This window comes from Cnephaeus nilssonii (assembly GCF_951640355.1).
Source record: "Cnephaeus nilssonii genome assembly, chromosome: 15".
In the NCBI taxonomy this organism is placed as follows: Eukaryota; Metazoa; Chordata; class Mammalia; order Chiroptera; family Vespertilionidae; genus Cnephaeus; species Cnephaeus nilssonii.
In genome coordinates, this window is record NC_137086.1 from 52,401,691 (window position 1) to 52,473,779 (window position 72,089).

Sequence of the window (72,089 nt, forward strand, 5' to 3'; positions counted from 1 at the left end):
GAGCCAGCTCCATGCGTAGGGCTCTTGGAAGGCCAGGGTGTTAAATCCTAACACCAGGAGCCGCTAGCTAGGAATCAAGCTCTCAGGTGATGGCAAAGATGTCTGACCTGAAAAAAAGGAGGCGGGAGGAGACGTGTATCTTGTCTAACGTGGCCTGGGAGTGGAACCCCAGAGCTGCCTAGGGGCTCCCACACGACACGTCTGAGATGCATGTCAGGCGGACAGCAGCTTGTCACTCAGACAGTGGCAGGAGACTTGCCAGGAAGACTCTGCCTTCCAGATGGCCTTACTAACCCCAGGTTTGTTTTTCTTAGTGCTAAAAATAAAAATAAAGTGAATAAATGAAAAGATGTTTCCTCCCTCAAAAAATAAATGAGTGGTTGGCTGAATCAAACTCCTGATTCATATGCACAGGCTTTGTTTGTCTGTTTCCGACAGTGTGAGGATGAAAGGGTCTGAAAGGAACCCCAGCTGTCTGTACTCGGTGGCCTCTGCTCCGATGCAGGAGACAGGGAGGTTGGCAGGCTCTTGATTTCCTGCCCAGCTCCCTGGGCCTGGTCTTCCTGGGTCTCCGGGAAAATCCCTGTACTGAGAACTTTGAGTCAAAACCCTGTCTTAGCCAAGCAGAACTCACCCCAGGGCCTCGAAATGTGTGTCTGAGGGGAGGGTTCAGGGGGAAGGATGTTTTAAAACAGCCAGACTTGGTGGACATTGGTCAGCAATATCCGCGGAAGGTGTTTGGAGTTGAGGTTTGGCTTTCATTCTTTTAAAATAAGCTTTCCCTGGACTCCTCCCAAACATTCCGACTCAGCATACCTAGGAGCGGGGTCCAGGAATCTGGCCCGATGAAAGCTCTCCATAGGATGCTGACTATAGCCAGGTAGGGGCATCGAATCTTAGAACATTCTTAGCCATTGACATTGAACAACAGTCTTATTAGGAAAGAGTCCCAGGAAATAACCTGAATCCCAAGGGTGATTTTGTAATTTGAAAGCTCATATAGAAAGAGTTGTCTCACCTCTGCCCGGATCCCATTGAACAGACATTTTCATAACAACCACAGGGTTTCCCAGTGTAATCAATAGGCGCCTTAACTGTTCAATAAATGCATAAAGTCTATTTCATGATGTGGGTGGAGTCCTTTTCAAATAACCTCCTTATCATCCTAATAAAATCTCCGAGCAAAGCCTGAGTGGCTCTTTCAGTCACGATGCCAGTGCTGAGGGAGAAGGATGAGAAAGAAGCACACATCTACTTGTCTGGAAGCGCAAGTCTGTGCTGGGCAGGATACGCCAATATATGCCGTGGCAACAACTCCTAAAATCCCAACGGATTAAAACGGAAAGTATTTGCTTTCTGTTTACCACCATCTCAAGTCAATGGGGACCTTGCTTTATCACAGTCACTCAGGGACCCAAGCTCAGTGAGTAGCCACCACCTTGAATATGGCCAACTTTTATCCGAGAGGGAGAAATTCGGAAAAATCAAATGCCAACTAATCCCTTGCACTCCCAGCTCATGGGCTAAACTAGCTGTGTGGCCCGACTGCACCACGAGGGACCCAGGAAACGCAATCCTAAAGTTTCTTGGAAGGAGAGAACCAGAAATATTTGGTGAATTCTACCAATGACAACCAGGGTTATCATTCACATCCTTAAACTAATCTGTGCTATAAATGAAAACTCCAGTCGGACTCACCCGCACCAAAGATGTCCCTTACTGCTTAGTGGTTTTTCACAAGTTCCTTAATTCTCTTGAGTCTGGATGGCCTCGTCTATTAAATGAGGATGATAAAACGCCAGCCTCCGAGGCTTGTTGTTAGAATTAAATAAGGTAAAAAATGCAAAGCACCTTTCACACAAAGCACGCTGAGTGTTTGCTGATATTGTTTGCAGATATTGTTCCTATCAAACAGGAGGAAACGGTCTTGCATCGCAGAAACCATCGTGGTCTTGCACAGCCGATATTGGGTTGGACTTGGAGAAGCATGTTTTGCCAGAGTGGGAGTGAGACACCTAAGTGGGCTTTATGAGAGTGTCCCCAGATAGCTTACCACGGGGACCTCCAGGAAGTGAAAAAAAAAACAACAACAACAAAGAACTATCTTTTGAGTAACCTAAAAGCAAGGGAATGGTAGTTGATTTCCCTTTCCGATGCTAAAACTCTCCTGACCCATGTAGTTTTCTGTTCTAGGATTCTAGGATTCTCTTCTAAGTTCCTCATCTTTCCCTTTTCATTTACTCTCCCTCCTTCTATAACAAATCTCTCAAGGCTTTCCTTCCACCGAATCCTCAAAATCATCACCTCAAGGAAGACAAGCTTCAGAACACCCTCAAGGTGTTTGGTGTCTGTTTAGCCTTGCAAAGAAAACAAATCTCATTTGTCGCTACCCACTCTTTCAAAGAAGGAATGCCCCTTACTCCTCGCTACACCTCCAACCCTATGGTGAGCCAGGCTCAAAGCATGCACCCAGGTGTTTGAACAAATGAATGAAGCAAGGTGATTGATTATAATATCTAAAACTTTTTTTGTTCTTTGAGGATCTAAAAAAGACAAAGGCCATCAATTAAATAAACCATTAGGTTAATAGAAATTAAGGCACAAAAAATATAGTTGACTGATTTGACAGACAATGCCACTTCTTAGCGGTTTAGCATCTAAACTCAGGGGTGGGAAGCATCTGGCCCAAGGGCCATCTAAGGCCTGAGAAATCATTTGGTCTGTCCTTCCAAGGCATTAGGGATGAGTTAATTAAATGTTTGACCAAATACAGCAGGCTAATTTTTAAGTTGATAATTTTGTGTGGCCTGTGAATGATGTTATAAATACCCAAATGGCCCTTGGCAGAAAAAAAAAAAAAAAAGATTCCCACCCCTGATCTAAACTATGTCTCTAGCCTTCAGGCTACATTCAGGTGAAATATATCCCCTCCAGCCTCTTAAAGTTACTTAACTAGGTCATCAGCGTGAAGGGATCACACAAACTTGATTAACTTCTTGAATTGAACCTAAAGTGTCCCACCTGGGCTGCTGATCTATTCCTTGGATTTCTTTTGCTGAAACCGAAGCTCTCCAGGTAAACGAGAATTGAAAGCGTGCTGTTATGACCATCCACCCTGCAGTCTCAGAGAAGTCACTTAAAAATGAGCACTGGACTGCCGCCTATAAAAAAGGCGCAAGGGAAATGACAAACAATCTGAGTCAAGGAAGAGCAGATGGCAGGAGCAGCTGTGCCGTGAAGGCCATACTCAGGATGCAGGGTCTCTCTTCCCCATGCGGGCCGCACCAGCTCCTGTGACTGGCAAAGGAGCGGATCAAAGGGCACTCCCTCCCATGGAAGGTGATGCACATTAGCTGCCCTGACAAAGCTGTCTCCTTGAAAAAGCTCAGTTCCCCCACTGCTGTGGCCTCACTGGGGGTTTGCGGATACAAACTCCATTGTCACCTTTCCTTCTCCAGTAAACTAGAGTTGAAGTTGGGTAAATCTAATCAGGTATTTGTAAACATCTGGGCACCTGGCTTTACATAGGACTCAGTAACTGGTTTTTCTGATGAGAATTTTTTAATTTACATGTGTTGTTGTTTTTCTCTTGTTATAAAGGTAACAGCCCACCACCCTATAAAAACTTAGAATGTTGCAATAAGTTTAAAATTTAAATTTAGTCCTTGTCACTTTGGCTTAGTGGATAGAGCTTTGGCCTGCGGACTGAAAAGGTCCCGGGTTCGATTCCAGTCAAGGGCACATGCCTGGGTTGCGAGCTTGATCCCCAGCAGGGGGCCTACAGGAGGCAGCCAATTAATGATTCTCTCTCATCATTGATGTTTCTATCTCTTTCGCCCTCTCCCTTCCTCTCTGAACTCAATAAAAATATATTTTAAAAAATCTAAATTCAAAAGTAAACACTGTGAATAATTTATATTTGTCTTTTCTATGATCTCCCATGTAAAATTATATAAATACTTCAGGTTTTAACAATACCATAAATATATCTTTGATTATCTCTTCACGTTAGAGTCTAAAAATATGAATATATTTGATACTTCTAATATGTATTATCTTCCAGAATATTTGTAAAACAAATTATCATCCAAAAGTATAAGATATATTCATACCATTGTCCATTAACAGCTTTAAATCTGAGGTGTATGTTACCTTTATCAATGTTATAGACAACTAATAAAACAATCTCACTTCAATTTCTCTATAATTGCTTTGTTTTTTCTATAATTGCTAGTTTTATCTTTCCTTAAAGTCACATCTTCATATGTCTTTCTTTTCTATTGAGTTATTAAAGTTTTGAAATCAGGGGCTACATTATTTTTTTCTATTTTTACCACAGTCTCTGGAACAATCCTAGTCCTACTGAATTCATTTATTAAATATTATTAAATGAATTTTATAGATATAGTCGATCTTAAGTGACCAACAGCATCAGAGCAGGAATTTCTGAGTGCGTCCAGTATATTGGAATGATCCTTTTGTGGACATTATAAAACCTTTTGACAAAGGCCCTTTGTTTTTTCAACTTTAAAATCAGCAAAATAATTATAATGCTAGTTATAATATAAAATAGTTGTGAGTGCAAACCAGATAATATGAGTGAAAATAATCAGGAAAAAAGTCACAATATCATGTAAATGGAATAATTATATTGAAAGGGTAATGTTACTAATTTATATACATTAATAGGTTATATGAAGATATTCCTAATTTCAAGTTTCTTCGTCTGCTGTTATACTTTTCCAAACCCTAGAGTCTATATTATTTGTTTCCAAGTCTAACAGTGAACTTTATAAAAAAAATAAATAAATGCAAATGCTGTTATGTGTATGCTTGTGTTTTGTTATTAATCACTCCATAAAAATGTGATGATATTGAAAAATAAATAAAAATTATGAAAGCAGAATAAGAAATGAAACTCAAAGGAAAATATAATTTGAAAACTAAAATGAAGCCAAGATTATACACAGGTATGTACACCAAAGAAATGTCCAGAATTGTTAAAACTGGACCACGCCTGCCAGGTGGAATGTGTTTTTAAAAGCTTTCCAGAGAAGCCTGGTGTACATCTCTGAGAGCCACAGCCTTACATAAATGAATGGATTGCCTCTCCTTAAGGAAATATTTTTCTTTTAACCCTCACCTGAGGATATGTTTTTATTGAGTTTAGAGGGAGGGAGAGGGAGAGAGAAAGAGAAAGAGAGAGAGACATCGATCGGTTGCCTCCCATACATGCCCTGACCAGGGATCAAACCTACAACCTAGGTATGTGCCCTGACCAAAATTGAACCCTCAACCTTTTGGATACATGATATAATGCTCCAACCAACTGAGCCCCCGGCTGGGGCAAGGAGTTTTTGATAAATATTTTCTTACAGAGTTATAATTCCTGCTTTCTGTATTAGCCCAAAAAGGTTACACAGTCAAAACAGAAAAGATCATAAATAGACCAAAAAAAAAATATATTGTGACAGAAGAAATTACCTGTTGGGGCTACTGTTAAGCTACCCAATGTTATGTGTGAGGAAAGGCTGTCAGGTGACCCAGGCACACAGATGAAGGTGGGGCTCATAAAAGATACCTTGAAGTCAGCCATAGGAGGTGGTGGAAACCGGGACACAATAGTATGACTCACGATGAGCAGAAGCTTCATCCTTGGAAAAGCAGGAGACTTATCCGAAAAAGTGGCTATCCAAAATGATGCAGATGGGGCAGGGACTTCAAACAACTCCCATGTCTAGCACTGCTTTTAATTCTCCCTTCTGGACTAACTGCACCTACCTCCACCCCCAAACTCTGCTCACAGGCACTGCTGAGCCTCATTCTGCCTTGGGGGTCATTTAATGGGACGTTCCCGGTGGAATGGACTTGGGGGTTGGCAGGGCTGGGGTTACCCCAGGACCTCTAAGGCTGCCTTTTCCCCTCTTTCCTTTACCGTCTTTCTTCAGTCATCACAAGTCTAAAGGGATGAACAGAACCCCAGTGGAAGAAGAGTGAAAAGATTAGGGGTCAGTGGAGATACTGTATGACCTTGGAAAAGTCATATTATTTCTCTGTATATCTGTTTTCAATTATCTATAAGTTCCTAATTCTGGTAGTCTGAGTGAGATATTTATTGAGTGTGTGTGTGTGTGTGTGTGTGTGTGTGTGTGTGTGTTTGTGCATGCATATATAATTAAAGTTTTTACTTGCTAATGGTTAACTTTTAAGTTCCTGTGAGTTCAGAAGGTTGTAAAATTCTTGTCTGGCATAAATTTCCTGAAACAGTTTAATAGGCTAAGATTGGAATAAAGTCTATAGCTATCTTCATTTCTAATCCTAATTTATTTTCCAAACTATTAACAAACATCATCTCATCAATTCCAAAAGTAATTCCTCTCATTTTATCTTTTCCATCTTTGAAAAACTACAACCTATTTTTTTTCATCTCCTTAATTACACATGCAGATGTTGAAAATAACAGTGGTGATAAATATATGGTTAATGCTATCCACTGGTAAGTAACGATATTTCTTCTCAGATTATGATAAAGAGGAAGCTAAATGTGTACAGCTAGTGTATCAAAATAATGGAGCACTTCCTAATACCCATTTCTTATTTGTGTGTGAGGATTTAACACATATAATATTCTGGCTTCAGACTTCAAGGTACTCATAAAAGATGCTAGTTTACAAATGCAACAGTAATAACTCACCGAGGGACTAGATTGGGTGTCTGGTTGAACTTTAATTTCCACATTTCATAGGATCTCATGTGTCTAGGTTCAAGCTGGAGCCACAATTATGAATGGTGGTTTCCTATTTCCTTGTTCATTTCCACCAGACCCCAGGGGAGACACAGTCCTCTCCAGGGTGTTGATGAGATAGATATGTCTTCACACTCTCCTCTCTTGCTGTTACCTTCTAACTTCTGGTTGGAAATATTCTCTTTCTATATTTAAACACCCTCCCAAAATTTGTTCTCAATAAGAAACAATGAACTTCACTTAAAAGGGGCTTCAAATATATTAATTAATTCATTTTATATCTATGCATACATGCAGCAAGGCCTCCTGCAGGGACTTTTTTTACATTAAATTGTGGCCCATGCCTCTGTGTGGCTACATATCACAGGAAAACACTCAAAACGAGGTCCATAGCATATCAGGAAGGAGAGGAATTTGGGGAAGCAAAGAGCTCCTCTCAACACCTCAGAAACAAAACCGTAGCAGCAGACATATGTCCCTGAAACAAAAGGAGAGACTTTGCCAGAAGGAACATTTTCTGTGCTGGACATTTAGATAAAATGTTTCCAAAAGTTTTACACAACTGCAAGTTACTGCTTTTATATTATTGTTGGATGTAGCAAAGTATGTTCTCTCTCCCACTAAATGCCTGTTACTAAGCCATTGCAGGTCTATTTCTGGTCTCAGTTGTCCTTGCCAATAGCCCATCTAGGAACAGTGCAGGAAAGGTGGATTTGCGGGCTGTATATGAGAGCTAACTTTGCCCCAGACAAGCCACGCGTGGATATGAGGATGCACGTCAAAGGAAGAAACACTGTAATGGGCACATCTTCAGGAGAGGCAGTAAATGAAGAGGATAGCAGAGAAAGGCCCGTCAGGAAAAGCGATGGCTCAAAGGGGAATATACATAAGTGCAGAGAGAACGGCGAGACTGGCAGGAGGGATGTGACTTTTGTATGTAGGAACACGGTTCAATGATTCAATTCATTAAAATGTACTGTGCTCCAAATGTTTCCGACATTATGCTGAGTATTTCATTCAAGGTAGGAAAGAATATACCAACCAATTACTTGTGATGAATGCAAAATGATACATGATATAGTTGAAGTATAAACAGAAATCTAGAGAAAAGCAGAGGAGGGAACAATTTATTTTGTTGGGAGACAGTTTGGGTGTTGGGGAGACGCAGAAAGGATCCATAAAGAAGATGACAGGTGATAGACCTGGAGCAGAGTTTTGATAGATATAAAAATATATGAAAGGCAATGTCAAGGCATTCCACAAAGAAAGAAATCAGAAGGTACAGAGGAGACAGGGCTACATTATTCAGTCTAAAAGTCTTAAAACGTGGTGTAGATTAGTGGTTCTCGGCCAGGAATGATTGCATGCCCCCCACCCCTAACCCTGGGAACATTGGGCAATGTCTAGAGATATTGTTGTTGTCACCATTGGATGGAGAGGAGGGAGACCGTGGACGATACTGCCATCTAGTGGATAGAGTCCAGGGATGCAGTTAAAGTTCCCGCAATACACAGGTCAGTCCCACACAACAAAGAATTATCCAGACCAAAGGTCAGCAGTGCAAGGCTGAAAAAACTCTGCTGTAGATTATGGCTTCTGGCCCAAGTGCAGGGGGCACAATGAATACGTTTTGAACAGAAGAATTTAAAAGATTATTTTGGCTATTGTGTGGGAAACTGACTGGGTGGGTGGCAAGACAAAATTAGGGAATTCAATTGGAGGCTACAGCAGTAGTTTCCATGATAGATAATGGTGGTGTCAGGGAGGGAGAGAAGCCCCCCGCCCCCTACCGCCCCGTGCACACCCTTCTTTCCTTCGTACAGCTGGACTAATAATAAAAAGATAAAATTGACACGATATTTCATCAACAAGAGAAAAGTGTAAGCATAGGAGAATCGTAATAGGATGCTCAGATCATGAAATGAGGCTCAGAGAAGTGATCAAGCCAGGTATCTTTTTATACTTTTTAGACAAAGAAATAATAAATTTGTAAGGAAATTGCCAGGACAAATGAAAAACATTAGTGCTCATCAGAAGGGAATGTAAGAAGGTTTTAGGTGTTTATTAGAAGAGAAATCTAAGCAAAGTTTGGGCTTGGGTGGTAAATTAGAAAAGAGGCGATAAGCCTTGCTTATATGGACTCCTCAGCTCTGAGGTGTTTAAGTCTCACCACGAAGGGTGACTTAGAGTGCGGGGAAGGCACCTTTCACATGGAGCATGGTAAATTATGGGGCACAGAGAGATCCGAGTATTCTTGCCCTGGCAGTATTTTTGTTTGCTTATTTGTTTGTTTTTATGTTAATCCTCCCCAAATGTTATTTTTTCCATTGATTTTTTTAGAAAGAATGGGAGGGAGGAAAGGAGGGGGAGAGAGAGAAAAACATCAATGGGAGAGAGACACATTAATTGGTTGCTGCCCACACGCACACCAACTGGGGCCTGGGAATGAACCTGCAACCCAGGTACATGACCTTGACCAGGAATCAAACCCGTGACTCTTTGGTGCCAACCACTGAGCAACACAGGCCAGGGTTGAACTTGCAGTTTTTAAAGTAACTTTAATTTTTCCGAAGCCAGTTTGGCTCAGTGGATAGAGCGTCGGCCTGTGGACTCAAGGGTCCCAGGTTCGATTCCGGTCAAGGGCATGCACCTTGGTTGCGGGCACATCCCCAGTGGGGGGTGTGCAGGAGGCAGCTGATCGATGTTTCTCTCTCATCGATGTTTCTGGCTCTCTATCCCTCTCTCTTCCTCTCTGTAAAAAATCAATAAAATATATTTAAAAAATAAATAAATAAAGTAACTTTAATTTTAAATAATCAATATGCCATTATGGAATGTCTTAGGGCAGCCTTCCTTGCTCCCCGGTGGAGAAACACCATGTACCATGAGTCTGAGACAGAAAAGAGCGTGCGTGTTGAAGGATCAAAAGAAGGCAGATGTGTTGCTCGGTAGTTAGAGCGTCAGCCCGCAGGTCAAAGGGCCATGGGTTCGATTTCAGGACAAGGACATGTACCTGCGTTGTAGGTTTGATCCCCCACCCAGTTGGGGTGTGTGCAGGAGGCAACCAATTGATGTGTCTCTCTCACATAGATCTCTCTCTCTCTCTCTCTCTCTCTCTCTCTCTCTCTCTCTCTCTTTCTCTCTCTTTCTCTGTTCCCTTCCCTCCCTTCCTCTCTCTCTTAAAAAAATCAATGGGAAAAATATCCTTGGATGAGGATTAACAAAAAAATAAAATGAATGTAAAAAAGAAGGCAGGTGCTTCTGTGGCTAGACCACAGTAAACAAGAGAAAAGGGAGCCAAGTTGGCTGTGTGTCCAGGTCTTGATTCTGTCCTGAGAGCAGAAGAGGCACACGAAGAGCATTCAGCATGTTAGGGGAGGGGTGCACAGTAATTTCCTTAACTCAATGGTTGATGGATGGAAAGTGGATTGAGAGAGAGCAAAAGAATCAAAGTAGGAGAGATAGGACGGTTCCGGTGCACAGAGAGAGATGGCAGCTGCTTGTGGGGAGGAGGAGACAGTGGAGTTGGAGACAGTGAGGTTGATGTAAAATAAATTTTTTGTAGATTTGACAGATTTTGATAATAAATTGGACTTGAGTCACATTGGGAAAGAAAATATTACAAATGCCTCCAGGAAGACTTTGTGGAACATTTACAGAAATATATATCCATTCACTAAGGAAATCTCAATAAATTCTCCTAAGCACACATGCACAAGACATTGTCTCCGACAATTTAATAAAAATAAAAACAATAGTATAAACAAAAATAAATGACCACGTGTGCATTAAAAGATAAAAACTAATAATAAAATGAATAAGAGCCTTTACCATTCTGAATAATAACTCTGGATTTAATGAAGAAATCACGTTGAAATGATAGATTATTAGACATGAAGAACTCTCTATATCAGTTCTAATGGGACAGGCAGTAAAAGCCATGTTCAGAGGCAATATCGTAAACTCAAATTGTTTTGTTCATAAATTTTAAAAAAGGAAAAGAAATTAAATTATGCCTTGAACTCAAATTAGAAAAAGGACAAGAACAAAATCCCAAAGAAAGCAAGAGAAAGAATTAAGAAGAATACAAGCAGAAATACAAATATAAAGCCCAAAAAGAATAGTAGAGTGGATTGACTGGTGTTCTGAAAACAAAGTACCCTCCCCCCAGAAATAGACAAAGATCTAGAATGTCAAATCAAATCAAATAAAGAGAAAAAACAAATGCTCAAAATTACTATAAGAAGGACTAGGACTTCCACTCTGGCAGGACCCATTCATCACCAAGGTCATAGAGAATGACCTTGAATCATACAGAAATCTCTTTTATTTCTGTCAGGTGTCCACAATAGGGATTCCAAGCATTAATATCAGGCAAGGGGGTCTCAGTTAGATTTTTCAGAGATAACCGATAGAGTAATTCTAGGCGTTGAAGAGGAATCTAGTATTTTATTCATTCCCCAACTCCTCTCCTGGGATGAAGATGGAGGTGGAAGAATGGGCCAAAACAGAGAATGTGGGAGTTCTGCATCATTCATCATTATGGGAAAATACCTAAGGACATTTTCCTATAGGGCTAGACACATTGTTTTATCTTAATTTAACATCCTCTATAATAAAAGGCTAATATGCAAATTGACCAAACAGCAGAATAACCGGTCACTATGAGGCGCACTGACCACCAGGGGGCAGACGCTCAATGCAGGAGCTGCCCCCTGGTGATCAATGTGCTCCCACAGGGGGAGCGCCACTCAGCCAGAAGCCAGGGAGTGGGCCTAAGTCATCAGTTGGACATTCTCCGAGGGCCCCTGGACTATGAGAGGGTGCAGGCCGGACTGAGGAACCTCCCTCCCCCAGTGCACGAATTTCATGCACTGGGCCTCTAGTTTAGTAATAATTTCTGGTTCTTACTATATTCAGGCCTTGCTCATTTACTCATTTTGTCCTCATTGCAAATCTATAAGGTAAGTGCATTTACAATCTCCATTCTACAGATGAGAAGCTAAGATAAGTAAAGTAAGTTGCTCAGGGTCATAGGACAAGAAAGAGAAAATCTGGGAGGCAAGTCCAGGTGGTGAGACTCCAGAATCCATGCTTTTACCCACACAAGCTTTCATTCGATCTCAGCCATTTATTAAAATGCCACATCCACTCCCTTTTTTATCATTAGGAATAAGGTACTTCATAATGAATATAAAGCTTATCTATCTCAATGTGACTCTCAACTTCATGTAAGTCAATTGTCAGAGCAATAAATTCCAAACTGCTATACAACTGGACACTGCTTCTGGAGAGGTGAATAGATGTGCACACACAAAAAAGAAAGAAAGAAAAGAAAGGTCAGATAAGTGTTAAATGCACTTAAGGAATTCTGCAGACTATACCCTATTCTTAAGTATATCATGCCTATTGCTTTCAAAAGTACTTAAATAAAATGGCTCAAATTTGATAAATTCTCCTAATTTATCTGAACGTGGGACACTCTCCCCTCCCCAAATCAAAGCTCATAAAATTCAACTACCCACACTGGACCATGTGCACTAGTTTGTGAAACAAACAGAACGTCTTGGCAGTGCAAAGTGAGACTCCCCCCCACATTACTACTGTCGTGTAACATTGATCTGTCAGGTCTAGTCAATGGAATAAAATGGGAAATATGGGTTATGAACTATAACTATTAAAAATATAAATTCCATTTTATTTGTGTTGCTATTCAAAGCAAGAGAGAGAGTTGCCTCCACTGAAAACTAATGGAACCAAGAAGAGGTTAATAAGTTGTCCAGTTAAAAATAAATTTATAAGAAAGTAAATTGTTACTTTATATGCTAGTAATTACCAGCTATAAATAATGAGGAAAAGAAAGATTCCACTCACAATAAAAGCACAAAACACTTGGGGTAAACAATAAATATGCAGGGACTGTAGAAGCAAATGACTTTCTTTACTAAGAGGCCATCCCCACTGCTGAGGTCATCGGCATGTTCACCCTTAACGGCATGTTCACTCTGTGTAGATCATGTTAGGGCTCTCCCTGTGTCCTCTCGATTTCTCTTCACCACAACCCTATGAGGTGGATCCTTTTGTCTCCATTTTACAAATGAGGAAACTAACATTTTACAAATGATGAAATCTCTTTTTTTAATAATTTACTGTTGAAAGTATTACATATGTTTCCTTACCCCCCCCCATTGACCTCTCCCAGCCTGCCCCCACCCCCCAGCACAGACATTAACCCCCCTACTGTCTGTGTCCATTGATTATGCATATATGCATGCATACAAGTCCTTTGTTTGATCTCTTACTCTCCCACACACCCTCTCCTGCTATCCACCTTGAATATATACTGCAGGATCAATTATAACAACTATGACCACCACACATCTGCAATTGGCTTCTGTTAACTGAATGTAGTAGAACTGAGATCACATCCTTTTATCAAGTGAACTTCTTCTCTCCAAGAGAAGTGTTCGTACCAAGTACAACCACTCTCCCAGATGGTGTGATAAAATCGTGTGCTGACGTTAGTTTTCCCGGGGAAAAGTGAATAAATGAAACTCCTCAGGTGTTAGGGCCCAGCAGCTTCTCCAGCTGATTCAAATCCCGTTATTTATTTTGCACATCTGGATGGTAAATGGAAGCATCTCCGGCATCATTTTCTCTAGGCTGCCTTCAAACAGGTTTAATAAGAGAATTGGGAGTTTAAATAGGTTTCCAACTGTTAAAAGTAGTTTTCTCATTTTTCATGTTGATATTCTCAGAACCAGTTTATCTTCTTGACCTTCTGGCTTGCAGCTGCTTCTGGAATGGGAGGTTGCTTGAGCCAGGAGGGAGAAGGGACTGTGATCTCGGCAACACTGACCTGCCAGCAACATTAAGAACCTTCTACATGCCCTAGCTGGTTTGGCTCAGTAGATAGAGCATCTGCCTGCAGACTGAAGGGTCCCAGGTTCGATTCTGGTCAAGGGAACATGCCCCGATTGCGGGCTCGAACCCCAGTAGGGGGCGTGCAGGAGGCAGCTGATCATGATTCTCTCTCATCATTGATGTTTCTATCTCTCCCTCTTTCCAACTCTCTGAAATCAACAAAAATATATTTTAAAAAAATATAAAAAAACCTTCTACATGCACAGACCTGGGAAAGAAACTAAAGAGAATTCAAGGATGTGTGTGTTTCTTTTTGTAGGAAAAAGTAGGGAATTCCATGTGAAATATTGAGCTTCATTATAAGAAACAAACTAAGAGAAATCAAAATGTTTTGTAAGATGTTGCGGGAGAAATAAGAATGTAGACGGAAATAGAATCAAAAAAACTTGAAGATCTAACAAAAGTGGTTCTCTACCCTGGCTTTTCATTTGAATCTCCCAATACCCGGGCCATACCACAAACCAATGAAATCAAAATCTCCAGGATCTCTGACAATTGGATTTGGCTTTAAATACTGGTGTATATATATTTAAATCTCCCAAGATGATTCCAGTGCCTGTGGTTCCCTACGGGTCTGGAACATGACCATTAAGTGGTGGTAGTGGTGGTTGAGAGGGGGAAACAGGAACAATTTTGATTCTTAATAGTAAATGCATTTGATTATTCTGACAGGGAAAAATTATTCCTTGTAAAGCAATAAGTACAGGTACCTTTTAGGTTAGAGCCTTGAGGAAAATACACAGACTCCCATGGCTATAAAGTAAGGTTGACAGAATGTTCACCAATAGGCTTCTAAGGCAGCATCCATGATTGGTTATAACAACTAAGGAATGTAGCCATTCCTATTATTCCAAAGTTGTCCTCAAAGTTGCTGGGTATCATGTGGTAAGATAATGATGAGCACACCACAGCCAATGAAAGAAGAGACCAAGGAGGATTAGAGGATGTCCATGTCATATGAGTTCATCTGCCCATCAATGACTTCCACCTTCACTTCCCTGCTACCTAAAACTGCACACCTAGAAATATCATTTTTATTGTATTACTAGAGGCCTGGTGCATGAAAATTCATGCATATGGTGGGGGGGGGGGGGAAGGTCCCTCAGCCCAGCCTGCATCCTCTCACAGTCTGGGACCCTTAGGGGATGCCCAACTGCTGGCTTAGGCCTGCTCCCAGAGAACAGATGATCTAAAAGAAATAATCATATCCTTGGGTAAGGATTTTTTTTTAAAGATAATGGTAGCATGAAAATTCAATGCCAGCAGGGCTGAGAGGACTGGGGGACTCCAGCAGGAGGCGTACAGTGTGGCTGGACCTGCCTGGGGGCGGGCCTGGCCACGCCACATGCCTGCCACCCCCCACACCTGTGGGGCTGAAGGGACTGGGGGACTCCGGCAGGGCTGAGAGGACTGGGCCCCCCCCCCCATCTTGTGGCTATGGGTGCCACCATCTTGTGAGGGTGTGATGGTCAATTAGCATATTGCCTCTTTATCATATAGGATACTCACAGAGAAAAATAGAGTGTTATAATTGGAAAGCAATTTGGCAATGTTTGATAAAGTTAATAGCACATATCCTGCGATTTAGCAATTCTACTTAGAAATAAATACAGTAGTGATATTCTGAATATAATAAATATTAAATATATACAGCTAAATACTCAATATTTCCTGTTAAGTGAAGAATGATGGAGGTGGATTTCACTATTTGAAAATAGATTAAATAATACAGTATACTTGCACATGAAGTAATATGCAGCACTTATAGTAAATGACAGATAGATAATTGATAAATAGATAAACAATGTGATAAATCCCAAAGCAAACTTTTAAATGGAAACGACAAGTAGCAAAATATTATATGCAATATATACAATTTATTTCAGTTTTAAAAATGCATAAAAACAACAAAATCTAAATTTGTATGACTGGATGTGTAAGTAGAAAATGCATAAAAATTTGGCAAAAAAAGAGAGAAAATGTGATTAGATTGAATACAAAGGGAGCTTTAACTAACTGCAAGTTCTTAAACCGATCTTAAACGGATTTGCAGCATCTGTAATACTAAAAGCATAATATGCTAATTAGACTGGATGTCCTTCCAGATGACCTTCTGGACGAAGCCGGGACTGTGAGGGAAGGCTGGGTCCAGGGTTCCTGCTGGCAGCTGGAGGGAAGCCCGGGTCCTGGGTGCCAGAGGGAAGCTGGTGCCAATAGCCGGGGGAAGGAAGGCCAATTCTTGCATGAATTTCGTGCATTGGGCCTCTAGAATATGATAAAATGTCAACTATCACATGTGAAAGATGGGTACTCTACTTAGCTGTATATATTTAATACTCAACAATAAATAAATAAATGATTAGGAAAAATCCTTATATAATTTCCAGGCATTCACCTTAACCAGCAACTCAAGACTAACAAGTAATGTTTCCTACAAAGCTGCCTGCTACCACATGCACACACAACACATTTCATACAGGTCCTAGATCCACTTGCTCACTTAGTATTGTGAATGCAATTGGGTAGGTCTTATTATGCACATTTCACAGTGAAGGAAAAGTGCATGGAAGGCACAGGACTTGCTCTAGATCGGGGAGGTAGAACCCAAAAAGTATCTTCTGCCTGTTCCTCTTCCCAGAAAGTTTCTTAGGAAACTGCTGTGGGGGCCCATGGAATGTATTTTTACAAAGAAACAGTGTCATCAGTGGAGATGAAGCTTCCAGGCCAGCTCATTAATTAACCTCTGGCTTAGAGAGCATGTTCTCCGAGCGTCCAGGGGTGCAGGTTGAGCTCCTTGCATATGGACAGGGAACTAGCTGCTTGGGCCTCCCATTCTGAGAATTATTTCCTTCTCAACTGGCATTCAATTCTTCTGATCATTTACAAGATGAAGTATTAGTTTAGTACATGTGTGTACTTAATACCTTCTAGGGCTTGCCAAATTATCTTTTCAACTAAGAGGGCTTAGGTCTCAGCTTGGAATTTCAGCAGGCAGCAGTGTCTAGATAGCAATTGACAATAAGAGTCTGTTTCTCTATATTTATTTTTTTATTAGTACTTTCTTTTTTGGGGAAAGACATACTTGTTTTCCATTATGGTAGCAATCAGTTTTTTTAATTAATATATTTTAGTTTTAAAAGTATGTTGATTTGAAGAAAAATATTAAGTAAAGACAATACAGTGGTACATTAATAGCAAAAATGTTTCAGTAGTTTAGAAGCTTGGATATCACTGCCTCAAAGAAACATGAATCCTGTTTCTTTGGCCTCTTCTCCATTTCCACTCTATTTCTCATCTCCATCCATTGACCACCTTCAATCTTTAGAACCTTCCAGCAGCCAACACTAACCTAAAAATATTCAAGGTTTAACAATCACTTGTCTCCTTTCCCTCCTTATTGTCTTCCAAATCCCCAATTAACTCTCTAATTTCTTCAGTGGAGCTGAGCTAATTCATACTTAAGTGTGAATTTAATCACTAGTTTATTAATTAACTTTATTTATTCAAATAAATCTTGAACCCCTGCAGCTCTGTCGGGTATAGTGACACATGCTTAACCTTCTGACAAATGGGGAACACTGAGTGCAAAACGAATTAATTAAATAGCACTAAGGTATATGTACTGTTAATAGATGTTTGAGCAAAGTTCTATAGAAGAAAGAGAAGAGAGGGCATAACTCCGTTATGGAGAGAGAATAGGGATGTTACGGGGAAGTGGTATTTGAGTGAGTCATGGAAGCAATTTGCCAGGCAAAGGTAAGCACAGTATATACATGTTATAGTAATAGTAGTAAGGATAATATAGAACAAGTATCAAAGTGTGGAATTACAGTGTGATATTAAAGTCTGATATTAAAAAGTATTGAATGTAATGTAAACAGGTTGATAAACACCCCTGAGTGGCATGTATGTAGCAAATAGATAAAGTGATCTGTTCCCCATATGTAAAACCAGATATGCAAGGTTCCTGGGGCCCACTGATAAGACACACTGAAGACGCCCATCTAGGCACATAAAAAGAGGAAGCACCAGAGGAAGATCAGAGAGGCCTGCTCTGCTCCTCCACAGACGGCCACTCTCCACTCCCCTTCTTGCAATCTGCCCAAGCTCTGCCGTGGACTGTGAGTCCAAACAGTGAGCCGGAAACTGAGGCCTCAAGCAAGACACCGAGCTGCAACTGCAACGTCCAACGTCCAGTGTGTGTATCTGTCGGTGCGGATCCCCGGGTGGCCTGCAGAGGTCTGGAAACCACTAGGACTCTGTAAATAAACCGTGAGTGATTCGTGCATTGCATGTCTGTCTCCTGTTAACTTACGCTCAGTCAATATTAAGTAAGTACCTTGGGTCGTACGTGTCAGTGTCTGTTTAGAGACTGGCTGAGGCACCCTTGGTCACCTGTGCTTACGTCCCTAAAGGAGAAATTGGAACAATACAAAGGTTCAGAATTCTGCAATTTGAAAAAAAATCTGCCTGAAGAATATACTTAAGGTATAAAGAGAAGGTTATATTCACAGATCCCTAGAAATAGGAGGCATTGCACACCCAATGGGCCTCATGGGGAATGACCAGGACCAATCAACAGGCGGAGGATGGGGGAGGGGACAGAGCATGAGACTTTATTGAGGTTTACACACAAAAGTATGGGTGAGGCAGGTTGAGATTAGGCCATTTAAATCATTTCCAGGAGCTCCGGGCTGTGGAGAGGGGGGTGGTGGGAGAGGTCCTGAATTGTCCTTACCTGACCTTGAGGTGATTTACAGTGAGGTCATATTGACATGTGTGAGAGTTTGATAAAGGAGGTGGCTGGATATGGGCTCTGGATTGGGTGGTTTGCGTAGCAAAGGTGTGCTCCCAGGATAGTCTCTTGCTATCTGTAGGAATTAGCTAGCCCTGGGAGGGTCAGTCTCTCCAGGATCAAGGTCCCAAATGCCAGAGCATCGAGAATACAAAAAAATAAGAAAATATAGCCAATACACTGGTGCCTCTTAAAGTCTATGGGCAGCACCAATTTCCTACCAGTCCTTAGGTGTGTCACCATCTCCCTCTCTCTTGTGACTTCCCTTAAGCCAGTGCATACCTCTATAAATAATTATTTTATTGAACTCTTCACTTAGCCTTTCAAGTGGGCCATCTGTTTCCTGCCAGGACCTTGACTACTTCAATTGCTAATCTCTTCACTTTGGGCCACATTAGATACTACTCTGTCACATATATTTCTCAGATCATAAAATTCTTCTTATTACAATACTGCTGATTTTTGACATGATACAGCAACCTTGTCGTTTAGGATGTTATTTCCACTCTGTTCGTTAAAATTAATTATGAAAAATGCAGTCAGCCAAAACTAATTTTCTAGTATTTTCACTGTAGCTCCTTGATCTTATTTCTAAATGCCCAAAGAGTCAACAACATATTAAAAACTAATGTTCTGTAATTGAGAGTTTGAAGCCTCTTCTCCCCTACGGGAAATTCTGTTAAATTTCTTATTGATAGTTCACGGCTTGGTCTCCAGGCAGAAAGGAGAGCAATCATGTCCATCCCCCTCTTCGGCAGGATGCTGCGAGCCTCCAGGGAGAATGGAGCCTCCGACCACCCCAAGGCCATGTCTTTCCCCCCCATCTTCACCAAACTTCAGCCTCACCAGGCGTATTTCAGTTCCTCAGATGGGCTCATTTCTATTTCAGTTTTGGAATGAGTTAGTGTCTCTGCCTGTTTGGAATGTTCTTCACCGCAGGTCTCAGTGCCATCACTCAGCAAGTCCTACTTATTCTTCAGGTCTCACCTTAAACATCATTTTCTCAGAGAGGCTTCCTGACTTAATCCAACTTGCTGTGTGTCTTGGAATGGCCTGTTCCTTTCCTTCCTCACACTGCTCCCAAGTTGTCACTGCAGTTCTACTTGTGTAGTATTTGAGTGACCACTATGTCCCCCGCAAGAGCATGAACTTCACAAGGGCAGAGACCATATCTATGTCCCTCCCTGCTTCCATGGACTCAGCACTGGGCAAAGGCTGAGTGCCAAAGACTAGAAGATGAGGGGATGATGGAGCATTAACAGTGCCCTTCAAAGATAGCTCTATTTTGGACAATTACACTGCTATATTTGTTTCCAGGTAAATATAAATCTAGAAAATAATTATTGCAGCCTATGACATGAGTATTTATGCATATATCATAATATTGGACCTTCACCACCACCTCATGAGAGATGAGAAAAAGCCAGATATTATCTCAGTCCCCAAAACAGGCCCAGAGAAATAGCTTACTCAAAGTCATGACCTATGACTACTTAATATACCTTATGCGTTTTCAGTAAATTCATAAAAATATAATTTTACATAACTTCTCTGGACTTGTTTTGGGAACTGAGATAATATCTGGTTTTTGCCTATCATAAGGTTGTGGTGATACTACTATATGCATAAGCACTCATGTATTAGCTGCAATAGTTATTTTTTATTATCTATCCAATGTACTCTACCATGTATTTCCAAAACCCAGCCTGCCATTCTTGGGAGCCCATAAAATGAATTTCTAAATCATACTTTCAGAATGTGAAAGGGCCACCATCCTCATCTATTCATTTATTGATTCATTTACTCAGCACCTACTATGGGACAGTCTCCAAGAGAAAGTCTGAGACTATTAAGTTAAAGGATGCCTGTGCTTGGAGTCCCACGGTCTACGATAGGAGACAGATAGATGCACGGGTAACTCCTTTAAAGTCCTTCAGGCACTAGACAGAGAGCAGAAGGGGGTCCTGTGCTTGCATATGCCTCTATGACATGTGTGAAGAGACTTTTTCCGTGACAGAACTGTTTGCAGAGCTATGGCCACGGTTATGAGAGATACTGAGGGACTTAAATTAGCAATGGTTGCCAAATTAGGTTTAAAGGTCAAAGGAAGGAAACAGTATTACTGGAGCCCAGTTGAGAGCTAGATCCTTGAAAAGAGGGCCAACTGACAAAAGCTGTAGCTACAGAGGAGAAATTACAGTCAAAATTCATGCAACAAAGAGGGAAATAAATGCCCAGAAACCTAGTCCCCACTATAAAGTCCACCTACACTGTGAGTTTTGCGCTTGTTCCAAAGATGCCATAAAAGATCTGTGGCTGTAAGGAGATAAGCGGATAGTAGCTAGTTTAGGAGATGCTGGCTGGTGGGAATTATCAATATAAAAATGTAGAAAAAGCTTTATATCTTTGGCAGAGTTTATCTAAAGTGGTCTGAGTGCTGAATTGGACCTAAGTGGAAATGATGTCATGAAATCACTTTTGCAAAAGACAGGAAGGGGCAATGCTCTTAGGGGTCAAACAAGGAGGGGGTCAGGAAGGGATTCCAGTCTGAAGAGGGCAAGAAAAGATTGACTTTCCCTTCTCAGGTTTAATCTAGCCAGGAATCAATGGAGACTAGGAAAGTGAGGAATACTCTGGGGGACCCTCTGCCAAGACTGCAGGTGAGGTTCAGTTCTCAGAGGAGCTACAGAGCATATGTTTTGTTGGGCTTAGGAAGACCTACTCTGACCTTAGCATGTTGAGCTATAAGCCAAGATGCAGCAACCTAAGAAAGAAAAAGTGAGCCCAGTGGGGAAGCTGGCGCATCCCAGGGCCTTGTCCAGGACAACATCACAGGGGCAGGGCGAGGACTGCTGACCGAGCTCCAAAAAAGAAATTGGTCTTCTCAGATTTCCTCTCCCTTGTGACCAACCTAACAGGCAATGCAGTAGGTCTCCATACTATTAAATGTATTCAATTACGTTTTTAGCCACGGTTAGATGCAAAATATGAGGTTGAATACCAGCCAAAGCATTGTGTATATTTGTTAGAATGATGTGACAAATCCATTTCCCAGCATTGAGTGAGGTGTGCCTCTACATAACAGAGCATGGCATTCAGCAAGAGTTTTCAAACTGTTCTTTGGAGATTCAGCACTGCTTGGGGGGTGTGGGGGAGCAGGGAGGAAAAGGAATAAGAAGTATGCATGGAAGGTCAAACTGAGGGGTGGGCTTCCATGTAAGATTTATGTTAATAAGTGATACCATAATGACACTTGATAGAGAATCACAAGAGATGATTCTAAAACACCACCTCTAGGACTAGAAATTCTGTCAACACAGATGACTCACTTTAATTTGTTGTGCTGCTCACATTTCATTTAGAAAAGAGCAAGAATTAAGCCATCATGAAAATACTTGGTAAAGGTAACAGCATTACCTGAGTACAAAGCATTGTTGTGAACCTTGGCCTCATCAACACCATCATCATCACTATTGGCTCAGTTTGGCCTTTGAGGTTTAACTTTTTTTGGCTGCCCTTCCTAAGCTCACTAATTTCATTTTTCCTTTTCTCCTTTTTCGAGACTATCAGTTCCAGTCCACATATGAATAGTTCATTCATGCATCCACTGTCACATTTATTTGCTAGTTTACCTGTTGTCTGTCACTAGGCCATAGTCTCCAGAACCATGACTGTTTTGTTCACTGCAGCATACCCAGTTCATAATGTCAAGAACAGAGCACATGCTAAGCAAGTATTTGCTGAATAAATGAATGAATCTAGTGTGGTCTGGAAGTGGGTGATTTATTGCCAACATCTACATTAGTCATCTTAGAAATGAAACCACAAGACACTTAATTGAATTTCTGATGCTTTGAATGGCACTTTGGTATAAAGGCCTTTGATTGCCAAACTAACAGCCACAACTGACTGGCAAAAATAGTAAGTGTGCAGTAACTAGTTTCTCTGTGGCCAATTTTGTCCCCACCCAGTAGATCTCCCTTTTGCAGGTCCCCTTCTTTTCCTGTGTGCCAAGGACTTGTTTGTTTATCTCTTCATGTCTCAAATATTTATTGGAAAAGTGAAAGAGAAATGCAGAAAGAAATAGGAAGAAAAAATATAGTTTTTGAGTGTTAGAGATAGGTGGATGACAGTCAGACTAACCAGCTTAGACAGTGTCATTGAGGTAAAACTTCAGAAAAGAAGCTGTGCAGTGAAATGAGTACATCAGACAAGGCCACACGAGGTGAAGTCTCCTGGCAGGTCCACCGGCTACAGAACCATAGCCTCACTCCACAATGAATAAGAGCCCAGAAGGTATTTTTCTTGAAGGATAAGCACTTTGGAATTTTCAAAACTCTTGAAGTAATTCAGATTTCTGGCAGTCAGCCTAGACAGCAGTCTCGTTTTCCAATGGGTGAACAAATGAATTAATGAATAAAATGCTGGTTCTGGTGAAGAAAATACAAAGAAAGAATAAAGGGCTCATCAAAAGTAGATCAGTGACCAAGTCTAAGCACAAATCAATAAAAATAGAGTGGGGAAGGGTTTAAAATAAAATGTGAAGCCAGAAATCCTCATTTTTAGATGATTCACTCACCACCGGAGTGATCTTGGAGATTTGGCTCAGCCTGAAATGCAGGCTCCTCCCCTGCACGATGGAGGTGCTCCCATGTCCCTAGCACACACTGTCGTGGGCATTTGAGGAGGGTGAGATAATGCATGGGAAAGCTCTTAACAAACACTTAATCTATTTACCTTTTTAAAATATGTTTTTATTGATTTCAGAGAGGAAGGGAGAGGGAGAGAGAGATAGAATCATCAATGATGAGAGAGAATCATTGATTGGCTGCCTCCTGAATGCCCCACACTGGGGATCAAGCACGTAACCCGGGTGTGTTCTGACCAGAAATCGAATTGTAAGCTCCTGGTTCATAGGCCATGCTCAACCACTGAGCAACACTGGCAGGGCAATCAACTTAACTTTTTTAACAACTTTATTAAAATATCATTTCCATACAATTTACACATTTAAAGTATACAGTTTAATCGTTTTTAGTATATTCACATTGTTGTACAATCATTACCATGCTCAACTTTAGATTTTCATCACCCAGAAAAGATACCCTATAATTATTAGCAGTCATTCTCCCATTCTTTCTACCCCCCTCACACACACACACATACACACACACACCACCCAGCCCTAGGTAACCACTCATCTGTCTCTAGAGATTTTCCAATTCTGAACATTTCATATAAATGGGTTCACACAATATGTGGCCTTTTATGGCTGGTTTCTTTCAGTTAGCATAGTTTTCAAGGTCCATCCATGTTTTGTCATGTACTTTATTCTCTTTTTTTAATCCTCACCCAACGATATGTTTATAGATTTTTATTTTATTTTATTTTTTGAGAGAGAGAGAGAGAGAAACATCAATCTTTTACCTCCCATAAGCACTCCAACTGGGGATCCAACCCACAACCTATGTATGTGTCCTGACTAGGAATTGAACCCACCACCTTTCAGAGTATGGGACGATGCTCCAACCAACTGAGCCACCCAGCCAGGGCAGTACTTTATTCTTAAACTAGTGGCCCGGTACACAAAATTCGTGCATGGGGGGTTGTTCCTCAGCCCGGCCTGCACCCTCTCCAATCTGGGACATCCCTCTTGCAATCCAGGACTGCTGGCTCCTCCTGCCTGATTGCCCCTAACCACTCTGCATGCATGCCAGCCTGCTTTCCCCCAACTCCCACCCCCGGCCAGACTGATCGCCCCCAACTGCCCTCCACTGCTGGCCTGCTTGCCCCCAACTGCCCCCTCCTGCCGGCCTGAGCACCCCCAACTGCCTTCCCCTCCTGGCCTGATCACCCCTAACCGCCTCTGCCTCAGCCCCGCCACCATGGCTTTGTCCGGAAGGTCTCCCAGAAGGTCTCCCTATCTAATTAGCATATTACCCTTTTATTAGTATAGATTTATTATCAAATCATATTCCTTCCATGTACACATCACATTTTCTTTAGCCACCAATGAGCTGATGGATATTTGGGTTGTATACCCTTTTTACTGCTATGAATATGTGTACACAAGTTTTTTGGTGGACTTGTTTTAATTTCTCTTGTGTATATGCCTAGGAGTGGAATTGCTGGGTTATATGCTAACTCTGTGGTTGACCTTTTGAAGAACTACCAGCTTTTTTTCCAAGAGGCTGCACCATTTTACCGTTTTACATTCAGGATGCCTTTGAGGCGCACCCAAGAGACCAATGTTCCTGGATGGAGTGCATAGTGTAAAGTCCCATAACAGGGGTCAGGTCATGTAGGCCACCGCAGAAACATTTTATTATTAGTCTCATGAAGGTGGGAAGCCCTCAGGAGATTTTTATCAGGAAGGTGACATGATCTAACTTACATTTTAAAAACATTTCACTGGAAGCTGTGTTGAGAACAGACTGAAGGGGAAAGGATTGAAGCACCAGGCTTATTACAGGTTACTGCAATGATCCACATGAGGAACGTTGGTGGCTTGGACCAAAGGTTGTGGAATATATTTGGAATATAGTACTTCATCCCTCCAATGAAACTGAGAGTCATTTGATAACTGCCTCTGCACCACATCCAAAATGTGACTGAGATTTTTATTGATATCCTATTAGTGTACTGAATGGGAAGGAATCCACTGAATTTATAGGTTAACTTTGGGGACATCTGCTACAATATGGGTTTTCTTGCATGAACATTTGTCCCCATACTTAATGCACCATGATAAAGGTTTGCAGTTTTTCTCATGTGGGTTCTGAAAATTTCATTTAAGATCCATTTTTCTTTTTTCTTTTTAAATTACAGATAACGTGTAATATCATATTCATTTCAGGTGTACAATTCCATGATTAGACATTGATATAACTTACGAAGTGATCACCTGATAAATTAATATCCATCTGACACCATATATAGGTATTAAAATATTATTGACTATATTCCCCATGCTGTACTTTGCATCCCCATTACTATTCCATAACTACCAATTTGTGCTTCTAAATCCCTGCACCTTTTCCACCCATCCCCCAACCACTCTCCCATCTGTCAATCGTGAAAATGTTCTCTGTATCTATGAGTCTGTTTCTGTTCTGTGTGTTTGTTTATTTTGTGTTTTAGATTCCACATCTAAGTGTAATCATCTGGCATTTGTCTTTCTCTGTCTGACTTATTTCACCCAGTAGGTCCATCCATGTTATTGCAGATGGCAAGATTTCATTCTTTTTTATGGCTGAGTCACATTCCATTGTATATATGCACCACTTCTTCTTTATTCATCTACTGATGGGCTCTTAGGTTGCTTCCATATCTTAGCTTTTGTAAATAATGCTGCAACAAACATATGGATGTATATGTCTTTTCAATTTTGTGTTTTGGGTTTCTTCAGATAAATACCCCGAAGTGGAGTTGTTGGGTCCTTATGTGTCTCTTGCTATAGCCTTTGTTTTAAAGTCTATTTTGTCCGGTATAAGCATTAATACCCCAGTGTTTTGCTTTGTTTTGTTTTTCCATTTTCATAAAGTAACTTTCCCATCCCTTTACTTTCAGTGCATGTGTGTCTTTTGATCTGAAGTGAGTCTTTTATGGACAGCATATGTAAGGTCTTGTTTTGTTATCCATTAACTGTGTCTTTTGATTGGAGGGTTTATTCCATTTGCATCTAAAGTAATTGTTGATAGATATGTATTTATTACCATTTTATTATTTATATTTTTCTCTTTTTTTCTTCTTATCTTTCTTAAAGAAGACACTTTCACATTTCTTGTAATATTATAATACTGGTTTGGTGGTGATGAACTCTTAGCTTTTTTCTTGTCTGGGAAGTATGAGTGTGTGTGTGTGTGTGTGTGTGTGCGTGTGTGTGTGTATGTGTGTGTGTGTGTGTGTGTGTGTTTAACTGGTTATGGCTGATCTAGAGGAAAAAATACAGTCTTTTGTGTATTTCTTTCTTAATTGGACATTTTACTCACTGTCATTAGTTTTAATATGTTTCTATGCTTTTCAGTTTAATCTTCATATTTACCCACTTTATTTACCCATTTCCAAAAGTTGGGCATGTTAGTTCTCTACTTGCATATGTGAGTTTTGATGGTAAAGGGGCTTTGGAATGGATCTCAACAGATAGGCAATGAAGAGGGGTCCTAGGGGCACTTAACAATAGAAATCTAGGCTTTGAGGAGCAGCAGAGCATTGTGTACTTAAGATATGTGTGCGGATGGGAGTGGGATTTGGGGGGCACGGGACACAGATGGGGCAGAAGGAAGTAAAGAAAGTATTAACAAAGACTGCCGGGTTGGGGCGGGGGGGTGTACTAAAAACAAAGACTGCTGAAATAAGGATTTAGAAGAATATTTAAAGCAAGTTTGGATTCACTTGGATTAGACTTGTAAGGGAACTTGGACATTACCAAGCTGGCTACCTCATTTTATCTATGAAAAGAATAAGATCCAAAGAGGAGAAGAGAATTTTCCAAGGCTGCAAGATTAGTGGCTAAGCCTGGGCTAGAACGTGGTACAGGTCTCTTTCCACTCTCACTGCACTGAACAGGGGCCAACTCCCAAGGGAAGAGTCAAGCCAATAAGAATCCAAGAAGCAATAGAGGGTCTTTAACCATATCCTCCCACTTTTGGTTGAGGAGAGGGTAGAATACCTTATGTGCCCACATCTCCACAGAGTGTTGGATTAGAGAGATAGAGAGAGGGAGGGAGGGAGGGAGAGAGAGAGAGAGAGAGAGAGAGAGAGAGAGAGAAAACTGAGCCATCAATTATTTCCTCTTCTACAATTATTGGCCCTTGGAAAAATACACTAACTTCCCTGAGCCTCAGCTATTATCACCTTAAAAATAAAGGATGCATTTAAATTTGAGGCTTCATCCAGTCCACAGATGTGTTTTGCTTTTGCTGTGTTTGCAAACAGTTTCAATTATTCAACAGCATTTGGAAGTCCTGACAGTTCACATGCAATCTAGATTTCTGGCTTGTCTTGAAAAATGTGAAGATCTTGCAACACTGGGCCAACTTGCTACATGACACCAAATGTTTGGATGGGAGGTTCACCACTCACCATCTGCCATCATCCCTCCTTATTAACACTTAGGCTGCCCACCTTGCTCAATGGGCTTCTCTGACAGACCTCACAATCTTCCCAGCTCTGAGGTTCTGTGAGACTTTGTGGTGCTTTGATTCTCAGCATGGCTTGGCAAATACATCTCAAGTAAACTTAACCCACACATCTGTCCCTCTGAATATCTCCTCCTCTATGTCATTTCAGACTCAGGTGACTTCTCCAGTTCCCTACTGTTCTGCATACCTCCTCTTTCTGATGCCCAGGCTACTAGGTCTTGACAGTATAATCCCAATGCCTTTTCCAGTTATTTGGATGTTCTCCATGTCTCCCCTGAGCTAAATGGACTGGCTTCTGGCTTTTGCCCAGCATAGCCTGGGAAGGAGAAAGAGACAGACCTGGTTTCCCTGGCTCCCTCCCAGAACAAATCCCTCTGATCTGTCTTTATGCCTTCATTCCACAAACCCTAGGGTAGTAAATGACTCAACAATGAATATATCTAAGGAAAAGCGGTCAGAGTTGACACACGCTGCTTAGCCTGCTAGTGGCTCCTGCGGTAGTGAAGAGCAAGCAGGCAGAGAATGTGTCCTGATGCAAATAGAGGCTGGTATAACCTGATAGGGCCTCAGGAACAGCCCTGTCCAGGGTGAGGTTGGGGGAAGGCGAGACAACGTAGGAGCAGGAAGATGGCAGGAAGGCAGTCATGCTGAAGTCAGAATAGAGTTCTAAGAACAATGTCAGTCTTTACAGTCTGGGAAAGTGTGAGAGTCTTAAGGACATCCAGGCAAAGAGAAGAAGGTAAACATCACATCAAAGGTGCCAGGCTGAAGCAGTTACCACAAGAGAAAACAAGTTCAGAGTTCATTGAGTTGAGTCCAGGATGATTATGAGAAACACATTTTAGCCATGAGCCAAGGTATAAGAAGAAACAGATAAAATGTGGGGCCACCTAGAAAACAGGTCGGGCTCACCATTTAAATCCCCGGAGGGCAGCTTCTCTATGGGAATCTGGCAGGCAGGGCTGGCTAATGGTCCAATCCTCCCCAGAGCTTAAACCTAACTAGAAAAAAATGGTGTTTAGGCAGCTGTAATGTCTGTGTGGGACTGGGTATGTGGGCTTGCTAGGTGCCTGCCCTCACCTATAGGTCAAGTGCTCACTCTATGTCTTTGATCATTAGGCACACAAGACTAGGCTTTGTCTAGATACAACTTGCTGCAGCCAAGCAAGGTGCTGCTAACATTAGGTCAAGATGGGTTAGTTTTGCTTTGGGGGCTTATTGGGCTCCTCTGCAGGTGATCTCCATGGGCAACAGGTACAGCTAGGGAAGACTGGGACTCCCAACTGGTAGCTCACTAAGGTTCCAAGTCAAAATGTGACAAAGGGAAGCCTACCACGAAGATATAACCATCCAGTCATAGATAGTGAGAGTCTGGATCTTCCTAGGCCAGGTTCAGAGAAAGACCCCATAACAACCATGAGCTCTGCAGCTCCCTCTGCTCATGAGGGCTCTGGCTGTATGTGTGTGTCTGCCAAGCACAAAACACCAGGGAACATATAGCAGAGGAGTGAATTATGGTGAATTGGCAAAATGTTGTTTTCTATCCTAAAGCTCCTCTTACAATTCTTCCCCCCACCTGAGAAACAGTCTTGAGCTCTGTGTCCCCCTCCTCCACTACATCCCTGGGGAAAAGCCATAAGTAAATGAACAAAAAGCAATGTAATTCCTCTTGCCTCACTTGGAAAGCTATGAATGGATCTTATGTGAGAATGGAATGCCAGGTAAAAAGATGAATCAAGGCAAGAGGAGAGCCCAGTGGGAGGGAGTTTCATCAGATAAAGATTTATTGGGTGCCCTTTAGGTGCCAGGCCTATTAGAAGCTGAGGTGACAAAGGTGAATGAGATATGGATCCCCCTGCCCTCAAGGAGCTCTCGGGATGTCAGGAGAGACAGGTATGCACACATAATGACAATCCAATGGGAAGAGGACTCAAAGAGCGATGGGACTTAGCTCTTCCATTGAAGTGAGGATGGGAGTAGAGTGGGTGACAGGGGCAAGGATGGGAATGGTAAGAGGATAAGATAATAAAATTTTCCCAGAGAAAGCACCATCTGAGATGACTCTTAAATCAGAAATATAAGCTCATATAGGGAGAACGGTGGGAGAAGGATGAGACATACCAAATAGAGGTAAACTATGATCAGGGAACATGGGTCTGAGAACAGTCTTATGTCAGTCTGATAGTGTGGCTGAGCCTCAACTCAGCATCAGTTCTGTGACTTCTCTTCTTAATCTGACTGTGCTCCTCAAGTAATTTGATACACATTCCTCCCCCGGACTGTCCTTTCCATTGTGTTCACATCATGAATGATACCCTTATCACCCAAGTGCCTAAACAGGAACATAGTTTACCATTGCATGGCTTCTTATCTACCATAATATCTCAGGTTGTATAATTTTTACCTTCCTCATATCTCTGAAGCCTTCTCCTCCTTGCCATAGCCTATTGTTATGAACTAAGCTCTAAGTTTCATTATTCCTTGAGTGAATTCTTCCAACACTTTTCTAACTTTCTACTGGGAATTTGTGCCAAATGCAGTCTTCCCTCTGTACAGAGTGATCTTTCTGAGATGAAAATCTAGTGTATCACCCATTGGCTTAAAACCCTTCCAGACCTGAACTGGTTTTTAGAAGAGGTAACCATTTGACCCCTTCCAGCAACTTTTCAACCACTCTCCCCATTTCCTTCTAATAGTACAAAATGTATGGAAATTTAAAGGACCAGAATCCTTTTCACAGCTGTGCCTCCAACTGGAATGCCTTCGTCATCCAGGTAGCTCTTAACCCTTCTTCAAAAAGCAGCTCAGATTCTTCCATCTCTGGGAAATAATTCCTGAAATTCCAGCCTGTATTGGATATATTATCCTATATTATCCTGTAATTAATGCCTTTGTTACTTGACTATCTTCCCCACAGGATAAAGGATAGACTCTGTAGGCCCATCATTTATCAATCTGGGTGTCTTCTATACCTCGCACAATGCCTAAGCATATTAGGACATAATTGTTGAATGAATAAATACATAAATAAAATCTTTGAATAAATGAATGGCTCAAGCACTCCATCATCAGTCAATCTACCAGTCCCCAAGGTCTCAGGCTGAAGTAAATTCTCCATTAGTTGAAACTTACTGTGGGACCTTTATAAGGCACTTTAGAGAGCCAGCTGAATCAAATACAATCAAATTACTAATCAATTTATTCACTTCTCTGTTCTCTAAAATTAGGAGCATGGAAATGAATATGTATGAACATGTGTAATTATAGACACTTACGCACATAAATTATTTGGCAGAGCTCCCTGTGCTGTGCTCATAGGAGTAAGATGTTTATTTTCCCCTCCCTTCACTGTAGAGCTGCCTCTGAAGCACCATACACTAAAAGCAAAATGGCTAAAGACTCCCTCCCCACTTTTATTACTTATTCATTGCCTGTTCTTTGATATTCTGCTCTCAAAAGCATTGGAATTCTCCAGTGGCCTTCCTGGGTGGCATGGACCTATAGGATTAGGGGAGATGAAATGTGATATTGCTGGCTTTGAAATTTCATCACATGCCCAGGAAACTAAATGTTTCTCTCATTGGTCTTTTTTCCAAAACGTAATTGATGACAGCAAGTTCTCCATTCCTTCGATTATTAAAAAAAAAAAAAAAAAAAAAGACAAAAATATTTTTCTTGTGTTGTCACATGGAGAGACTAGAATTGATATATTCTATTTCTTAAAAAGTTCTCAAGAAACTCATATCAGGTGCTAAACCTGAATGCTGGCCATTCATTGTTGCTCAGCAGTTCATGGTTGCTATAGTCCCCAGACCACGGGTGACATTATGGACAAATCTATCATACTGATGGCACAAGCATTTGGAAATTATGTGTCCTACATGTTAGGGAAGGACATCTGTCACCTTTATAGGAACAATAATGTGAAAAGAACAGGCCTTTGAAACTAAAAGATACTGGTTCAAATCCCAGCTCTATGACTTACTACTTTTATAAACTTGAGCCAATTAATTCACTTTCTAAATCCCTGCTTCCTAATCAATAAATCGGGAAAGACAATAAATATCTCATCAGAGTGTTTAGCATAGCATATGTAACATCTAGAAAAATTCCTGATATTTAGTGAACAATTAGTAATAGTCCCTTTCTCCCTCTGTTTCAGGTAATTACTAAATTGAAAACATAGCCCTGGCCGGTTCGCTCAGTGGTTGGAGCAGTGGCCACAACCAAAGGGTAGTGGATTCAATTCCTGGTCAAGGGCACCTACCTCGATTGCAGATTCGATCTCCGGCCACCTTCAGGGTGCAAACGGGAGGTAATCAATTCATGTGTCTCTTTCTCCTCTCTCTCTCTCTCTCTCTCTCTCTCTCTCTCTCTCTCTCTCTCTCTCTCTCTCTCTCTCTCTCTCTCTCTCTCTCTCTCTCTCTCTCTCTCTCCTTCCTCCTCCCCCCCTTTGCAATGGAAAAAAATACCCTTGGGTAAGGATTTAAAAATAACAATAATAATAATAATTCAAAAGAAAACATAATCTTTTGCAAGTAATTGAGTCCTCAATTTCTAGATTTAAATGATCCAGTAAGAGAGAAAATTATCCATTTTACACTAAAATGTAGTTTTGTACAGAATACCAAAGCTTCCACATGAAACGTATATAAGAACTATTAAGCATCAGGCAATTAGTCTGTAACAGGACCTATGACATCATCCCCCTGGATTTACAAACTTTCTTTGGTTCTGAGGTGAAGGTTAAGCAGTTCTCTAGTGGGCTCACGTTTGCAACCATGAAGATAGCACATGGCTACTGACCTTCTAAGTCACTAAGGGTAAATAGAACTGGCTTAAATGAGAACTGGGGTATTACAAGAGATTTCTAGTGAATGCAATTTAGTATACTGCTAAGTCTTTCTGCTCTGCAGTTCTTGGCAATCCTGTGAAGGTCCTAATGTCAATTTATACATTAAGAACATCAGTAATACAATAAGACAATGCCAATGCATCATTAATGCTGTCATCAATAGGTCATGGTTTTCATTTGCTGACATTCTTTTTTTTTAAACTATATTTTTATTGATTTCAGAGAGGAAGGAAGAGGGTGAGAGAGATATAAACATCAATGATGAGAACCATTGATCAACTGCCTAATGCATTCCCCACACTGGGGATTGACCCCACAACCTAGGCATGTGCCCTGACAGGGAATCAAACCATTACCTCCTAAGTCATAGGTCAATGCTCAATTACTGAGCCACACTGGCCAGGCCATTTGCTGACATTATTTTTTTTCAATTCTGAAATACTATGAGTTTTATCTTATTGTTATTAATTAGGTTTCTTGTTGGTTGTTTTTATAAATCTACCATGCAGAGCGGTATACATGTTTATTAGGATCTTTCACTAATAATTTTCAAATAACCAGATATTAACTTATAAATATTTTATAAGTAAGATTAAACTTCACCCCTCATTGCTAAGATACAGATACATAATTTCCCCTAATATTTTCTTGTACAGTAACACTTCCTTGCAATTAAACAAAGGTGATTTTTCCCCTCCTTTTAAAAAAAAGCAAATGAGAAAAGGTCTTTATTATATTTTGCTTCATATAAGTGAATAACTGACAAAAAATGTTAAAGGCTGCTGATTGACAGGGTGCTCATTATCTCTGGAAATATCTAGGATATAGGCCAATTAATCTCCCCTTCAGAATGAGTGTTAATTTCTCATGTGCTCCTAATGAGTTTACGCTACTATTCAGAGAGCAATTATTCAACTCAGTGATTTGCAGAATCCTGCCCTGAGGACATTATGAGGTTATCTCTGACCATGAACCCATGAGGGATGTATAGTGTACACCCAGCTAGATTTATGGTTCAAGTGGTTCATCAGGTGTTCCTGCAAGAGGCATCATACAACTATCTGATAGCTATGTTTCAAATATAAATTCAGAAACTGTGGTTGTAAGTCACTCAGCTCCAGAAAAGGATACTGTGAGGTCAAATACCCTTTCCAGCTTCTTAGAGTCAACTAAGTCAGGCAACTTTCCAGTGATGAATCTTCCCTTTCATACCATAGAATATGTTAGGTTGCCAGTGGCAAACCCCATAGGAAAGAAAGTACTACAGGACACTTTTTCAAGAATTTCAGGCTACCATCCTATCTAATAAAAGAGTAATATGCAAATTAACTGTCACTCCATCACAAAGATGGCAGCACCCATAGCAGCTGGGCGCAACCAGCATCCTGCGCCCCGGCCATGTGGAGGGAGGGAGGGGCCTCTGGCCAGAGGCCGGGGTGTGGGACACTGTCGTTGTTGCAGGCCAGGCTGAGGGACCCCCTCCCTCATGCATGAATTTTGTGCACTGGGCCTCTAGTTTTGTTATAAAATCATAGGCTCTTAGAGCTGAAAGGGACCTGAGAGTTTATTTACTTTAATTCCCTCTCAAAAAATAAAAATAAACTGGCCCTGCCAGTGTTGCTCAGTGGTTGAGCATCATCCTATGAACCAGGAGGTCACAGTTCGATTCCTGGTCAGGGCACATGTCTGGGCTGCAGGCTCGATCCCCAGCGGGGGGCGTGCGGGAAGCAGCCAATCAATGATTCTCTCTCATCATTGGTGTCTCTTCCCTCTCCCTTCCTCTCTGAAACCAATAAAAAAAATTTTTTTTTAAGCATTTCTTTTTTTTTTAATATATTTTATTGATTTCTTACAGAGAGGAAGGGAGAGGTATAGAGAGCTAGAAACATCGATGCGAGAGAAACATTGATCAGCTGCCTCCTGCACACCCCCTACCGGGGATGTGCCCGCAACCAATGTACATACCCTTGACCGGAATCGAACCTGGGACCTCTCAGTCCGCAGGCCAACACTCTATCCGCTGAGCCAAACTGGTTTTGGCACCAATAAAAAATTTTAAAATAAATACATAAATAAATAAACAAACTGGTGTACTGTAACTCAGAAGAGTGAAGCAACTCAGCTAATTAATAATTTAAATTAGTAAGTAATCCAATCATCTTTTACATTTATTGTTTGCTATAGAAAACACTGTCCTGAAGTCTCTACTTAACTCTTGATAACCACTTGCAGTGGGCAAGGCAAATGACAGGATCATTTTGCAGGCTGGGGAATAAAAGATTAAAGGGTGGCCATAGGGGATGAACACAGGGCTTCTGACTGTAATTCCAGGAGTTTGGCGGTTTTCTGCTGCTACATAGATTTCCCCTAGTTAGTCACAAATCAGGTCTGGGACGCAGATCTGCTGAAGTAAGCCAAATGGGAATCGGGCTGTGCTAGAGGAGTAAGCAGGCCAGTGTCTTTTTTCTTTCTTTTTTTCTTTTCAGGGCTTTCAGTTGATGAGTGTGAGTGTCAGGGTTGCAATAATCCTGCTCTCTCCAAATGAAACCTGAAAATGGAGAAGCAGTGAAATTTGGTAACAACAGGCAAGTTTACCCTCCAGGCAGCTGTAGCAATAATGGAGCCTCCTCTCCCTCCCCGACCTCAAATCTGTAAGTCCCACCAGAGTCTTGATTCATAATTTACTTTAAGTTCGTGATTCTTAGAAATTGAATACACGACTTGCAAGAATAGGCCCTTGTGACTTTAGGCAAATCACTCTACCTCTCTGGACTTCAGTTTTCCTGAGGAAAAAAGCAGACTCTCTAATCCTCCTTCTATATTTCCAGGTGACTATGCTGCACCCTAGTGCTGGAATTTATACTTTCTTTCATCTGTGTCTCAGGCTCTACCCCCTCTAGTTTGACTTCTGTGCATGTCCTAGGCCTCCTTCCCAGTACTGTGCTACTCCTCTGCATACCCTATGCCCCTTGCCTACATACAAGCAGTTTGGTCCATTGAACAGTCGGTTTAGACCAGGGAATAATAAGTTATTTGACAATTTAGTGATGGCTCCTAATAGCCTGGTCCCACCCCCACCCCCATATTTATAGAGTAAGTTCTTGAGAGTTATAATTTAGGATAAACATAATTTTCCCTAGCCTGACCAAAAAAAAAAAAAAATGCCTTTTTTGTCATTTTCCTTTTAACTGAAATGTCGCCTCCTCAAGGAAACCATGTCTTATTATCCATTCAATGTAGAGCAGCCACCAAATCAGTATTAATTACATCACATCACATTTTATTTTTCAGCAGAACATTTATCAGCGTCAGACATTGTTCTCATTTATCAGTTTGTTTATTGACCGTCTCTTTCCTGCAAGAAGAGAACAAGATCCAGTACATGGTTAGGCACGCAGTAGACTCAAGAAATATTTGTTAGATGGATAGATGCATGGCTATCAATGCTAAATGGGATGTTAAAGATTACTCAATCAAAACCTCTGATTTTGCAGATGAGTAAGCGATGCTCAGTGCAATAAAAAAAAAACTTGTCCAAGGACTCAAAATTAATCATTGGCTCAGCAGGACAACAACAGCTCCCAGTCCAATTACCTTTCTACTATAACTTAAATTAGGAAGGAGGAAGTTCTGTTTAAGAGCCTTAAGATATCTAAAGAGAAAAGCTCATTGACTATATACAGAATAAAGTGAAAGGGGGGGGGGGGCGGGCTTTGTGATGGGAATGGATTGGTCAGAGGAGGAATTTTTATAGGTAGAAGCCAAGAAGCCTAGGATATTGTAAAATTCATCTGCTTAAAAATAATTTTGACATAAAATTAACATGAATTATCTTCCTTTTATTTTGTGATTTTTTCTGCTTTTGCTTCCAAAAATTTATCATTTTCATTATTGCTGCAATGGATTTTCTCCTTTTGGGGAACAAATACTATTTTAATTTTTTTTTTACTTCTTAGAGTCATGGAGCCTCTTTTGTATAGTACACCAGGCATTTCTTGTTTATTGTGTCTATTGTCTTTTCTTTCATCATTCCTTTATTAAACCTATGTGTACTAAATAAAGCCCAAATACTAAAATGCTAAATCATGTTATTGCATTCTTCTGAATTATTTTCCTCTATATCTCTCTTCTGAAATATCCTTACCCCATCTTTTTCTCCTGGTAAATCCCTACACCTCCTTTAAAACCCAATTCACAAATCACTCCTTCTAAAAGATCATCCTTGAACATCAACCCTATGTCCGTTAAACATTGCTGTGGAACAACAATTTTCAGACAACAATGAGCATTTATTTCTTGTTCATGAGTTTGGGACTGACTGATCTAAGCTGGGTTTAGAGTGGTAACTCTGCTTCAAGCTCCAGATATGTGGGTCTGTGTCAGCTCCATGTGTCTACATGTTTCTCATATTCCTTCTAAGACAATCAGGTAGCAGGACATGTTATTCACATAGCTTAGCAGAGGAACAAAGACCACATGCACAGGTCCACAAGCACAATTCAAGCCTCTGTTTGTTTTGTTGCTAGCATTCATTGGTCAAGGCAAATAGCACAGTCAAGGTATAAGAAACTATAATTTTCCTATGGAGATGAAAAGAACTGCATACAGCCATGGACACAGAAAGGGTCATGACTTGGCATCAATAATTGGTATCAATAATTCAATCCACTTTCCAATTAACTATTTCTCCAGGTCTTTCTTAGGCAAACTGTATCTTACCTGTGTTTCTACTGTTACATTTAATCATTCTGTATTGTGACTGTTTTGACAGTTGGTATTCCCATTGATGAAACTTTAAAAATAATAACTAGCTCCTGGCTGGCGTGGCTCAGTGGTTGAGCATCGACCTATGAACCCAGAGGTTGGGTCAATTTCCAGTTGGGGCACATGCCAGGTTGCAGGTTTGATCCCCAGTAGGGGGCATGCAGGAGGCAGCCGATCAGTGACTCATCATTGATGTTTCTATCTCACCCTCTCCCTTCCTTTCTGAAATCAGTAAAAATATATTTTAAAATAATAATAATAATAACTAGCATTTCAGTGGGCACACTATACATCAGGCAGTGCATTAAAATCTTTTCAGGTATAATCTCAGGAAGCATCCAAACCAACCTGTGTATTATAGTTATCCCAAAATTACAGGTGAGGAAAATTACACTGAGGTACCTTGTCCAAGCTCACAAAATTTAGAGTTGAGTCTCACACTCCCGAATAATTACAGAGTCTCTTGACTTCTTCATTAAACTATATTCTTCCTCATTTGATTAAAAGCTTAAGCAAGACCTTTATCTGATTTGCCTTTCATCAACCCAGTAACAATGGCAGTTCCTGGCACACAATAGGAACTTGATACTTGCTAATTGAATAGAGTTGCACCAGCTCTAACTTGTCCTTCCAGCATTATCTCCTGCTTCTCTTCCAGGTAAACCCTGCTCAGGATGGCTTACTACTGCTCAAATATCATATGCCTGTGCCCCTTTTCCTGCCATTTCAAATATTAAATCACTCATACTAAATCACTCATCTCAAATTCCTTCATCCCTATCTCATATGGACAAAACTTAGGAGGCTGTTAAATGCTGTTGTGCTTGTCTCTAGCCATGGCTGAGGTGAGCTTCACAATGGTATCTGAGCTTCCTAGACTATGCACCACTGAGTGCCTGTAGGCCTTTATTGAATTCACCTTGTCTATTACTAGTAAGTGACAGGGAATGATATAGGGTGACTTACATTTTTTATTTATGTCATGGTCATTCTTTCTAAGATGACAGTCACAGGCCCAGAATGACATGCATAAATATGGAAGTCTTGCTATAATAGAAAATTCCATGTATTTAAATTATAAGACCTGTATTCTGATACTCATTCATTATCTTAACATTATGTCCCTCATTAATCACTTCAACTCTCAGTTATGTCATCTGTTAAATTGAAGGGCCATGTGCAGGGTTGTGTGCAGTGGGCAGAATTAAATTCTCCATGTGTGAGCAAACATATATGGAAAATATAAATTCACCTGTTATTAAAGTGTGTGTGTGTGTGTGTGTGTGTGTGTGTGTGTGGTTATATAAAGTACATATAAAGAGTTCAAATATAATGTGTTTATATATGTAAAGTTTATATATAATGTATTTACATATAAAGTATTATTTAACTCCAAGTGAATTATAAAAGAAAAAATAAATTCTCAACTTTAGGAAGGTTGATTATAACTTGTATCCTTATATCAGCTAGGGGCAATGTAAACTGATACATTACTATAAAAAAACAATTTGCTAACATAATTCTAAGAAATCATGTTATAGGCATGAGGGAAACACATGAAATGATCTGTACAATATTTTACAAATAGTGATGGTTAATTTGGCACATCACTTAACATGGAATATTATTCACACATTAAAATCATAACTCTGTGTCACATGGAAGACTATATGGTAGGTAGAAATTCTATATCCAGCAATGTCCATTTTTAAGTTTAAAAAAAAGTTATAACTACCTATGAAATTTGGTAAGATATATATGAGGGAAGGCTAAGTGTTATAAAAATAATCTCAAAATCTCAGCAGTCTAATTTAGGTCAGCAGGCAGGTGGGTGGTCTCAGCTTCACACAGTTAACACAGTTTTAATTAGGGAGCCAAGATCTTTCCAACCAGGGCCTCATCCCCTGCATCCATCTCATCTAAAAGACAGATGAAGGAACTGGGAGGTGGAAAGAGGAGACCACCACCGCTTAACCTTGAACAGAGGTTTTGCTCAAGGACATTGGCAAGAACAAGTTCATGGCTGCTGCTGACCCTAGATGAAGGGAGCTGGCAGAAGTAATGTAGGTGAGTGTTCTGGAAAAACAGGGTGGATCTAGTGAGCACCTGGCTATTCTGTGCCACAATATGCATATGAAAGATAGTATGAGATGCAAAAATGGAAAGAATAGATTTACTAAGGAGATAGGTTTACTTGCTAAGTACAAGGTTTATTTACTTAGGAGATAAGCATTTTTTTTCTTTATTACTTATGTTATATGTAAGAGATACAAATTTGTAAAATAAAAATTACTATAATCTAACCATTATGCTGTACACCTGAAACTAATATAAAATAATATTGAATGTCAACTGTGATTGAAAAGTAAAATTTATTTAAAAAAACAGCTTAAAATACTGGAATTAGCTTAAATAATGTATAAGGCCAATTTCATCTTTAATATCCAATGACTAGTCATTGCAGCATATTGAATTTCATTATCCAACCTGTTTTCTGTCCATACCTTCTCATGTCTTCTAAGAACCTGGCCCTCAAGAAATATGGTCTAAATTTTGCAGATCATTTGATAGGAGATCTGAAGCATGGACACTCATTAACAGGATAGAGTTTAATTAAGCTCCAGATGCAATTATAACTTTGCTAGTTATTAACAGTGATGAGAAAAATTACACAGCTATGATCGCTGGAAGAGCTATTAATGGGTTTCTTGATGACATAACATTTGCTTAATGGAAGTGTTTCCTTTTATGTACAAGTGCCATCTGAGGAAAATTCATCATTGATATTAATTTAAGAGTATTTGATCTGTCATTCAATGCCAGGTCCAATGAAGAGGGAGACAATGGCATAAGCTGAGTATTCATACCTGGCAAAGAGGTATAATAACAAAAACAAAATTGGGACAAACAGCAGTCTCTTTAGAGGATCATGTCCCTTAAAAAACACAAAAGACCAGAATGGTGAACAAAGAGAAAACTGCTTTTTCCCCCAGAAAGATAAAAGTTGTTTATGCAGCTCAGGTCATTAGTGATACAATTCTTTGCATGCAAATTAAAGTCATTATTTCTTTTTTATAATGAAATGATGAGAATCACTTTGGGAATGACCAGGTCCAGCCTTGAATGTTCCTCTTATACCTACTTCTGCCGAGCCCAGATGGAATGAATGCACTCAGAAACAATCATCTTTAAATAGGTTTCATAGTACAAAGGTGATTGGATTCATTTGCTCGGTCTGCCATAGCAAAATATCATAGACTGGGTGGCTTAACAGAAATTTACTTTTTCACAGTTTTGGGGCCTGGAAGTTCAAGATCAAGGAATCAACAGGTTTGTTTTCTCCTGAGGCCTCTCTCCTTGGCTTGCAGAGGGCCGCCTTCTGGCTGCATCTTTGTGTGCATTTCTGGTGTCTGTCCATCTTCTTACAAGGACACCAGTCATAATGGATTACAGCCCCACCCTTATAAGCTCATTTAATTGTAATCACCTCTTCAAAGTTTCTATCTCCACATATAGTCATGCTGGGGGTTAGGGCTTCAACATATAAATTTTGGAGAGAAATGGTTCAGTCCATACCAATGATCATATTAACTTTTTAATTCTAAATACAGATCAAATAGAGACGATCTTCCCACTCCAGGTCTCTATTTCACACTGAATCTAGAAAGAAGACCAGCATAATAAGCACACTCTCCCCCTCCTGCAAGAAAGTGGATCCCTTGTAATTACGATTGCTTGTCTGTCATACTTGTCTACCACAAGCCCTCCTTCAGAACTATCCTCATTTTACAGATGAAAGATTATAGGAGGAAGGTATGCTAACCTCTCCAAGGTCACATGGCCACCAAATTTAGTTTCAAATTCTTCCTAGTACTGTAACCCTTTTTGACAGAATTTAGGACTGTGGTCACACAAAGAAGGACCCAGTGAGATGGAGAGGGATTCTGAGAGAGCTTGGATGCCCCCTGCAGCCACGTTCCTTCCTGAGGAGGCAGAACAGCAATTCCCAGATGGAAAGTGGAAGTCCAGTGTAAGGGGCTGGTGGATTATGATGCAGATGACCAGGCTCCTGGCAAAAAGGGAGATGCAGAAGTGGATGACTCCTATTTCAGACATGTTGAATGAGGTACCCAGGGTTGAACCAAGAAGAAGTACTTAGGCAACAAGGTCAAACAAGAATCCAATGAGCTGTGTGTATTATTTTGTGTAGGGGAGTAAAAAGTTTTCCTCTACCTATCTTAGGTTCATGGTAGGTTCATGGTAGGGCTTCTGTAACAAAAGACAGATTAACTAGAGAAAAACAAACTAGCTTATTTTTTTAATATATGTTATTGATTTTTTACAGAGAGGAAGGGAGAGGAATAGAGAGTTAGAAACGTCAATGTGAGAGAAACATCAATCAGGTGCCTCCTGCAGACCCCTTACTGGGGATGTGCCCTCAACCAAGGTACATGCCCTTGACCTGAATTGAACCTGGGACCCTTCAGTCCACAGGCAGATGCTCTATCCACTGAGCCAAACCGGTTAGGGCCAAACTAGCTTATTAACATGTGTATCTCATATATACTTGAGAGAAACTTGGGAAAGAGTAACTCAAAGTGGTAGCTTAGAATTCAGGCTTCTATAGCATCTTCAACAAAAAACAAATTTGTAGAGAAATGACAAAATAGAGGAAAAAGTTTTCAGGCTTCCAAGAACCACAAACTGTGGAAAAGTAAATATACGGGAAACTGATGGTAGGTGAAGGCTAGTTAGCACCTTGTAATATAGATTCCTCTGGTGCCATCTCCACACTAAGAGTCTAAAGTTGTCTCCTCTGGTAATTAACTTTTGTCCTTCCTGGTAGAAAGGGGAGGAGGGACACCTTTGGGAAAATGTATTCTCTACTCCTAGGGAAACGGGGAGGACAGAGAGCTTTTCTCATATCTGCTTCTTAATTGCCTTTAGTCAAAATATTCTTTATGCCAAAGCGACATTCAACACTAGTGACATTTTCTAGCTTTTTTCAAAAGATAGGGATCTGGAAGTTGAAAACAAGGATAAAGAAGAGGGAGCAAAATACCGAGAAAAAAATGGAGTCTAGGCCTTGACTACAGAACATTGAGAGGCAGCATGGCACAGGCTTAGGAACAGAGCAGGAGGAAGACCATCTGAGGCTAAGTTCTGGCTCAACGACTTCCTCCTTAGGAGAAGCTAGAAAAAAAATTGTTGGCATCCTATGCCTTGGACCCCTTTTCTCTTTCTCCTGTGCCTTTAATTTTTTTTTAAGAACTAATAATAGTATCTTTTCATAAGAATGTTGAAATAATTAAAAGAAATAATGTTGGTAAATCACACAAAAAAATGTTTTCTACATATTACTAGCTTCCTAGCATTGGACAAGTGACTTAAATTCCTTGTTTCAAGTTCTTCGTTTGTAAAATGGGGATAATGACACTTTTCTCAAAAGGTTTTTATGAGCCATATTTTTATTCATCTATTTATCTATTTAGCATAAATAGATGGGTAAGTTTATATAAACATATATAAATATGTTTAACATATGTAGGATATATTACTTATATATACTGATGATAAATATTTTTATATATACATTTAATTTATAATTTTAATGATATTCTTAAAAGCAACAACGGTGACATACTAAATTGTAGCATAGCAACAGGGCAGGATGAGAGTGTAGAGAATTTTAAAATAGTAATTAATAAAACCAACAAACCTCAGTCTGCTTTTTATTATTTCTCTGGCAATTCTTTCTTTTTAAATCCAAGGATAGGTTTTTATGGATTTTTAGAGAGAGAGAAACATCAGTGCAAGAGGGAAACATCAATTGGTTGCCTCCCGTATATGCCCTGACAGGGGATCAAACCCACAACCTAGGAATGTACCCTGACCAGGAATCGAACCTGCAACCTTTGATGTACGAGACAACGCTCCAACCAACTGAACCGGCCATGGCACTCTGGCAATTCTTAACATGATCAGTTATAAAAATATTCCTCCCCACTGTAGCAAACCACTTCCACCATCCCTGTCTACCCCCACCCTTCCCACCCCTACTCCTTCCTGCTTAAGCGAGACTCTGTACATATCTGTTTCTCTAGTCAGTGGTATGAACAAAGAAGATTTGGATAACTACCAGCTTAATAAACATCACATCAAATTTCTTATATGTGTGAAGCACTTGGCTTTGAAAAGCACTGGGGCACATTTACTCACTTGGTGTGGTCAAGGTTGAGTCACCCTGATTGAGATTCAACACAAGCCCACTGCAAGCCTCTTCTTCATTAGTGCTCAGCTCCGGCTGCCATGCGAATCGCCTGGGGAGCTGTAAAAAGGATCAATGCCTGCGCCAATTAAATTGGAATTTCTGGAGGAGGGGGATGATGCCCAGTTATAGGTACTTTTTTTTTAACATGCCTCCAATAATTCTACCACACAGCCAGGGTTGGGAAGAGCTGGGCCAGGTGACATGGCATGATGGTTTTGTGCTTAGATTCTGGCATTGGATTCGCAGTCCCAAGTGGGATACCTCTCCGTGCCTCATTTTTCATCCATAAAAAGAGAACAAAAGAACCCAACTGAAAGGGTTGTTGTGAGGTGTAAATGAGATAATCCATGTAATGCATTTAGAATAGTGTCTGGCGCACAATAAGAATTCAATAAATGCAGGCTATTATAATTGTAATAGCACTGTTGTACATGACCCTGGCAGAGTGCCATCGCTGCCCATTGTATGCATGAGGAAACCGATTCAGATAACTCAGTTGTTCATACAATCACAGAGCTTATAAGTGAGAAAGCAAGAAAGTGATTAAATCTAGAGCTCAAGAGTAATGTGTACAGCGCCAAGATACTTTCAGATTTCTTAAATACCTACTGCATATAGAGTTTAGTGCATACTTATCAAGGCTTCTATTGCAATTATCTTGACCATAATTTCCTTATTGTATGTTTTCATCAGTACCACACTTTAGACCCAGATAAACAGGATCCAGACTTGGCCCCCACCCCAGGGCCCTCGGGCTTTGGAGTGCCTTCCTCTATAATTTCTAAATCCCATCTCACTGGCTGGGACTGTAAGGCCAGATCAGGGCATCTAGATGAAGCAACCTGGGCCCAAATGGGTCCCATGTGGGCTCCAGGTCCCATTTGGACCAGGGTATTCCCACAGTCCATGATGGTTTTCCTTTAGCAGAATGTACACAGTTGGGCTGTCAGAATAGAGCTGGCATGCTGATTTGGAATGACTCAAACTGTTTAACTAGGTAAGAGCTCCCCAAAACTTTTGCTGGGCCCCAAACATCCAAAAGGCAGCCTTGCTTCCTGTGACCAAAATGGTACATTTTAAATTTAAACAAGCAAACATTTTCACTGGAGCTATTGATCACTGAATTTTCCCATATTGGCATGTTTTTCATTTACATGAGTCAAAGAAGACAATCCAATAAACTTATGCATATTCAGAAACAAGAGTATAATGTCATGCAAAAACAGCAGCACTGGGTGTTCTTGTGGATATAAATAACTATTTATGAATCTTATAAAAACAAATGTCCTATATTCTATGATATCCTAGGCTGGTGAGGTAAACAAGAAGACTATCTGAGTTGAAACCCCACATCTGCACCTACTTCATTTCTAAACCTCAGTTTCCTTATCTGTAAAAGAGAGCTAATAACAGTGCCCACCTGCTAGAACTGTTGAGAGGAAGAAATGAGATAAATAGTAGTCAGTAGTTTAGCACAATGGAACCAGTGTTCGTAGCATTGTAGTACAGATTATACTGATAGTTACATGAGTAACATTGTAAAGGCTCACTAAACTTTGGCTTCAGAGCAATTATAATAAGTAGGATGATGAAGCGACAGTCTATGTCAAGAACATGTAGGAAAGAAAGGCGATTTCCACTGGAAGAATATGGAATGGCTTTTTGGAAGAAGTGTTTACAGGCTGGTCTTAGAAGGAAAAGCACAGTTCTTCCAAAGTATGTGTGGGGATTTGGATGTGGGATGAGGGAAGAGAAAAAAGAGAAGAGACAGTCCACATGGACTACCAGCAGCCAAGTTGGGCTGGGGGGAGGGGAGGAGTAAGGTGGAAGATGGCACAGGTGGCTAGCATGGCTGTCTGAAGGCTGTAAGGGACGGACGGGTCAGTAGATTAGCCTAAAAACCTCCCAGAGAAATCCACAGAAAATACCTCAATCTTCCCCTGACAAGTCTGCAAGTCTGCAATGACCCTGAGGTCATGATGAAGTTTGACACCTGCTATGTATGTAATGAGCAGAGGAATTACACTTCTGACAGACATCACCACTCAAGAAACATTCGAGCCTCCAGGTGACAGGTGGACCATGTAACCACTAGGAAACCAGGTAAAAGAAGAGAGAAAGGAGCCAAGCTAGTCCAGGCCTGAGAGCTGGTGAAATCCTTTTGTGCTCCCACATCCAGAAGTATCAGCCATCCCTTTTGTCACCTTTTGGTGTTTTCTCCAGCTCCTGTAGTTGGTCCCACTGGTGACCCTCAGCAGCAGGTGGGTGCTGGCCTTGTTATGAGTGGGTCTCACCAGATAAAACATGGTCAGAAGCAGCAGGATCTGATGGTCTTAGAATCAAGCCAGGGCCCCAGGGTGAGCCTCAGCTTTTGGGGTTCTAGTCATGAGTACGTGGTATCTGCTAAGCTCAGGATTAGCCCCTACCATTTAGTGTGGTGCCACCACCTGCCCCATCTGTCTCACCTCCTGAACCCACAGCCTCTGCACAGTTCCCCTGACTGGTCTTCCAGTTCTGCTCTAACACAGTGGTCCTACCCTGATCCCTGTGTTGCCTGTGGATGTGAAGTGCCACCATCTCCGGGAAGCTGTCCTCCCACCTTGAGTGGTGCCAGTGATATATGAACAGATACCGCCTACTCATGACTGCCTCTGGATTTGCTACCACTGTGCTTTGGTTAAGTTTTATGAAGTTGACAAGTGCTAAAATCACCCCTGATCTTCTTTGCCTTGCCCTTTGTGCACTCAGCCTTCGCCACGACCTTCCTGTGCAGTAAGTCACCTTCCTTCAGCATCCTCGTCTCACACATATCCATACCCTTCCAATCTCATCCATCCCAATGGGACTGAGTTTCCTCCCCAGCTCAACCCTGTGTCTACCTGAAACATGACTAAAAAGAAGTTGAAACCAAAGTAGCAAAAGAAATAGAGTATCAGTGTCTACATCTGCTATACGTGACTCAAGTTAATTTGGACCACGTGTGCAGATTCAACAGGAAGTAGGAAAAACCACCGGCATGATACAGCAAGAATCTCTGAATCTCTACTTGTTCAACAGGAGGATTCACCCCAAGTTGCGCTAAAAATCAGATTCTGCATCTCAGCATCTTGCTCCCCATGTTCATCTAAGAATTGTTTAGGAGGTCCTACCAATAATTACACCAGGATCAGTGGCTGCTAATCATGGCCATACATTAGAATCAACTGGGGAGATTTTAGAAAATTTGCCCAAACCAATTAAATAGAATCTTCTGGGAGGTGGGAGAGATGGGCCCAGGGCTCCGTAGTTTCTAAAGCTGCCAGGTGATTCAAGTGCAGCCAAAGTTGAGAACCCCTATGTAGGTGGAGCAGACAGCAGCCTCTGGAAATGGCAACCTGCCCCCCAACTTTGCTCCCCCTAACCAGAGACTCTAAGCCCATCCTGCTATAAATGTGGGAGAGGTGGAGTAAATCCTAACCCCAAAAATTTCTTTTGAGAGAAAAAATCAAATGAATGCCACTCACTTAAGGAGAATTGGAGGTTCAGGTGGTCACATGGGTGCTCATAGAGGAGAGACATGGGGAAACAACACAAACTTTATTTCTTCCCACGGAGCCTCACATCCCTGGAGGACACAGCCAACGCACCTCGGCCTTTGCAGAAGCAGCTCAGTTTGAGGGAAGCTCCTCACTGGGGACCCACAGACCTAACTCCATCACTCATAACTGTGCCGACTTATGCAAGCCACTCTACATCAGATGGGCCCTGGAGAAGGGAACTCCCAGGAATCCACAGAAATCTTGGGCATTGAAATTTTGTGGCATGTTCAAGGGAGTAAGAGAATTTACTCTCAAAGCTCAGGGCAGCCCAGCCTGTGTGGCTCAGTGGCTTGAGAGTCATCCCATGCACCAAGAGGTCACTGGTTCAATTCCTGGTCAGGGCACATGGGGTTGTGGGCTCGATCCTAAGTAGGGGGCATGCAGGAGGCAGTCAATCAATGATTCTCTCTCATCACTGATGTTCTTCTCTCTCCCTCTCCCTTCCTCTCTCTGAAATCAATATCAGGGCAGCATCAGCTGACAGCTGCTGGATGACAACAATATTGGATGACATCTCTGCCCTACTGGGCAGGCCTGAGTGTATCTGAAATGCATGCCATTCACTCTAACTACAATAAGTTGAGAGTACACAAATTGCTAGATACACATATATTTCATGGCTTCTTTGTGATGAGAATAAGCACTAAAATCTCCCAGGTCAACTCAGCCTCCGGTTCACAGTCTCATCCTCATCTAGACAAAAATGTCAGTTCGTGCTTCTTCACAAGGAAGGTCTCTGGTTTTCTGCCATCCCAGAATGCTTCCGCATGGGAAGATGTTAGCTCTCACAAGGCCCACCGGGGCCATACGACCAGGTGTGCTCCTCATTGCCTCCCCTCAAAGCACAGCATGCCCCAATTCTGAAAGGTGCACAGAAAACTCAGCCAGCTCAGCAGAACGCACTCTCCCTGATGCTCCGAGCAGGTTTCCAGGTGCTCGGGACACGCATCAGCTGCCGCTTCCTGGGATGCACAGGCCCTGCAGGTCTCCAACTGAGATACACATGAAAAGAATTTCAAGGGCAGATGTGCAGGAGGAAAAAGTCTAAGAGGGGCAGTATTTATTTTCGTTTGAAAGGGAGGTCATGGTCTGATCTCAGCTGACTGAGACATATGCTGCTTCCTAGCAGAGAAAGTAACAGCAAAACAGAAAATAGACTAAGAAAAAAATAAAAAAGCTGTTGAAATGGTCTACTCTATAGAGTGCCAGAACTGAGACCAAAGGGAAGCAGATTTGGGCTCAATTTAAGAGTACTGTAATGGCTGAGTTTAAGAGTAGGATAGCAGCCATCATTTTCCTTCGCAGCCTTGAAATCACGAGACATTGATAGGTCTGAATGTGTGAGGAGCATAGGCAAATGGAAGATAAAGAAGAAATAGGTTCAACCTTGCAGGTGATAATAAGGTAACAATAAAAATCTAGACAAGCCGTAACCCAAGATCACTCTTCAACATCTTAGATGTCAAGTTTGTCAAATGTTAACTTTAAATGCTTTCAAGGAAAATATGCAAAGAGAGCCAAATTAGGAAAGCGATATGCAAGGGGGAAATTAGCCTCTTAATTAGATTCTTCTAATTCAATAGACTTACCCTATTTCACCCTATTAACTGCATTGATTTTACTTTTAGAAAAAGAACAAAAAAAAACCCCAAATATCTAAAATACTTCTTACTTGATTAAAAGGAAAAGATCAAACTGCTGAGAAAAATATGTCCAAAGGGAAGATTGATTTTTTTTCCTCTAGTTTATAACAAAATCAGTAGCACTAACTTGGCGAAAGATTCCAAAAACGATACACATGCTGGAAACTTTTTGATGTCTATTGAATTCTGTTTGCCAGTGTTATAAGGCTCAGTTATGTCCCCCCAAAAATTCATGTTTTGAGTCCTAATGCCCAGAACCTCAGAACAGGGCTATATTTAGAATTAGTCTTTAAAGAGGTGATTGAGGTTAAGTGAAAGCATTGAGTAGGGCCTAACCCAATATGATTGCTGTCCTTAAAGGAAGAGATTAGGACAGGAACACACACAAAGGTGAAGCCAGAAAGAGAGGCCTAAGAAGAAATTAACCATGCCAACACATGGATCTTGGGCTCCTACCCTCCAGAAGTGAGAAATAAATTTATGTTGTTTAGGCCACATAGTTGTGGTACTTTGTTATGACAGCCCAAGCAAATGAATATAGTCAGTATTCCAGACAATTATATATGGTCATCAGCTCACCTTAAAGAGTCTCCAGATATTTTCATCCTATCAGGAAAAAAAATAATGTTGTAAAACACCTGTCTCATTCATTCATTTACTCTTTAGTTTAATACACACATATTAAGTACCACTGGATGCTCACTGCCAGTCTCTGTGAGGTATCTCTGTTGGGTAGGAAAACAGAGGAACATCAAATCAGTCATGAGGGCTTGAGTCATGTGGCCATCCACAAAGGAAGGATACAGCTTACAAAGGAGTCATTCAAGTCCTTGCATGAGCAAAGGTTCAAAGGACAAGATGGATGGTCGGATGAAGAGCAAAGGAGGTGCTGGATGTTGAAGTTGAGAGCAGGCTGGAGCTCAGTGACCCTTGGGCTTCTATGGACCTGAATCCAGCTTGAAACTTGAGCCTAGAAGCAACACAATAGCCCTCCTGAGCTCTAATGTGTATTCAGTTATGCTTTTTCAACATTTTTATAAGTTCCTAGCCATGTTTATCAACTTCCTGGATGACGACATTAGGCTAAAAAGGAAATTAGTTTCTTATAATCCAGTTTCAACTGTATCTTAGCAGCCTGGAGTGATGAGCTGGATCTTACAAGATGTCGTTTTTGCAAAGATAAATGTGAATTCCTACACTTGGGTCTAAAGAGTCAACTGCACAAACAGCTGCATATTCTTACCCAAAAGCAGCTAAAGAGAAAAGGCCCAGAAGGCTTGGGGGACACGAAACTAACTATGGCCGCCATCTTCAATGCCTTCAACAGAAACACAATATCAAAAATTGAGAAATAATTGTTATTTTATTTTTGTTACTATTTAGTTTACCATATCTGATGTATTGTGTTTAAATTTGAGGATCACACTTCAAAAAGGAAATAAGCAAATCGAAACATGCTCAGATAAAGAAAATCAGAGCTGAAGAAACATCAATTTGTATACTTCTAGGAAGAAAAGGTAGAGAAGGCAGTATGTGAGCTGGATTTGTGAGACGAGTCTAGATTGTAGGCAGGAAAGAAGAAACTAGAAAAAAAGGTTTCGAGTCAGAGGTATGTAAAGTTAGTCTAGTTGTAGTGGATATTTAAAAAGCAATTATATCTTTTTTTATCTTCTATTAATATGCTATGGGTTATATTTCTTACCCTATGGCTAGATCCACTGAGCCTACAGAACAATTAATTTGTGAACCGACACATGAGCTGCTCACTAAGTAATGAAAAGATATGAAGAGAATTGTTTTGTTCTGTGAGGGAAAGAATCATTGTATCAGGCAATGCCTCCTAAGTTATTCTTTTTTGTGGAACCCCCTCCCCTCAAATGAGCTGGTAATGAAAGGAACTATGGGTAATCTCAACTCTGCTCCTTCCTCACCAGTCACATGAGATGATTGATTGAAAGCTTTCTAGGGTCTCTTTTGTTGTTTTTCGGACACCCAGGGTTAACCCAAAATAACACTGTGAGATCAAGATGGTCAACAAAAAAAACTGGGCAGCCACATGCAAAAGAATGAAACTGAATTACTATCTTACACCATACACAAAAATCAACTCAAAATGGATTAAAGGCTTGAACATAAGACCTGAAACCATAATACTCCTAGGAGAAAACATAGGCAGTAAGCTCCTTGAGATTGGTCTTAGTGATGATTTTTTGTTTTATTTTATACCAAACGCAAAGGCAACAAAAGCAAAAATAAAAGCTAAAAAGTTTCTGCACAGCAAAGGAAATCATCAACAAAAAGAAAAGGCAACCCATGGAATGGGAGAAAATATTTGCAAATCATATATCTGATAAGGAGTTAACATCCAAAATATATTAGGAACTCATACAACTCAACAGTCAAAAAGAACCCCACAAATAATTTGATTTTAAAATGAGCAAGAAACCTGAACAGATAATTTTCCAAAGAAGATACACAAATGATCAGCAAGTACATGAAAAGATGTTCAACTTCACTAATCATCAGGGAAATGCAAATCAAAACCTCAGTGAGATATCGCCTCATACCTATTAGAATGGCTGCTATCAAAAAGACAGGGGATAGTGAGTGCTAGTGAGGACATGGAGGAAAAGAAACCCTCATGCACTGTTGCTGGTCATGTAAACTGGTGAACCACTGTGGAAAACAGTGTGAAGGTTCCTCAAAAAATTAAAAATAAAACTACCCTATCCAGCATTCTCATTTCAGGATATACATTATACAGCATTATACATCCAAAGGAAATGAAATCACTGTTTGAAAAGATATCTGCAGCCTCATGTTCATAGTAGCATTATTTACAATAGCCAACATATGGAAGCTACCTAAGTGTCCATCAGTGGATGAATGGGAAAAGATTATTTGGTATATATTCAGCAATAAAAAATAGGGAAATCTTGCCATATGTGACAACATGGATGAGCCTTGAGCACATTATGCTAAGTGAAATCAGTAAGACAGAGAAAGACAAATAGTGTATGATCTCACTTGTATTTGGAAGCCAAAAAATAACAGCAATAAAAAAGAATTCCAGCCAAACTCATGGTTACAAAGACAGATTGATGGTTGCCAAAAGCAGGAAATGGAGGGTGGGTGAAATGGGTGAAGGTGGTCAAAGGGTACACACTTCCAGTTATAAGATAACTAAGTCAGAATGGAATGGGATGGGATGGGATGGAATGGGATGGGATGGGATGGGATGGGATGGGATGGGATGGGATGGGATGGGATGGGATGGAATGGAGTGGAATGGACAGTATGGTAACTATAGTTAACAATACTATAATTTGCTAGTAGCTAAAAGTGTAGGTCTTAAAAGTTCTCATCACAAGAAAAAACTGTGTGGTTATGAACGTTAACTAGACTTATTGTGGTGTTTACTTCACAATATAGACAAATATTGACTCATTATGTTGTACACCTGAAACTAATATCATGTTACATGTCAATTATATTTTAATTTTTAAAAGATTGTCCACAAAGATCTGTGATGGTTTCTCCAAACTCTCTTCCCCCTTTCACAAGCCTTTTACTCTGACCACCATCATCCCCACCAGCAGGAAATAATAGAGTATGTTGCAGGCACTATTTTAATTCCCCAGGCCCCGCAGTTGTGACGGTATAACAAACTCTGCCTCCCTAAGCAGGTCCTGGACCTCTCCTGCCTCCCGCCCCTTTGTCAGAAGTGGCCTCTCCTACTGAAACACCTGCAGGGAAATGAATGGTACAGATCACTTCTTGACTAAAGTGATTGCAGCCAAATAACTATTTTGCAAGAGTTCTGCTGTCCAAAGGCTTTAGAGGAGAAGTCTTCTATCTAAAACTCAAAGTTGGACACTCTTTCCTGTCCCCCAACACAGAGGGCAGAGCCTTTCAGCCAGTGTCTGAATCATCATGAGAAATAGGCTATCACACCACTGGCTTTACCAGCAGACAAGGATAGAATTATCTGAGAAGTGGCAGAAGCTACAAACTCTGGACTGAAACTTGTCAGGAACAGTCTACTTGTTTTCTAGCCACACGAAGAAAAATAAATAAATAAATAAAGGTCACGTGACTAAACGGATAAACAAGAATGATAAACCAAGGAGCCAAAGGGTACTAAAAACAGAGGCTATTTCTGCAAAGCTCATAAGCTCCCCTTATGGAGCAAAGCGTGTCAAAACAGATGACACCCATATAAACCCCCACATAAAGGAGCAGAAAACCAAGACTAAGCCAAGACGGAAATGGGTACTGAGGGACCTCTGGGCTTCGTGAACAGCAGAGGCCAGGCTGCTGCCCCCAGCTGCTTGCCAGAAAGAGTCGTGTTGGTGCAAAGTTCAAAAAGTCAGCCCCCACTCTCGATCTCCCCACAGTGAGACATAGACTCTGCAGCAAATGTTACATTTACCCTGATCCCTGCCCTGCTTCTTTTCCAAGAGGCACTGTGTGTAAAAGACCTCTGATGTCCAAAGGCTTAAGAGGCTTAGGAGGATGCTACTTGGGAGAGATACCCATAAAGGACACAGAAGCATTCTTCCTGCAACCCCTGCAGCATCCTACACTTTTTGGAAAGGATTAGAGATCAGTCCCATGTATCCCCGCTGAACACCTTGGCCTCCAGCCTGCTCCTTGGCTGCCTTCTTGATGTCCGTGATACAACAGCACTACACACCCACCTCTTCCACCAACAACATACAATGAGAGCAACCAGGGGGATAAGACATTCCTCCAGCCACAGCAATACAATAATGCCATCAACAAAGTGGCTGACGCTTATGAGCATTTACTGCGTGCCAGACACCATTCTGTTCATGTTAAATGTGACATCTCCCTTAAATTTCACAGGAGTCCTATTTTACAGGTGAAGAAACTGAGGCACAGAAAAGTAAAGTGACTTGTCCAAAGTCAAATGACTAATAAATGGAGGAAGCAGCCCTATTTTCAGGCAATAAGCTCTATGATTCCCTGACACCTATAAAAGCTGGCTCCAGTACTTCTCCCTAAGCCACACTTCCTCTCCTCAATATTACACTTTCTGCCAGGGTTTCCTCCACTCCCCACCCCCACCCCCGCCCCAACAATATTCTAGAGCATTTCCTTGGGCACTCCTGCCATTTATTGCTTCTAAGTGATGCCTGCTTGTCTCATAATACTGGACCCCATCCTCAGATACATCAAGAAAGTATTGATAATGCATCTGACCCCTCGCTTCCCAGTTCCTATTCTCCTTTTCTGCACTGACCCCTACCTGCAGCCTCAAGCCATACCTCACACCTTTTTCTGACTCATTATTGCTCTTCCTCCAAGATCCCCAGCTGGTAGCCTCCACTCTGGATGGCAAATGTATTTCCATTCACCATGCCTATTCCTACACACCTGCTGAATACACGCTTCACATCACAATGTCTAAATGTTGTACTTTGTTCACTTCCCACAGCCTATTGACCCCTGCACAACCACCTCTGCGTGGTCTGTATTTAGTCATCCTTCTCTCTCTTACCTCTTTGCTATGCCTGTTTACTGAGCTTCAATCCTTTTTAGCCTTATGTACGTACCTCAGTGTAATCACAGTATGTTTGTACCCCTGTCCTCATTCAATTAATTTAAACAATTATTATTTTATTTAGGTTTTATTGTTGACACTATTGCAGATGTCCCCCATTTTCCTCCCCTTTGGCCACCTCCACTCAGCGCCCCCACCCCCTTGGTCCTCACCACACTATTGTCTGTGTCCATGGGCTATGAATATATGTGCTTTAGCTAATCACTTCACCTTCCTTTATCCAGCCCCTCCCCTCTGACATTTATCAGTCTGTTCCATGTACCCATGCCTCTGGTTCTATTTTGTTTGTCAATGCATTTTTAAAAATTGAGATATGGTGTCATCCATCACATAAGTAAATAAATATTTTCCAAAGATAACACACTATGCTAGTGCAGTTATGGTAAAATAGTACTTTCACATAGTGCTAGTTGATATACAACAAATTATACAATCTTTTGGATGGTGTATGTAAATCAAGTTATATTAAAATCAAGACTATGTAAATGTGTGTCTATAAGTCATTTCCTATTAAAATTCATACCACTTTACTTGGCAATTTTATTTCTATAAATCTATCCTAAGTAAATAATTACTCCCCTGAAGAGTATCCCTGCCCCTCTAAACCTACCAAGTCTACACATTTATCAAGGCCCACAACAATTTCCTCCACCTCCAGGGAATTTTTAAGGCCACAAAGAATTCTCTTTTCCTCTGAATTTCTGATGCACTTTGTGTCTTTGCTTCTCAGACCTGGCAATGCTGGTTTTCAATTTATTCAAATTTAACAAACTTTTATGATGCATTCCCACAATGCACTGGGAGGTATGTTAGCACTGAGGAGGCTAAGAAGGCATAACCTATGATCTTGATAGGTCATCTCTTATCCTTTTCCCAGTTATTCTTTCAGCCCAGGTTGGTTTTCTTGAGGGGAAGGACCATGGTTTACATATTTTTATACCTGAAGCACCTAACACAGGGACTTGCAAAAACACTCAATTACTTAATAAACATTTTACTGATTCATTTAATGATACAATGTGGTATCATCAACCCCAGAATCCTTATTCCAAAGTTTCCCTCATGGTAGGTTAGTATCAACTGAGATTGTCCCAACTTTGTACAATCTGGCCTTGATTGATGAATATTTGGGGGAGAACTTAACTTTTAGGGTAAACATTAATTTATATTTCCATTTATGTATGACATAAAAATGAAATCCACCCCCCCCAAAAAAAAAGCATTTTTCTCACTAAGAAAAATATATTTCTACATATCTAAAATATAAGTAAACCCCAAGGGATATTTAAATTAAGGACCTATGGCAACATTATCTGCACTTTGTAGATAAGGCCACCAAACCTCAGAGAAGTTGACAATGAAACTAGTAAGTAGTGGGTCACAAGTTGACTCCCAGGTCCCCTCTCTTTGCACATCCTATTTCCTTACTACGCATACATATGCATTTTAGAAACAGATCTTCCCAAGGAAAATTTTTCTTTATATTTCAAAACACCTCAAAGTCTCTGTAAGCCACTCAAAGACAAGAAAGATAAGACTTCTTATTAGGAGGTTGCCCTTTCTTTCATCTTCAGCTCCGCCCACCTCCATTGTCACCCCATTATTCACATCACATTGCCTTTTCTAGCCCTCAGGTTGCCTGGGCTTTCTTTATTAGGCCACTGTGCTTAATTTTACTTATTCTTTGAGTGGAAAGAATAAGCCAGGGGAGAGGTAGGTGCATGAAGCATGGACCTTTTAATGTACATGAGCTCTTTAAGGATCCTCATAGAAAACAAAGGTACACTCAGATTAGAACAATTTAAATTAAGGGTTGTTTACATAAAAGGTGTTTCCTTTATTAAATAGGTGTGTTTTATTTGTAAATAGTTGTTACTGCCCCTAGATTTGAAGGGCCAAGGAGGAGGAAAAGATATGCACGGAGTGTGATGAGATCTGAGCACCAGGCCTTGGCAATGGAAAACCAGTTGGCATACCATGGACCATTAAAATGGAAGAAATAATATATGCATTAATCACCCAAAAAATGTTGTTGCAATAGACACAAGAAAGCCCTTAATAAACCATAGAGAGCCACACACATATATACCTCTTTTTGTTATCTCATCATGTAGGTTTTTCAGATTTTCCCAGTACACCGAAAGCTTCTTGGGGACAGAGACTGCTCATTTTCCAGAGTATCTCCCACAGAGCCTAGAATATAGTAGATGCTCAATTAATAGTTTGTTGACATACAAATATATGTCATCACTTTCCCAGTACTTAATGGGACTGAGTCATGCCATCATCTCTAAGCACAGTGCTTTCACATAGGGAAACAGATACAGAGTTGGAGGAGTTTGAATATGAATTTGTTATAAGTGCTATTTAGAGCATTTTATAAAGCAAGGACTGTTTGTGGAAAATCCATCAGCGGAAAGGATGAACCAGAGGAGGGGCAGGTGTATAAACTCACTGGCGGGAGGAGAGAGTATCAGTCCATGTCCGAAGCACAGGTGGCACCCTGGCCAGTCCAGGCACTCTTAGGACAACACAGGTGCACTCCTGGCCAGAGCCCAGCCTCCGTCCAGAGCTCTTTTCTCTCAGAGAGCCACCTGCCCTTCCCCAGCCAGTCGTGCCCTTGCAAGTTTTCTCAACATTATTCCTCTCAGCTCTTCTGTTGCTGGCTGTTAAAACTGAAACCTTTTATGGTGTATATAAGCCAGAGGTGACACAATTAAATGAAACTATTTGTCATATAAAATTTACATCAGCAAGAATTAAACGTCAAATAACTTAGGATTGACAGCCTCTACTGAGTCATAAAGACTCTCAATTAGTCTTGTGAAGGGTATTCTCGTAGTTCCTAATAAACTCCACTCCCACCTAAGACTTACTTTCCAAAAGTGCCCAAAGGAGAATGTCAAGGATGAGCTTGCCTTATCCCCTACCACAGGTTGAATGGTGATAACTGTAGAAAGTGCAGCCTACGAAAACTCGAGTCTTGCCTCTGACTGCTTTCGCTGTGTGACCTTGGGCCCAGTGCGCCACTTCTCTGACTTTCAGGTAGTACTACCCACTAGTCCTCATGAAGCTATTTTTCTTAGTAGGATTTGTTTTAGAGCAATTTTAGGTTTACAGAAAATCAAGTTTCCATACACCCCTCCCTCCTCTATCCTCTCAGCTTCTCCAATGATTAACATCGTGCATTCATGTGGTACACATATTACAATTGATGAATCAATGTTGATACATTATTACCAACTAATTTCCATAGTTTACATCAGGGTTCGCTCTTTAGGTTGTATAGTTCTATGAGTTTTGACAAATGTCTGATGTCATTTCTCTGCCATTACAATATTATACAGAATAGTTTCACTGTCTTAAAAATATCCACTGTGCCTGGAACAAGTTTGAGCATTAAATAATATTATAAATGGGGTATATTTTTACCTGTAAAACTCTAGGTAATTGTCAGCTTGTCAGTGATAGGTTTCATTCATTCATTCATTTATTTAACATAATACTAAGTACTGGAGACACAAAAATGAATAGGACACAGTGCACCGTTGGTAGGCACTGGGAAATATGTATATTAATGACAGTCATAGATATGTGACAGTCTTTACAGTAGAAATCTCTAAAGTACTAATAGAAAAAGTTAACATGCATTAAATATTAACGGTGCAGCATGCGGAGTTACATGTTCTATATCATTTTATGTCATTAAACCCCCACAGCCACCTATGTGGTAAATACGATTGCCATGCACCTTCTATATATGAGGGTCTAAGAGAGGCCCAGTGGCCTCCTCTACTGGAAGCACATATGAGCTTCAGAGAAGAACTGAGTTTCTAAGCAATTTGGGGTCCTGGGCAGAAGGTAGGGTATGGGCCTGCATCACAGAAGGAGCAAAGGGAAGGGGGCACAGTGAAGTCACTGTGCATACATGCTCCTCAGGTGTCTGAGTAAGTGAATGTGCTCAGACATCAGGCAAAAGGAGGCTGTAGCAAGACATGAGGCTGGAGGGAAAGGCAAAACCCAACTCATGATGATGGGTCTTGGGCTTGCTGCTGAGTCAGTTCTTTATTCGATAGGCAGTGGAATGTATGGAAGGTTTTTATATGATTTGTCTAGCCTTCTGGAAAGATTATTTTAGAGCATATTTTAGAACAGGTTGAAAAGCTAACAGAACACTAATGATAAGACTCAGTATATCACATAACATTTAATAAACATGTATTATGGGCCAGGATTGTGCCGAGAGCTTTGTGTGAAGTGCCTCACTTATTTGTCTTTCCATTTGGGGCCAGGCAGCAGACAACAGACTCTACACCAATGGTCATGAAAAGGATGAGACACATTTTAAAGATGTTAAAGAAACCAAAAGGCTAAGGCTTAGGGGCAAGTACGGACCACAAGAGTTCATGACTAGTTCTTGGAGGGAGAAATATTAAGTAGAAACAAAAGCAAATCACAATTCTGCTAAAGGTGAGAAACAGAAAACTCAGAACTGGGGCAGCTTTAGTGCCAATAGCTCAGCAGCAAAGGGTTTAGCCATACATGAGTGACCTCAGTTCTGGACAACAGTCGGGATGCTGGTGGACATCAGCTTGAATCAGCACTTGGCACCAGCACATGTCTTTGTCAGCATCAGCACTGTGGTCAGTGATATGGGCAGCCAAGCAGGGGAGGCACTGACACATGTAATGTTGGGAGATAATATTTTTTAATATTCCTCAATTTATTTTTTTATTTCTAGGGGGCCATTTTATCATCAGCAGCAGCAGCATCTTTTGCCTTCCTCCAATATTAAATATAGAACAAAAGAATGTGGTTAATTATCTCAGAAGATAAAACAAAAGACCAGGCTATAGCTAGTTATTGTAAACCTAAATCACATACAAATGCACACAGAGAAAGTCTCTTGAAAGTCATAACTTTCAAATACAGGAGCCAGGATGGAGGACATTTTTATTATTCTAAAAATGTTGACTTAAAGACTAAGTAATCATAACCTTATAGAAAAGATCTATTTTTTTAAAAAAAATAAATACTAGATTGGAAAGGGCATGCAGAATATGTGAAAACCAGGTAGGTTTTTTAAATTTTTAAAATATTACCAGTTGGTATAAGAGCTTACCCTTCCAAGAGAATGTGAGTGCACTAGGCCAGGAGTTCTAATCACTCCTGGAGCAACCTTTCGTCACAAACTGATGGGTGATGGTCCGTACTATTCTTCATCCTTAGGTGGGATAACTGAACACATGCTCTATGCCCACTCCAAGCGTTCCCATTAGGATTAAGTTCCAGTTACAGAGGATACTTGCTTGATAACGCAGCCCTTATTGGCTTTCTTCCCTTCTGTGTCCACTCCCCACTTTCCTACTGATTTTTCCTGGTATCATCTCCTAAATAAATTACTCCCACTGCAATTCTTGTCTCTGGATCTGACTTGATTGAGAGAGAACCCAGACAAAGACACCTTGTGACATGAGTTCAATAAACACATCTATCATAGTAGGGAGAGAAAGAGGAAGAGAGTTCATGGCTGTGAGCATTAACTTTCTCTGTGAAAACAGAAAGCAAGGCCATCTTTGCATAAATGCAAGGAATGGATGGAGTTGTATAAGAGCTGTTGTGAGGAACAGATGAGGATACCAACTGGGACCACGTAGGAAGATCACAGAACAGCACTTAAAATTTAGCTAAAGTTGGAAACCACACCTGGACCGTCATGTGCTTTCACCCTACCTATAGCATCCAGCCATCTGGGAGCTAGAGCAGAGAAGCAGATGGTCAAATTGATCAAAAGTAGGGAATGCATAGGAAAGTTGCAGCATAAGACCCATGAAGTGAGCTAACTGGGCATGCTCACGGCAAGAGAGTGACTGGAGTGATACACAGTGGCCCAGGAAAGACTAAAAAGCCGTGACTGGAGGGACAGAGGAAGGAGCAGAGAGATTGAAGAGTTTGTGTAAAAGAGAAGAAGCAAGAAGGCTGGAGAGACAGGAATTTTTGTTCAGGGATCAGTGAAGCTGAGCATAAAATTTTAGATATGGATCAGCTCTCAGGTGTGACAAGGACTGGGACATGGTGGCTATGGGAGGAGAATGTTGTCAATGTCTTAGAACTAAACAACCCAATGTGTGTGGTCCGATGACCATGAATTAAAACTGACCCTAGCTGAAACCGGTTTGGCTCAGTGGATAGAGCGTCAGCCTGCGGACTGAAAGGTCCCAGGTTTGATTCCGGTCAGGGGCATGTACCTTGGTTGCGGGCACATCCCCAGTAGGGGGCATGCAGGAGGCAGCTGATCGATGTTTCTCTCTCATCGATGTTTCTAACTCTCTATCCCTCTCCCTTCCTCTCTGTAAAAAATCAATAAAATATATTTTTAAAAATAAATAAATAAAATAAAACTGACCCTAGCCCATGGATACTGTACAAGACTCTTGAGCCTTCAGAGGAAATAAAGGATGTCCTTTTTTCTCTTTCTTTTTTTTCTTTGCCCTCTTCTCTATCTTCTCCCCAAAAGTGAGTGTTCAGATTAGAAGCTATGACCCATTGCTCTTTCAGTTTGACCACAGGCAGGATAATACAGGGAAGCAGTTAGAAGTCATCATATAAAAAGAATTCCTGCTCAGAGTGTTGGACAACATAAGCTCTAAAATTTCTTCTATCTCTGATTGCCTGGTCTGCAGGAACCTTGTTCACCATCAACTAAATGTAAACCATCTGAACTCATGAGCCACATGCTGTTCTATCACCTACACACAGGGGATGCTCAATAAATTCATGTCATTGGGGTGGACAAAATTTCTCAAAAGCCCCTGGGTTCACAGAAACCAAGGGCAGCTCAAATCAGATGAACTCTGCACACACATTTTAAAGAGAAGAATGTTCCCTCCAGCTCCCTCGTCTGTTTCCGTCTTCAGAGCTTTGAAATAATCAGCAAATCTAGCTGATGCCTGTCCCTGTGGCTTGCTGCAAACAGGCACATCACTAATGTCATAAAGGTACTTCCCTTCCCCACTCAAGCGTGCAGCATTTTGTAACAATAAATATGGCTAAAAGAACAAAAGTCCCGTCAAGTTCCCCACCACCACCATGGCTGACAAGGTCTTGATTTGTGTGTGTTAAGGCTGAGCCCAACTCCCTCTTCATTAATTACACATCAGTGACACATTTGCCTGTGTAGCTCTGGGGGCTGGTGACAAAGAGCAGAGGAAGCTGCTTCTTAACGACCTTGGCACACCTGTCCCTGGAGGCCCTGGGAGCCTGTGCAGGGACAATTATAAATACAAACACTGCAGCAAGCTTGTCTAGACTGACAGAGAAAATGAAACCTCTGCTCCACGGGAAGGAAATTGCCGATGGTGTGTCTTCAACTTGCTTGCCAGAAGGTGAGGAGATAAACAGCTGTCTGAGAAAAGAAGTTGAATTAGTAATATAATAGGGTCATCATCATCATCATTTACATGCCTATTATACTTTTAAAGTTTATATTTTTTATCAGATATCTTCTTTTATCCTCTCTATTAAGGCAGAAATTGTTTTGTCTTGTATACAGTGCCTAAACTAGTGCCACCCACAGAGCGCTCTATAAATATTTAGTGTGTACATAAATAAATAAACTAATACAAGAATGGTGAAGTAAGACAAGCATTATCACTGTGCTCAAGTCTCAGATGAAAGAACTGAGGTACAGAATGTTTGAGGACTTGCTCAGAGCATCACAGCTAATGGGCACGGCCAGAATTCAGGGCCCGTCTTTCTGCTTCCCAGATCCATGTTCTCTCCACTATACTTACTTAAAAGGGAGTTTTGCATGGGTGTGACCATTAAGAGCACACATGTCACAGAACTTCTTATTGTCTATCTCCCCTCATCCTCAATGGTGCATGTTCTAGAAGGACGCATAGAAAGCACTAGACTCAAAATGAAAGAGTTTTGTCCAGTCACCAATCCCAGCAGATGGCATAGTGATTCCCTGCTGGCTGTGGCTTGTGGGGACCTGGCTCTTGAGGACCACCACTCACAGAGCTCTCAGCCTGAGGCCTTGGGTGGTACCACAACGATGGAGCTTCCCAAGGCTTGGTTATATGCAGCATATAGGGACCAGCTTACCCCCCTGCTGTTTCCTTCCTTAGCCCAGGAAGGATGGAATTCCTCCCCCAGCTGATTCTGTCCTTCCCCTACTATGGTTCTTCCAGGCCGTGCAGTACCATGACACTCTGGAATTCCGCACCTGCTCTGAACAGCAAACCTTTGCCCATCAGCACCCCAAAGGTGGTCAGGGTCCACTTGTCATACCCCAAAAGCTCATCAAATCGTCATTGCTCATCTGGGGTCCCTTGGCCCTTTAGCCTCAAGGATGCTTCTAGTCTACATTATTCAAGGTGTGGAATGTTTAATATCCATAATCACATGGCTCGGTCTATCAACACAGTAATCTTGTTTTGGTGATCATACTCGGTGACCACTTAAAGCCAACTTGATTGGGGCTGTTATTTGTAAATGTGGGAGCTGAAATGTGTGCATAAGAACTCGTGGAGCCCTGAGACTATGTTCCAGTGGGCTAGACTAGAATACTAGAACTAGAGTAGGTAATAGAGGGTACCAATATCTCATCTTATTTCACTAGAGAGAATGTAAATGTGGTGGAATGTGTTTATTCCCACTTTATTGGTGTGTGTGTGTTTTTAATAGAATAGACAATTACTTTAAATTCTTGGCTTGGAACAGTTTCCCATACTCTAGTAAGATAAAGTCTGTGAAAAGTTGTTGATAGTTGGTTAAGCAATGTCAATACTGTATTGAATTTTTTTTAATTATAGTTAGGCTTTCTCTGCTCCTCTCTATTCCTACAGAAGTATAGCTATGCCTTTCTGGTCTTCTATTGTCTCCTACAGTACCATGTGGGGACTCACCAGGGACTCAAGCAGTGCCCATTATGCTGCAGTCTTTTCGAATCCAGCATCAGGGCCTGCAAAATTGATCTTTGTATTGCTTTCCTTGTATGTGTTTCAGATCCACATCAACCAAAAACACTGTGCATGAGGGTTTTACATAGGCAAAACTCCCATGGCTTAACAGAGTGCAGTACTACTAACAGACTGCCATCGGGGAGGTGTTTAATTGTGTTACCCAGGATCTATTCTAGTGCCCATTTTTTCTATTCAAAGGGGCAATCTGATTTCAGTTTAGAAATCTTTGGGGAAGTTCCCATCACCTGAGATTGACAGTGCCTATATGCACAGAAGGAAGTAGGACACATAGCACTCATATGCAGAAAGACAGAACCAGCACATGCCCCCAGAAAGGATGGACATTTTTAGAATACAAAATGCCAGGACCACCCAGCCATTTAAATCATATTTGTCAAAATGAGAAATAGTTATTAGATATACCAGAAAGAAACTACCCTTAATAACATATTTGACAAAAGATCTGAAAAACAAACTTTAAGCAATTATATGAGGGAATAGAGAATTTCCAAAAGCAATATGCCAACTTAGACTAACAATGTAATTCCAGGTTTGCTATTTTCCAGATGTTTTTTCACTCATCTGGCAGCTGCTCCAGTTCCTAAAGTATATGTGCACTGATGCTTGGATATGTGGTTAGACCTCCGGATCTCTTTTTCTCTTGTATGTCTCGCACATGTTTGCTGAATGAATAGATGACTCATGAGCAGGGAAACCTCTTCACACAGGTGACCTTGGGGTTCACTGAGGCCTCTTTCTGTATAATTCATGGCATTACTTCTCCATGACCCCTCTCCTGATGAGAAACTGTGGCCACTCTGGGGAAGTCTGGTCTAGAAACATTAGGAAACATAATCGACCTCATGATGCTCTTTCCACACACTGGGAGAAGGAAATCTGATGACCCTGATGTTGCTCAGAACCTTCATGGCCTACCCCAGCTGGCACGGCTCAGTGGTTGAGCATTGACTTATGAACCAGGAGGTCACGGTTCTATTCCCAGTCAGGGTGTTGCAGGCTCATCCCCCATGTAGGTTGTGCAGGAGGCAGCCAATCAATGATTCTCTCTCTCCCTCTCCCTTCCTCTCAGAAATCAATAAAAGTATATTTAAAAAAAACAACAAACTTTCATGGGCTAGACTTCCTTTGATACAACTACCTCTTTTCAATCCCCTCACAGTTCAGCTACCTGTTGTGAGCAGCATAACCCATGATCCAGAAGAAATCATTAGCACTTTTTATCTAAAAGGGAGAGCTTTTGATGTTTCATTTTGGGGATACTCCATTTTCATCTTACAGATTCTTATCAATTTGTAATAAATGGCTCTTGCCAGTGAGCACTATTTAAGTCCTAGATGGATTCTGTCACTCTCAACATCTTGGCATCTAATAGATCACTTTCCTTTATGTATGCACTCCCCACGGCCCGGTAGCTCCACATCCAATTTAGATAAGCCACAGGAAAACAATTCCCTTACCAATGCAGGGAAATGAAGGACACCATCTTTAAACAAGTAACACAAAAGCTGTAAACGTGTGGGAAGATAAAAGGGAAGTTACCTTCACCAGGTAGACCACGTGGACAATGTTTTATGAATCTGATTCCCACAAATTGCAGCCATTGAGAAATGTCATACAAAAGGCTTCCTCCACTCGCTGGCCAGGGAGGAGGACTGGGTGATAAAAGGAATCTTGGTGCTATGGTTAGCAAGAGGAAAAACTAAACTCTATTCCCATCAACCTGTAGTAATTTCCTCTTTAACTCCTCTCATCTGTGTTTCCTTCAGACATCTCAGAACCCCGAACAAAACCCACCTGACGTCGCAAGCTTCCCCATCAGGAATGTTTCTGGTGTGAGGTGAAGTTGGAAATGGGGACACTGCACATGTGATACGAAGTATGGCTCTCTCTATGCAAGCATGCCATTGTGAATTTTAGTCACTTGTCATTTTCTTCTTGACCATTTTATTAAAAAGACATACTCAAATAACAAACACCGCAAAATGTTCTACTTGTAAATGAAAAGTGATTTTTGTTCGCCCCTGATGTTGAAGGTTTAGTGCTATAGAATCCAAGGCGATGTTATGGGAACGGGAGAAAGACTTGGAAATCAGGAGAGACAGAAGGAAAACGGAAACAACTGCAGAGGCCATGAGTTGGAATCCAGCTTCTTGAGGTTTCTCTTCTGCTCTCCCTGTGCCTTCTGGGACTTGTCCTTCGGGAATAGAGGGCCAGGGAAGGCCTCCAGCACTCTGGTTGGGAATGAGGGAGCCAAGGCAGACTCAGAGTTAAAATGTGAGTCAAGTATTACAGGGGGAAGAAAACAACGACATGGATACTCATGGTACCCACAGATGTCATCACAGTCGGGGAGCGGAAAACAAGAGACAGTAAGACTGCAGTGGAACAAATTGTGACCTGAAGCTGGAAGAGCCGAGCGAACTTTCCAATAGACACCGTCTCCCCTAATAGACATTATACATCAGCCTCCGCCTCCCAGCAGCTTGCTGGCAGCAGATGCAGCCGCAGGCCTTGTCTCTCTTGATCTAAAGCGACTTCCAACTCAGCAGAGTGTGAAGGATGGAAGGAATTCTGTTTTTCAGACCAGAGTCCTGAACTCCATGAAAGCTTTGTAACTGCCAAGTCCTGGGACCTGGGACGTGAAACTTAACCTCTGAGCCTCACTTTTCCCAACTACAAAACGGTAATCATGGCTGCTTTTTTGTATTATTCAAACAGCAAAATAAAAAGTGTTTACAGTCAGGTGTCTTGCATTATCATAAGAAATCAATAAACATTCCTTTCCTTCCCCTTTCTTACTCTTCAAGACTAAGCTCTGGATGCAAAGTAGCTCCATCCTCTAATTTTATAAAATTTCTTTGCCAAGGACAATTGATAAAAAACAAACAAAAAAACAAAAAAACAAACACTGAGCCAGGAACCCCACACACATAGGGCGAGGCCTCTGATTTGCTAACATTTTTTTTAAATAGCTTAATGCTTTCTTAAAAGAAATCTTATGTAAAATGCACAAAGATCTAACCAAGTTCAAACCTGGCTATTTGCCTTTCTATTCATCTGCATCCAACCCCACCAGGGAAATTCCTAAGCAGTGTTCAAAGACCTTGAACTTGATGTCTCCACTTGCCCTCTTTAGCCTGTGAATACCAGAACCTTGAAAGGCCAGTCCTGGGTGAATGTGGTAGGTGTGTGTGTAGATGGTCCATTCCTCCACAGCTTGATTCAGCAGAGTGCAGTGTTTGCATTCACCTCGTGTTTGCTGTAGACGAAATCGTGCACAAGCAAATGAAAAATGCACAATGTTCCAATCATCCCCTAATAGTTCAATCGTGTTGGAACAAATTTGTGTTTCAAAACAAGTGTCATAGCATAACTGAGTGTATCTAGAATTTTTAGGCCCTTGTTTATCACCCTCGCCCTTCATTTCACTTGCAGAATAAATTATCCTAAACACAAATTTTGTATTTTGTTTGCATCTATCAGAAGAAACAGGTAGTCCAAAGGAATGTTTCAGATGATAAATGAAGCAGGTGTTTACAGGACAGAGAGATTGTGGTTTGTCCAGAGCCCTATTAAGGTTCCCATAATGAAGTATAAGTGAGCCTGATACTGAAGAACAGAGTAAGGTAGATAAGGGTAGACAAGCAGTGGGATGGTATGAGCCAAAGAATAACCCAGACACAGGACCAGGCTCTGCACCTCTGGAAACAAGTCTTATTTCTGAAAGGAGTCAAGTCATCCAGGATTATGCAGCAGGAGGCCACATAGCTGCCCAGATGTTGACTTGAGGACATGTCCCAGATGTCCCTGGCAGTACTGTTTAACTTGTTAGAATATAATCCATGATTTTACCTAGACCTGTCTTTTAAGCCTCTGCCTATCTTAAGGAACATTGTCGTTCAAGAGCTAGGCAAGAGCCAGCAGCACAGTAAACGGGGTATCGGTTCTCCGTGTGTTTAATTGAGCAATCACTGCGTTCAGTGTCACCTAAGTAGGAAAATAAGACTAATACTCCATTTTCAAGGGTCTGGCCATCACTCCAAGCCTCTCTGGAGCTCACAGCCACCCTAAATTACAGAGCTTCTCCACTCTGTGTTGACAGCTGCTTCCTCTACCAGTGTTCTCTCCCAATGGTATTAGGAGTGGTATAATTCTTTATTGTGCAGGACTTTCTTAGGCATTTAATACTTGGCTAATACTTGCCAAATGCTACCAGTGCACCCCAGTCACTGTAAACATCCAAAATGCTCCCCCTCACATGTTCAAACACATCCACAGGGGGCAGGAGGCTCTCTGGATGGCAGCCACTGCCAGCTGGCCTCTCTCTCAGCCTTGTCCCTCCTGCTCCCTGAAGACGTCCTGAAACAAACACTCAAGCTGTTCTCAGGAGAGACATGGAGAAAACACAACTGTGTGGGTGGGGCAGGGGAAGACACTACAACTGGGGAAAGAGGAGACAAACGGGAAAACTCTAAGGGCTCCTCACATGTTTCCTCACTCTTATTACACATAACATTTTACTACCATTGAATCCTTAGAGCAATCCTATAAAGTTGGTTTTGATAAGGAAATTGACATAGAAACATGTTCTTGGTTTGCCCACTGGTTTGAGCTTAGAATTCATTTGTCCTGACTTTCCTTCCCCTGCCTGTTTCACTAGCACTCGCTGCTGTTCCCTGACGCTGGGAAAAGAGCCTAAAACCTCTTTCACTAGCAGCTGGCTCCCCTGTTCCAGGTTCTGTGGTAGCTCGAGTTTGTCACTGATGCTGTTCACCAAATATTTCCAAGTCTACACTTCCAGGGGACATGGTGGTATTATACTTTCAGCCCATCTCTGGGTCTTCAAGGCTGCATGACTAGTTCTGGTTAATAAGTTGGGAGCATTGAAGAAATTCACTGTCTATTCCTTCTGACATAACAACTGGCACCATTCAGGATGGGGGAGGGGGCTGTTCTGTAAGTGTAGGTCCAAAGGTTAAAAAATAAAAAATAAAAATAAAAACAATGGAGCAGAAGCTCCAGCTGGCCTGAAGTGAACCAATAGTGTAAGCAAGGAAAAAGTTGTTAGTTATCATAAACAACTAAGATTTGGGAGCTATTTGTCACTGCAGCCTGCTGTATCATATCCTGACTAATACTGAGTCAGTTCTCAGACATCTTGATGGAATAGAAGAATTCCTTAGATAGCCCCAGTCCCTTGCCAACTAGCACCTCCTCTAATTTTTTATTTGTATCATTTCACCTCTCTCACCAAGCCCTACCTTTAGAAGTATCAGAAGAAATGGCTCCAAGATATTTTTTCTTTCTGTTTGTTTCTCTCTCCCCTGATTGATTCCCAGTTTAATAATGCTAGACAATGAGCCTAATTAAACTCTACCTACCACAGAACCTGGCACAGAGCAAACAATACAGAAATATTTGTTAAATAAATGACTTTCATAACCTAGTGTCACAAACAAAAAAGAGAGAAATTATCCAGGAAAACTATTTTTCCTTCATAAATTCTGGGAAGAATAAGGAGTAAGAAGACACAAGAATGGAGGGAAGTATTTGTGGAAATATAATACATGCAGAGCAGTTTGAAAAGTTAAAGGGTATTATAAACATATAATCTATTCCTACCATAATAGAGAAGAGTTTTTATCACCAAAAAAACTCCTTATTAGTTACAGCATGTCCCATAAGTTATGATACTTCATCAGCTATCAAATAAGACTTTTTATCTCTTCTCAGGTCTATGGTCAACAAGATATTCAGCTCCTAGTTAATATCTGATGAGTCCCAGATGATTCCAGAGGAAGCCGCTCAATAACCCAATAGCTGATTACACTCTCATCCCACTCAGTTGTCCCAGATCCACTGCCGACAAAATGAAATATGATATTGATCCAGCATGGCTTTGTTCAGTTCCCATGAATCTTTGGGGGCCATTTGCTGGCTGATAGATTAACACAAGTGTAATAATCACCTTGGAGTACACTGCCAAGTGTATGCACTGCTCTAGATGCTGTACTGAGCACCCAAGGAAATTGGTTTCTCCTTAGGATATGGGTCATATAATCACATTTAATAAAACTCCAACAAATGTTGGGGAAGCAGAGGTCATTCCAAAGTATGCTGAGGCTGTGTCCTCTGGGCTTAGGAGATCTTATTTTCTTCCCCTTTGGGGGGATACTATGAACCATAGCAAGAGCTTAACCGGAGGCTAAAATAATAGTAGTTGTAGTGCAAAGGGAAAATTGTGCCAGGCACCATGTTACACGAGTTCACATGCATTGCCCTGGAAAGGTGATACAGTGATTGAGAGCATGGACTCAAGAGCTACTCTGGCCTGACTTCAAATCTCAGCTTGCTGCTGATTAGCTGAGCGAGTTACTTGACCTCTCTGTGCCTGTTTCTTCATGTGTGAAGGTTCCTGGCTTATGCTAAGGAAGATATTCTTAAATAGCAGCATGCTATCAAAGGATCATTATTAGCCATCAAATATTTATAGAGTACTTACTATGTGTCAGGCCCTCCTCTGGGCACTGAGCCATGGTGGGACTGTCACTCACAGCCAAGCTGGACAAAATGATGGAAGAAATACCCAAATGTGTTTGTGTGTTTGTGTGTGTGTGTGTGTGTGTGTGTGTGTGTGTGTGTGTTCATTCAGTGATGGTCCTACCACTGAAGTACGTCCTTGGACTCTCTACCCTAACTCTTCCACTTCACCCAAGTAGATGCTCCCTGGGAAGCATGCTACAAACCTTTTCATATTCTCACACCAATTGTTTTGACTTCTATTCTCTGAGAGCCATTCCCTTTGATAAGTAGCAGCAAGCAGCACTAGTTAAGTCTGATGGCAAATACAGAGTGGGGCAAAAGTGGGGTTTACATTGTCAGTGTGTGAAACAGAGTTTATTCTTATATTATTATTTATTTATTATTGTATTATTTTCTATAAGAACAACTGCAGACCTACTTTTGCCCCACCTTGCAGTTCTCCTCCTGAAGAAAGTAGAATGGGAATCAGTAGGTGTCCCAAAGGCAAGTTCAAACTAAGACCTTACGGTGATGCTGGAATCAATTTCTAAACTGGAGCACAGATTGGACTAAAGGAACTCTTCCAAAATCTAAGATAATGCAGTTCAATATGCTAAGATCACATTCTTGGAACTGGCTCTGATGATGAGATTGCTTGTCCTACCGTCATATTAGAAGGAGAATCCATTCGACAGAATTGAACTTTGGGGCGAACCAATTTTCAGCATCCCTTCATCAACCATTACAGATGGCCACTCAACTCAGTACATCCCAAAGTGGCCAATTTGAACTTGGCAATGTCAGGAACTTACTGTTTCTGTATGTTGTTCTGGTAACAGGAGAAAGGACTCTCTCTGTAATTTATGAGATCCCACATAGAATAAAATCAGAAAATCAGTCTGATGAGTTCAACATAGGAATGCTGTCCACACAATCAAGTGCAGCCAACTTTAAGCCTCCTCATCCATTCCCTCAAAATATCCAATTGTCAAATCCCCATCCTTGTCATATAATGTTTTATATAATTTTTCTTAGAAGCTTCTTTTAAAAAACTTTAAATTTTGTTTTTCAATTACAATTTATAGTCAATATTATTTTGCATTAGTTTCAGGTGTGCAGCATAGTGGTTAGACAATCATATACTTTACAAAATGTTCCCCCTAATACTACCCACCTGGCACCATTCATAGTTATTACAATATTATTGACTATAGTCCCTATGCTGTACTTGATATCCCCATGACTATTTTGTGACTACCAATTTGTTCATTGTAGCATTACTTACAATAGTCAAGATATGGAAGCAGCCCAAGCACCCATCAATAAATGAGTGGATAAAAAAGCTGTGGTACATATATACAATGGAATCTTACTCAGCCATAAAAAAGAGTGAAATCTTACCATTTGTGACAACATGGATGGAACTCGAGGGTAGTATGCCAAGTGAAATAAGTCAGTCAGGGAAAGACAAATATCATGTGATTTCACTTATATGTGGGATCTAAATAATGAAATAAACAACCAAAATTGAAACAGAAACAGACACAGAGAACAGACTGATGGCTGCCAGAGGGGAGGGGGCTTGTGAGACTGGGAGAAAACGGTGAAGGAATTAAGAAGCTTTACAATTTTCAAATTGATCTCCAAGTCTCTCTAAGCCTGTCTCTCTATCTTTCCTCTCTTCATAGGTAAGATATTTGAGAAAAGTACAGGCTTAGTGTCCCCTCTTGGCCTTCCTTTCTCTCTTTGCTCTTCAAATGATGACAAGATGTCTCCCACTCTCACGTCAAAGCCACTGAGTGTGTCCAATATGTGTTTTTAGATTGCTCCTCGGCCCTCCTAGGTAAATCATGCTCACATACCCTCTGTGAGTCTATCCCAAAACCCAGGATTTTGTTTATAGTCCCCATGCTAAACGTATCCCTGTCAATCTAGAGTTACATTCTTCAAGTTTCTATCAGAGTTTAGCTATAAATCAAAGCAGAAAGATTGAATATTAGTTGAAGGATAAGGTGGAGACTACACTTTTAAAAAAGAAATGTAAGATATTTTAGTACCTTTGCTATTAGAAATGATCCAATAGAAGATGAGAAAATTAACAATATAAAGTGAGGATGTCCTTGCAGGAACAAATTCCTCACTAAGTCAAGAATTCACGAAAAGCAATCAGTTGAAGGGAGGGGTAATCTTTTCTAAGAAAAATGAAAAATCTTAACCTGAAAGCTTCTGATATCCTGATAATTCTTTTAAGAAATTTAAATTTTCACAAAAA